Source organism: Mustelus asterias, chromosome 26 (assembly GCF_964213995.1).
Source record: "Mustelus asterias chromosome 26, sMusAst1.hap1.1, whole genome shotgun sequence".
Taxonomy (NCBI): Eukaryota; Metazoa; Chordata; class Chondrichthyes; order Carcharhiniformes; family Triakidae; genus Mustelus; species Mustelus asterias.
The window spans coordinates 38,693,084-38,764,186 of record NC_135826.1 but is presented as its reverse complement, the minus strand read 5'-3'; the positions used below and the strand labels follow the sequence as shown (position 1 = coordinate 38,764,186).

Sequence of the window (71,103 nt, the reverse complement as noted above, 5' to 3'; positions counted from 1 at the left end):
TGCCCCTTAGAGTCCTGGGATGCGTAGGTTAGAGGGATTAGCGGGTAAAATATGTGGGGGTAGGGCCTGGGTGGGATTGTGGTCGGTGCAGACTCGATGGGCCGAATGGCCTCCTTCTGCACTGTAGGGATTCTATGAAGAAGTCTCACAACACCAGGTTAAAGTCCAATCGGTTTATTTGGTTCCAACCATTATCTTGTAAATTGAGTTTGTGTCTTTATATGCCCTGTTTGTGAACAGAACTCCCACTCACCTGACGAAGGGGCAGCGCACCGAAAGCTTGTGTGGCTTTTGCTACCAAATAAACCTGTTGGACTTTAACCTGGTGTTGTGAGACTTCTTACTGTGTTTACCCCAGTCCAACGCCGGCATCTCCACATCATCAATAAGACTGACCCACAGGATTGAGAGTAAGTAATTGTCTCTGACTGGATATCGGGAAGGGCAGTGAGGAGTTCTGCAGGGGAATGATCTGATACGGAAGATAAAATTCATGAAAAACTCGATCTGTTTATGGAGGTGGCCGAGGAGACACAAAAACATCTTGGGAAAAGCCCAAGTTCCGCAGATTTTAGATTTGATAAACTAAAAATGAGATGATAAAGATCAGCGTGATTACAGGCATTGGAATCTGTGGCTATTTTGGAACATTCCCACTGGAATCGAGCGAACAGCTTCATCGGATCAACAATGTGGGGCCAGAATTGAACCAATCCCATTCGATGGTTCGCCGGTGGCTGAGGGAGTCTGTGGGGTCCTGGTTGAGTTTGTAAATGGTTAATAAGTCTTTTTAAAAGAGAATTAAATAATATGTGAAGTTAAGTCGCCGAGCAACCACAATCTCATTGAATGGTGGGACTAGCCCGAGGGGCTGAATGGCCTTCTCTGTCCCTGGGTTCCTTTTTCATCTTTTGTGAAGAGACTGAGGAACTAAATTAAATTTCTTTCATAGGGAGGCGGAGACGGAACGCAATGGGATTTCCCAGTCTAGACTGTGACTCGGGGGAATGTTGGGGAGGGTGCACACACACACACACGTGTCGGGGGAATGCTGGGGAGGGTGCACACACACACACACGTGTCGGGGGAATGTTGGGGAGGGTGCACACACACACACGTGTCGGGGGAATGTTGGGGAGGGTGCACACACACACACGTGTCGGGGGAATGTTGGGGAGGGTGCACACACACACACGTGTCGGGGGAATGTTGGGGAGGGTGCACACACACACGTGTCGGGGGAATGCTGGGGAGGGTGCACACACACACACACGTGTCGGGGGAATGTTGGGGAGGGTGCACACACACACACGTGTCGGGGGAATGTTGGGGAGGGTGCACACACACACACGTGTCGGGGGAATGTTGGGGAGGGTGCACACACACACACGTGTCGGGGGAATGTTGGGGAGGGTGCACACACACACACGTGTCGGGGGAATGCTGGGGAGGGTGCACACACACACACACGTGTCGGGGGAATGTTGGGGAGGGTGCACACACACACACACGTGTCGGGGGAATGTTGGGGAGGGTGCACACACACACACACGTGTCGGGGGAATGCTGGGGAGGGTGCACATACACATACACGTGTCGGGGGAATGTTGGGGAGGGTGCACACACATACACGTGTCGGGGAATGTTGGGGAGGGTGCACACACATACACGTGTCGGGGGAATGTTGGGGAGGGTGCACACACACACACGTGTCGGGGGAATGTTGGGGAGGGTGCACACACACACACGTGTCGGGGGAATGTTGGGGAGGGTGCACACACACACACGTGTCGGGGGAATGTTGGGGAGGGTGCACACACACACACACATGTCGGGGGAATGTTGGGGAGGGTGCACACACACACACGTGTCGGGGGAATGTTGGGGAGGGTGCACACACACACACGTGTCGGGGGAATGTTGGGGAGGGTGCACACACACACACGTGTCGGGGGAATGCTGGGGAGGGTGCACATACACATACACGTGTCGGGGGAATGCTGGGGAGGGTGCACATACACATACACGTGTCGGGGGAATGCTGGGGAGGGTGCACACACACACACGTGTCAGGGGAATGTTGGGGAGGGTGCACACACACACACGTGTCGGGGGAATGCTGGGGAGGGTGCACACACACATACACGTGTCGGGGGAATGTTGGGGAGGGTGCACACACACACACGTGTCAGGGGAATGTTGGGGAGGGTGCACACACACACACGTGTCGGGGGAATGCTGGGGAGGGTGCACACACACACACACGTGTCGGGGGAATGCTGGGGAGGGTGCACACACACACACACGTGTCGGGGGAATGCTGGGGAGGGTGCACACACACACACACGTGTCGGGGGAATGCTGGGGAGGGTGCACACACACATACACGTGTCGGGGGAATGCTGGGGAGGGTGCACACACACATACACGTGTCGGGGGAATAACGGGTCCCTGACGGCGCCCCTTCGTTTTGGAAGGGGGCGCCGTCAGGGACCCGTTAACCTTAACAAGATACTCTGCGGCGGAGTAGAGTAATCGGATCCGGGCGACAAAATGCGTCCCGAACCCGAATGCCCGCAGAGTCCCGAGTAAATACTCGTGCTCCACCCTGTCGAACGCCTTCTCCTGATCTAAGGACAAGAAGGCGCTCGACAGACCAGCCCTCTGGGAATGATGGATCAGGTCCCGGACCAGATGGAGATTATCGTGAATCGATCGGCCCGGGACCGTGTAGGACTGGTCAGGGTGGATCATGTGGTCCAGCACGGACCCAAGGCGTGAAGCCAAGGCCCTGGCAAAGACTTTATAATCCGTGCTGAGGAGGGAGACCGGGCGCCAGTTTTTAAGGCACCGGAGATCCCCCTTCTTTGGCAGCAGGGCAATGACGGCCCTGCGCCACGAAAGGGGCATCTCCCCGGTGGCGTTGCTCTCCTCCAGGACCCCCGCGTGGTCCCCCCCCAGGACGTCCCAGAACGCCCTGAAGAACTCCACAGTCAGCCCGTCCAGCCCCGGGGCCTTGCCCCGTTGGAGGCTGTTGAGGGCGCCAGTCAGCTCGGCCATGGTGATAGAGGCCTCAAGCCTGCCGACGCCCTCCGGGCTGACTTGCGGAAGGTCCTCCCACAGAACTCTGCGGGCATCCTCACTGGACGGATCGGAGAGAAGAGGGAGGTGTAATAATCCCGGGTAATGGCCCAGATGCCCTCGGGATCCGAGATGGGGGGACCGTCGTCGGCCAGCAGCGTACGGAGCTGCTGATGGTTAGCCCGCCCTTTTTCCAGTGAATAGAAGAAGGGAGAGCCGCGGCCCATGTCCACTCGGAACTGGAGCCGTGACCTCACGTACGCACTACGGGACCCGACCAGTTGCAGGTCCCGCAGCGCGCCCTTCTTCTCCCTGTACTCTAGCCGCAGGGCCGGGTCCGCGTCAGGCCGACTGAGACGTGCCTCCAGGTCGAGCACCTCCTTCTCCAACTCCTCGAGCCTGGATTTCCGCCTCCTCGTCGACCCCCTCGCGTACTCCTGACAGAAGGTCTGGACATAGTCTTGCCCACATCCCGCCATAGCCTCAAGGAGGGGAAGCCTCCCCGCTTCCTTCTCCAGCCGGCCCAGAATCGACGGAACGAGTCCAGGAAGCGCTCGTCCTCCAGCAGCGTGTTGTTGAAGTGCCAGTACGCGGACCCCCCCCGGACGCGAGACGGAGCAAACTCCGCCCACACCAGGTGGTGGTCCGTGCACGGCACCTGCCGTATGGAGGCCGACGGCACGCCGGACACGTGCACCCTCGAAATGTAAAGGCGGTCGATTCTGGACACTCCGCCTCCAGGCTTCACGAACGTGAAAGCTCTGGAGCCAGGATGGAGATGTCTCCAGACGTCCAACAAGTCGTGGGTCCCGAGCAGGTCCCGCAACTTCACCACCGCCGGGGTGCGCAGCCAGGGGCCGGTGCGGTCCCGTGCCTCGAGGGTGCAGTTGAAATCCCCCCCGAGGATAATGCATTCACCCCCAGCGATGGTGTCGAGATGAGCGGACACTTTCTCGTAGAAAGTCGTTTGCTGCGGTCCGGCGCCCGGGGCGTAGACGTTCAGCAAGTGAATGACCACGCCCCCCACACGGACCGTCAAGTGCAGCAACCGGCCTGGCACCGGCTCCTTGATCCCCAAGATCTCCGGCTGAAAATTTGGGGCCAACAACCGAGCCACCCTGCTAGAAGCGAGCGTGAGATGGCTCATGTAGACCCCCCCTCGCCACTCCAGGAGCCACCGGGCTTCGTCTCCCGGAATGGTATGGGTTTCTTGCAGGAAACACACCGCATACTTCCCATCGCGGAGGATCGAGAAGTTCTGGAACCTGCGGAGTGGCTCGCTGCTGCCGTTGACGTTGAGGCTGGCTATAATTACCTTCATGTCAGTAGCATTGTGCCACCGTCACCACTTATCTAAGTGCGTGGGGGGGCGCTGGCGCAAGACGCGCCAGTCCGCTCCCCCGTGAGCCCATCGAGGAACTCCCGTACCCGACGCCGCTCTCTTTCAGTCAGGTCCGACGCGGCCTGGGAGCAGGTCCGCGTGGACCGGACGAGCAGCGCCAGGTCCGACCAACGGTCGAGGACTAGTCGGACGCTGTCAGGGCGACCAGAATGGTCCTCGATGAAAGCCCTGAGTTCCCCAGAGGGGATGAGGGGCGACTCGGTGTGGGGCACGAGGGAGTCCCCCTCCTCGCTACAGGTGGACCCTGAAACAATCCCCGTGCCCACCACCGAGCAGCTTACCTCCTCGGGGCCGTCGCCCTTCAACTCCGAGTCCCCCGCCACAGGGCGTACGGCAGGCGGCACGGAGCCGCCAACGAGTCCTGACTCCCCCCCGATCCCACCCCCAGGATCGGCAGAGGAGGGGTTCCCCTCGGGCTCTTCCCCCTGGGTTTGTGGGTCCGTGGGCGACGGCGGCTCCGTCCCCCGCTCTGCCCCAGACGCCTGGGCATCCCCCAAGCCCGGAGAGTCCTGGGGCACCCCCCAGGTCCGGTTACAATTCACCCAACACATTCTTCCACACTCTCTGTTTTTGTTGGCCAATCTTCTATTCTTGCCCTCAGGAGCTTGTCCAATAACCTTTCATGTGACACGTTTCTCAACACAAAGACAGATAAAGACACTCACAAAATAAATACCCAGGATGCACAAGGGCAGGTAGCCCAGTTTGTTCCTGTATTTTTGGTGTATTTGCTGGAGAGATTATTGAGTGAATCTCTTTGCTGTTGTCTTAGGAGAATGGGACTGGGAATGGGACTGGGAATGGGACTGGGACTGGGAATGGGAATGGGACTGGGAATGGGAATGGGAATCTGGCCTGGATGTTCTGCTGGGGAATGGTGTCTCCACGTTGGGCGGGCAAAGTGAGCTCTGAGCCTCACAATGCGATCCCTCTCACTGCTGGATGTGGTGTTCCCCCCCCCCCCCAGCAACCGCCCCCATCCACCGCCGTTCCCCCCATCACCCCCCTCCATACCGCGTTCCCCCATCCTCCCCAGTCCCCCCGCATCCCAGGAGATGGTGTTTGGGCCCTCAAAATATCTCCATTATCGTGGATGCAACACACCATCGCAAACATGACCTCTCTCTCTCTCTCTGGCACGTATCGCTGAGATTCCCACCCTGCCACCAGCTGCATCCACACAGCAAATCCAAACAGGGAAACCTTCCCTTTGCTCCCGAGGCTGTTCAGGATATTATGGCCGTTTCCACGGTGATTGTTAAAGGTTTCCTGACCTCGATTGATGATGTGGTGGGAACAGTCACTGAGCAGGTGTGCACCAGGAAGTGGCTGTCCCTGGGCAGCCATCTTGCACGGCAGCTCGCCAGCCCGAAGATGCTGGATACCACCGACTGTCGCCAGATAAAGGGGGGGGGGGGGGGGTGGGTGCTGCCAGGGAGATGTGTGAGGCTGGGGAGTGTGAGTGCCAGGGGGGAAGGTGCTTCCAGGGGGGTGGGTGCCAGGGGGTTGGGTACCATGGGGGTTGGGTGCAGCCATGGGTGGGTGTCAAGGGGTGGGTGTCAGGGAGGTGGGTGCCAGGGGGGTGGATGCTTCCAAGGGGATTGGTGCCAGGGGGTGGGTGCTGCCAGGGGGGAGGATGCTGCCAGCGTCTGGGTGCCGGTGGGGTGGGTGCCAAGTGGGTGGGTACTGCCAAGGCATTCAGTGAAATGAATGATTGAGTGTGGTCATACATCGACTGCACATTGATTACATCCCCACACCCCCCCCAACAACCTGCCCGACCCCCACACCCCAAGCAACAACCCGCCCGACCCCCACACCCCCCCCAACAACCTGCCCGACACCCACTCCCGCCCCGAACAACCCGCCCGACCCCCACACACCCCCCCCAACAACCTGCCCGACCCCCACACCCCCCCAACAACCCGCCCGACCCCCCACACCCCCACAACAACCTGCCCGACCCCCACACCCCCCCCCCCAACAACCTGCCCGACCCCCCCCCCAACAACCTGCCCGACCCCCACACCCCCCCCAACAACCTGCCCGACCCCCCCCCGCAACAACCCGCCCGACGCCCACACCCCCCCCCCCAACAACCTGCCCGACCCCACCCCCAACAACCTGCCCGACCCCCCCCCAACAACCTGCCCGAACCCCACACACACCCCGAACAACCCGCCCGACCCCCACACCCCCCCCAACAACCTGCCCGACCCCCACCCCCCCAACAACCTGCCCGACCCCCCACACCCCCCCAACATCCTGCCCGACCCCCACACCCCCCCCAACAACCTGCCTGACCCCCCCCCCCCAACAACCCGCCCGACCCCCACACCCCCCCCCAACAACCTGCCCGACCCCCCCCAACAACCCGCCCGACCCCCCACATCCCCCCAACAACCCGCCTGACCCCCCACACCCCCTCCTACAACCTGCCAGACCCCCCCACACCCCCCCAACAACCTGCCCGACTCCCACACCCCCCCAACAACCCGCCCGACCCCCACCCCGCCCCAACAACCCGCCCGACACCCACATCCCCCCCCCAACAACGCGCCCGACCCCCCACAACCCCCCAACAACCTGCCCGACCCCCACACCCCCCCCGAACAACCCACCCAATACCCACACCCCCCCCAACAACCCGCCCGACCCCCCACACCCCCCCAACAACCCGCCCGAATCCCCCACACCCCCCAACAACCCGCCCGACCCCCCACACCCCCCCCCAACAACCGGCCCAACCCCCCACAACCTCCCCCAACAACCTGCCCGACCCCCACAAACCCCCCCCCAACAACCTGCCCGACCCCCACACCCCCCCAACAACCCGCCCGACCCCCACACCCCCCCCCCAACAACCCTCCCGACCCCCGCACCCCCCCCAACAACCCGCCCAACCCCCCACACCCCCCCAACAACCCGCCCGGCCCCCCACATCCCCCCCAACAACCCGCCCGACCCCCCACACCCCCTCCAACAACCTGCCAGACCCCCCACACCCCCCCAACAACCTGCCCGACCCCCACACCCCCCCCAACAACCCGCCCGACCCCCACCCCCCCCCCAACAACCCGCCCGACACCCACACCCCCCCCCAACAACGCGCCCGACCCCCCACACCCTCCCCAACAACCTGCCCGACCCCCACACCCCCCCCAACAACCTGCCCGACCCCCACACCCCCCCCAACAACCTGCCCGACCCCCACACCCCCCCCGAACAACCCACCCAACCCCCACACCCCCCCCAACAACCCGCCCGACCCCCCACACCCCCCCAACAACCCGCCCGAATCCCCCACACCCCCCAACAACCCGCCCGACCCCCCACACACCCCCCCAACAACCGGCCCAACCCCCACAACCCCCCCCCAACAACCTGCCCGACCCCCACAAACCCCCCCCCAACAACCTGCCCGACCCCCACACCCCCCCCAACAACCCGCCCGACCCCCACACCCCCCCCCAACAACCCTCCCGACCCCCACACCCCCCCCCAACAACCCGCCCAAACCCCCACACCCCCCCAACAACCCGCCCGACCCCCCACATCCCCCCCAACAACCCGCCCGACCCCCACACCCCCCCCAACAACCCGCCCAACCCCCCACACCCCCCCCAACAACCTGCTCGACCCCCCACCCCCCAGCAACCCGCCCGACCCCCCACCCCCCAACAACCCGCCCGACCCCCCCCAACAACCTGCCCGACCCCCACACCCCCCCCAACAACCCGCCCGACCCCCCCCCAACAACCCGCCCAACCCCCCCCAACAACCTGCCCGACCCCCACACCCCCCCCAACAACCTGCCCGACCCCCCACAGCCCCCCCCAACAACCTGCCCGACCCCCACACCACCCCCCCGCAACAACCCGCCCGACCTCCACACCCCCCTCCAACAACTTGCCCGACCCCCACACCCCCCCCAACAACCTGCCCGACCCCCACACCCCCCCCAACAACCCGCCCGACCCCCACACCCCCCCCCCAACAACCCGCCCGACCCCCACACCCCCCCAACATCCTGCCCGACTCCCACACCCCCCCCCAACAACCTGCCCGACCCCCACACCCCCCCCAACAACAACCCTCCCGACCCCCACACTCCCCCCAACAACCTGCCCGACCCCCACACCCCCCCCAACAACATGCCCGACCCCCACACCCCCCCCAACAACCTGCCCGACCCCCCACATCCCCCCCAACAACCCGCCCGACCCCCCACACTCCCCCAACAACCTGCCCGACCCCCCACACCCCCCCAACAACATGCCCGACCCCCACACCCCCCCAACAACATGCCCGACCCCCACACCCCCCCCAACAACCTGCCCGACCCCCCACACCCCCCCCCAACAACCCGCCCGACCACCATCCCCCACACCCCCCCCAACAACCCGCCTGACCACCATCCCCCACACCCCAACAAACCGCCTGCTCCCCCTCCCCCTCCACCCCCCACCGCCCAACCCCCCCACCCGACCAAACTGCCTGCATCCCCCCCCCGCACCCCCAACAACCTGCCCGACCCCCACACCCCCCAACAACCCGCCCAGCCCCCACCGCCCACACCCCCAACAACCCGCCCGACCTCCACCCCCTTCAGCAACCCCACCTGACCCCCACCCCGACCCCAACAACCCGCGCAGCCCCCAGCAACCCCCCAACAACCCGCCCGACCCCCACCTCCCACACCCCGAACAACCCGCCCGACCCCCACCCCCTTCTGCAACCCACCTGACCCCCACCCAAACAACCCGCCTGCTCCCCCCCGCACCCCCACAAACCACCCTACCCGCCCCTCCCGCACCTCCACAAACTGCCCGAACCCTCCCACGCCCCCACAAACCACCCGACCCCCACCCCAACAACCCGCCTCCCCCCCTCCCCCACCCACCCAACAAACTACCCGACTCACCCCACAGCCCAACAAACTGCCTTCTCCCCCCGCCACCGCCTGCTACCCTCCCCCCCCCCGCTCCCCCCAACATGCTGTGTTTCCCAGTTCGCTATTGGCTTGTGATGTTTTCCAGTCCTGTGGAGGTCCAGGGGTTCTGTCTGATTCGTGGCCCCGTCACCATTGATCCCGTTGGGGAGGGGTCACCTTCAGAAGATCTTGCTGGCGGGAAGGACTGGGAAATCCCATCCCTGGAAGCCTGGATGTCGAGAAAGGTGGAGAAAGGAACAGAAAAGAGTCTCCAAACCCACTGCAATTACCCTCGGCTCTCGCTCCATATCACAGGTTGTGGAGAGGACGGGGGGGAAGAGGGAATGTTTACACTTGTCACAGACACACAGGACGTGTGACAGCGGCAGAAACCAGACTGAAGGCCTTTTGGCTAAGATCAAGTGTAGTATGGATTGGATGCTGCACTTGGTTGAGGTCATTGGGTTACATTGAAGCTTCATATGTTTCATATGAAGCAATTTTTAAAAGCGGCATCTCGGCCTTTTGGCTAAGATGCAAATGAGCTCAAGTCTTGGAGGAGGTATTGCTTTCCCTCCTCCAATCAGCTTGGCTCATGTAGATCAGGCCCAGGAAAAGGGTGGTTTGGTCGCTTGCCCTGTCTTGTCAGCTTGGATCAGGAATGTCTCAATTTGTTGAAACTCTGAATTGGATTTGATTTGATTGAATTGGAAAAGTACAAAAAAAAAGGGATTCCATCACAGAATGGCAGGAATGATCAGGATGTGGAGACATTGCGGTACATTGTCTGTACCTTTAAGACCTGGCTGGCTTTAGAGATTTGCATTCTAATCAGTATTCTGTAACTTGATTTCTGTCTCTGTGCCCTGTTTGAGAGCAGATATCCACTCCATCTGACGAAGGAGCAGTGCTCCGAAAGCTTATGGTATTTGCTACCAAATAAACCTGTTGGACTTTAACCTGGTGTTGTGAGACTTCTTACCAGGAATGAGCAGCACAGGGTTGGGAGGTGACCTCACGTTTCCACGGGTTGAGGGGGAAGGGGGGTTGGAGGTGGGACGGCAGTGTCTGAGGGAGAGGAGGACAACAGCTGAAGAGAACGAAGCATTTCCAATGTCGGTCACATGGTGATGAGGAGCGGCCGTTCAGTGGGAATAGGATCCAGGGAACAGCTGAGTGTCTCCGAGAATCAGAACATTGCTACGACTCGCCCTATCAGCGCTGCTCCTCCACCTTCCCCCCTCAGAACCCTCACACAACAATTCCAGAACTCTCTTTTGAAAAGGTACAATGATCTCTGCCTCCATCAGGCGGAATATTCCAGATCAAAATACTCCCTGAGCAGAATAGTTTCTTCATGTTAGAGACAGGGTGAGCACACAGGGGGTCTGAGAGGACATGGGGAGAAACGCAGGGAGATATCGGTCCAGTGACAGGACGAGGCAGATCATTGGAGCAGTTGTGGCCCCAGTGACTCAGTAAAGGGAGGAATGTGGAAGAGGAAGCAATCGGATCATCTCAACATTTGTGACAAAGGGGTTGGTAATCGGAATCCGAACTGTGCCTCAGAGCTCCGAACATTGGCTCAGGAAACTTGTGGATTGCAGTCCCGCTCCCAGAATCCAGCATTAAAATGCTGCACTGTCAGAGGGTCAGTACTGGGGGAGTGCCGCACTGTCAGAAGGTCAGTACTGGGGGAGTGCTGCACTGTCAGAGGGTCAGTACTGAGGGAGTGCCGCGCTGTCAGAGGGTCAGTACTGAGGGAGTGCCGCACTGTCAGAAGGTCAGTACTGAGGGAGTGCCGCACTGTCAGAAGGTCAGTACTGAGGGAGTGCCGCACTGTCAGAGGGTCAGTGCTGAGGGAGTGCCGCACTGTCAGAGGATCAGTACTGAGGGAGTGCCGCACTGTCAGAGGGTCAGTACTGAGGGAGTGCCGCACTGTCAGAGGGTCAGTACTGAGGGAGTGCCGCACTGTCAGAGGGTCAGTACTGAGGGAGTGCTGCACTGTCAGAGGGTCAGTACTGAGGGAGTGCCGCACTGTCAGAGGGTCAGTGCTGAGGGAGTGCCGCACTGTCAGAAGGTCAGTACTGAGGGAGTGCCGCACTGTCAGAAGGTCAGTACTGAGGGAGTGCCGCACTGTCAGAGGGTCAGTGCTGAGGGAGTGCCGCACTGTCAGAGGGTCAGTACTGAGGGAGTGCCGCACTGTCAGAGGGTCAGTACTGAGGGAGTGCCGCACTGTCAGAGGGTCAGTACTGAGGGAGTGCCGCACTGTCAGAGGGTCAGTACTGAGGGAGTGCCGCACTGTCAGAGGGTCAGTACTGAGGGAGTGCCGCACTGTCAGAGGGTCAGTACTGAGGGAGTGCCGCACTGTCAGAGGGTCAGTACTGAGGGAGTGCCGCACTGTCAGAACATAGAACATAGAACATAGAAAGTCACAGCACAAACAGGCCCTTCGGCCCACAAGTTGCGCCGATCACATCCCCACCTCTAGGCCTATCTATAGCCCTCAATCCCATTAAATCCCATGTACTCATCCAGAAGTCTCTTAAAAGACCCCAACGAGTTTGCCTCCACCACCACCGACGTCAGCCGATTCCACTCACCCACCACCCTCTGAGTGAAAAACTTACCCCTGACATCCCCCCTGTACCTACCCCCCAGCACCTTAAACCTGTGTCCTCTCGTAGCAACCATTTCAGCCCTTGGAAATAGCCTCTGAGAGTCCACCCTATCCAGACCCCTCAACATCTTGTAAACCTCTATCAGGTCACCTCTCATCCTTCGTCTCTCCAGGGAGAAGAGACCAAGCTCCCTCAACCTATCCTCATAAGGCATGCCCCCCAATCCAGGCAACATCCTGGAGTGCCGCACTGTCAGAGGGTCAGTACTGAGGGAGTCAGAGAGTCAGAGTTTTCCAAACCATTCTTTGCCATCCCGCACTGCACAGTTGTTTGGGAGAACAGCTGCCAGGATAAACCCGCCAGGCAAAACTCCCTGCAATCTGCTCCTGAGTGTTCTCAGAGCTCCCTCTCCTGGGCTGCTGCTGAAGGGTTTGTAAAGACTGAAGAGGGAATATTTAGCGTGGTCATGTGCCATTGGACAGGTAATCCAGAGGCCCAGGTTCATGCTCTGGGGACCTGGGTTCAAATCCTAACACAGCAGTTGGTGGAATTTCAATTCAATTCATAAATCTGGAATTAAGAATCTACTGATGACCATGAAACCATTGTCAGGAAAACCCATCTGGGTCACTAATGTCCTTCAGGGAAGGAAATCTGCTGTCCTTACCCAGTCTGGCCTACATGTGACTCCAGAGCCACAGCAATGTGGTTGACTCTCAAGTGCCCTCCAAGGGCAACTCGGGATGGGCAATAAATGCTGGCTTGCCAGCGACGCCCATGTCCGTTGTTGAGGAAACCTGTTCATTAACTTCTAACTATCACTGGTGAATCAGCTCCTCCATGTTGACACCGCTTTGGAGGAAGCACTGAGGGTGGTGGGTGCAGAATGTACTCTGGGTGGGGACTTCAATGTCCATCACCAAGAGCGGCTCAGTAGTTCCACCACAGACCGAGCTGGCCGGGTCCTAAAGGACATCGCTGCTAGACTGGGACTGCGACAGGTGGTGAGGGAACCAACAAGAGGGAAAAACATACTGAACCTCACCAACCTGCCTGTCACAGATACATCTGTCCATGACAGTATCGGGAGGAGTGACCACTGCACAGTCCCTGTGGAGACAAAGTCTGTCTTCACATTGAGGACAGCCTCCATCGTGTTGTCACTGTGCTAAATGGGATAGACTTTGAACAGATCCAGTAACACAAGAATGAGCCTCCATGAGACACTGTGGGCCATCAACAGCAGCAGAATTGTCCTCAACCACAATCTGTAACCTCATGGCCCGGCACATCCCCCACTCTACCATTACCACAAGGCAGGGGATCAACCCTGGCTCAATGGAGAGTGCAGGAGGGCATGCTGGGAGCAACACCAGACATACCTATCCATCTGGTGAAGCTACAACACAAGAATACTTGCATACCAAGCAGCATAAGCAGCAAATAGCAGACAGAGCTGAGAGATCCCACATTCAGCCATGATGGTATTAAGTGATGGAACAGGCTCACGGGCTGAATGGCCTATTCCTGTTCCTATGTTCCTACTAAAATGCATCACCTCTCACTCCTCCACGCTATCCAACTGCCCACTCCACCAACTTGTTTTTGTCCTTTTGAAGTTCTACCTCTCCCTCTTCACAGTTTATAATATTTCCAAGTTTTGTATCATCTGCAAACTTTGAAATTGTCCCTGCACACCAAGATTCAGACCATTCATATATATCAGGAAAAGCAAGTGACCCAATATTAACCCCTGGGGAACTCCACTCAAACCTTCCCCAAGCCTGAAAAATATCCATTGACCATTTCATTACTCTCTGCTGCCTATTATTCAGTAAGAGTTTTAACAACACCAGGTTAAAGTCCAACAGGTTTATTTGGTAGCAAATACCATTAGCTTTCGGAGCGCTGCTCCTTCGTCAGATGGAGTGGAAATGTGCTCTCAAACAGGGCACAGAGATACAAAAATCAAGTTACAGAATACTGATTAGAATGCGAATCCCTACAACCAGCCAGATCTTAAAGATACAGACAATGTGGGTGGAGGGAGCATTAAGCACAGGTTAAAGAGATGCGTATTGTCTCCAGGCAGGACAGCCTGCAAGTCCAGGAGGCAAGCTGTGGGGGTTACTGATAATGTGACATAAATCCAACATCCCGGTTTAGGCCGTCCTCATGTGTGCGGAACTTGGCTATCAGTTCCTGCTCAGCGACTCTGCGCTGTCGTGTGTCGTGAAGGCCGCCTTGGAGAACGCTTACCTGAAGATCAGAGGCTGAATGCCCGTGACTGCTGAAGTGCTCACCCACAGGAAGAGAACAGTCTTGCCTGGTGATTGTCGCGCGCTCGACAACAAATGCCAAGCAATGACCATCACCAATAAGAGACACTCTAACCACCGCCCCTTGACATTCAGTGGTGTAACCATCACTGAATCCCCCACTGTCAACATCCTTGGGGTTACCATTGACCAGAAACTCAACTGGACTCACCACATAAACACAGTGGTTACAAGAGCAGGTCAGAGGCTGGGAATACTGCGGCGAGTAACTCACCCCCTGACTCCCCAAAGCCTGTCCACCATCTACAAGACACAAGTCAGGAGTGCGATGGAATACTCCCCACTTGCCTGGATGGGTGCGGCTCCAACAACACTCAAGAAGCTCGACACCATCCAGGACAAAGCAGCCCCGCATGATTGGCACCACATCTAAAACATTCGCTCCCTCCACCACCGACGCTCAGGAGCAGCAGTGTGTACCATCTACAAGATGCACTGCAGCAACTCACCAAAGATCCTTAGACAGCACCTTCCAAACCCACGACCACTTCCATCTCGAAGGACAAAGCTTCTCACAAGACCAAGTTGCCTTGATTCTCCTCCTCGCTGTTTCCTCTCCTTAATCCAGAGACTTTCTCCTGTCCCTTACTTTAACTTCACTGCAGAGACACTTTTCCACAGTCCCTGTCCTTGTTCCTTGACTTTATTTAGTTATTTATTCATTTATTAGTGTCACAATTAAGGCTTACATTAACACTGCAATGAAGTTACTGTGAAATTCCCCGAGTCGCCACACTCTGGCACCTGTTCGGGTCAATGCACCTGTGGTGAACCATCGTTGGTTCCCACCAGGTAGTGCTGAGCCAGGGTCTGGCCAGTACTACGAGTCTGTATATATGTTGCTGTTGGGGTTAGGGTTGGGTTGTTGTACTTGTTACTGTTGGGGTTAGGGTTGGGCTGTTCTACCTGTATTATAGTTATTATGGTATATCCCAGTCGGGCTCCGCCTCCTGGGAGAGGTATAAAGGTCACTGCTCTGTCTGGGACCCCTCAGTCTGGGATCGTGTACTATACACGGTAGCTTCGTTGTAATAGTAAATAAAAGCCTTTATTTCCTTGAGCATCTCAAGCCTCGTGAGTAATAACGCGCATTAGCACCCTAACCTGCACATCTTTCGGACTGTGGGAGGAAACCGGAGCACCCGGAGGAAACCCACGCAGACACGGGGAGAACATGCAAACTCCACACACACAGTGACCCAAGTACCTACTGCCCTTGTCCTTCCAGATGAAAGTGGTAGTGGGTTTGGAAGGTGCTGTCTAAGGGTCTTTGGCGCTGTGAGGCAGCAGTGCTAACCGCTGTGTCACCGTGCCGCCCAACTCAACGGCTGTCTTGGAATCTTTCCCTGTCCGCACTCCCTAATTTGGGGAATTTTCATCTTATTCTTTCTTTCGGGAAATCTCCCCTCTGTTGCTGCTGTCCTGTTTGTTCTGGGCTTTTCTTCTGGGCCACCCTGTATCTCTGTGGGTCACCCACTCGGATTCTCTGATGCTAAACAAACCCTCATTAAAATGCAGGAATACAAACAAAGCTTCAAAGCTGCAATCTCCCTCAGAGAGAAAATTCTGAATGAAACTAGACCCGGGTTTCACCTTTTCAACTCACAGTAAAGAATAGAAACTTGGCACTATTCTCATTCCAAATGGCCACAACGCAAATATAACTCACTTCAAACTATCTCTATTTCCTAATGCAACCAAGATGGGGTTTGGAAAACCAAAAGCTGCTCTCAGACCAGGGCCGAAATATTCCGCCCGTTTGTTCCGATTTTAACTCTTTGCAGTGGGTGTGTTTTAAATGCATTAAAATTGGGCCCATTGGGTTTATGGAGAATCCAAGATCTCGTCTGATTGCGTCACATTCCTGGTGTGTTTGAATCCCTTTATCCCACTCCTTAGTCCCAGGAAGACAGGACCGTATTGGAGGAGAAACCGGGGAAACTGGGCCTTCTTCTCCAGAACAAGCTGGGCCTCAGAGAAGGGGAAAACAGGCTTCAGAGTTGAGAAGGGGGAGAAGAGGACAAGTGTTGGGATGTGGGGTGAATGGGGGTCACCAGTATGTGAAGGAGCGGGCTGAGGGTTTGTCTGGTGTAAGAGAGAGGAGTGTGTGTGAGAGAGGAGTGTGTGTGAGTGTGCATGTGTGTGTGAGAGAGAGAGATATGTGAGAGTGTGTGTGCGTGTGTGTGTTTGAGAGTGTGTGTTTGAGAGAGAGTGTGTGAGAAAGAGTGTGAGAGCGAGTGTGAGAGAGAGTGTGAATGTGAGTGTGTATGTGTGAGAGAGAGAGAGAGAGAAATGTGTGAGAGAGAGAGGTGTGTGTGAGAGAGAGAGAGAAATGTGTGAGAGAGAGAGTGTGTGTGAGAGAGAGAGGTGTGTGTGTGAGAGAGAGAGTGTGTGTGAGAGAGAGAGAGAAAGAGGTGTGTGTGAGAGAGAGAGAGAGTGTGTGTGAGAGAGAGTGTGTGTGAGAGAGAGAGAGAGAGTGTGTGTGAGAGAGAGAGTGTGTGTGAAAGAGAGTGTGAGAGAGAGAGAGAGAGAGTGTGTGAGAGAGAGAGAGAGAGGTGTGTGTGAGAGAGAGTGTGTGTGAGAGAGAGTGTGTGTGAGAGAGAGAGGTGTGTGTGAGAGAGAGTGTGTGTGTGTGAGAGAGAGAGGTGGATGTGAGAGAGAGAGAGGTGTGTGTGAGAGAGAGAGAGAGGTGTGTGTGAGAGAGAGTGTGTGTGAGAGAGAGAGAGAGTGTGTGAGAGAGAGGGAGAGGTGGATGTGAGAGAGAGAGTGTGTGAGAGAGAGAGAGGTGGATGTGAGGGAGAGAGAGAGTGTGTGAGAGAGAGAGAGGTGGATGTGAGAGAGAGGGAGAGGTGTGAGAGAGAGAGAGAGAGATGAGAGAGAGAGGTGTGTGTGTGAGAAATGTGAGAGTGTGTGAGAGTGAGAGAAAATAAATGAGGGAAGTTTTTAATTGCAGTGAACAAGTGCAAACAGGATCTCAATAAGATCTCTGTCACTTAGCTTTGCGCCTTTTGCACGAAAACAATCTTTCCTGAGGACTGCCCCTTCAACACGATAAGAATGTTTCTCAGGTTCTGTAGTTCTCTGGGGAGGTCAAAGGGTTCAGCAGCTGGAAAAGTTCAGGAAACACGGCGTTTGAAGAATGAATGAGAGGTTTCATAGAATCCCAACAATGCAGGAGGCCATTTGGCCCATCGAGCCTGCACCAACCACAATCCCAGCCAGGCCCTATCCCCGTAACCCATGTATTTAACCTAGCTAGTCCCCCTGACACTAAGGGGTAATTTAACACGGCTAATCATTCTTACCGGCACATCTTTGGACTGTGAGAGGAAACTGGGGCACCCGGAGGAAACCCGCGCAGACACGGGGAGAACATGCAAGCTCCACACAGACAGTGACCCAAGCCGGGAATTAACCCGGGTCTCTGGCACTGTGAGGCAGTAGTGCTAACCACTGTGCCACCCTCTCACACACACACTCTCCCTCTCACACACACACCTCTCTCACACACACCTCTCAGGGGAAAGAGGGGGAAACCAGGGGAAAGGCTGCTAATGGCAGCCCATAGATAGAACAAAGGGTGTGAATGGCAAAACGGCAGAGAAACTGAAATCAGAGGGTAAATTGTGACAGATGAAGATGTGGGGGGAGGGGGGAGATGGGTGGGAGAGAGGTCAAATTGAGAAAATGGGGGAAAAGGTAAGGGAACGGGGGTAAAGTTTGGGGAAAGAGTCGGGGGGGAATGAAGAAAGACAATAAAGAAATAAAAGGTAGAGAACAGTAAAAAATTAAATAAAATAGAATGAAAACAAAGAGATCGAGGTGGGGTCGAGCGAATCATCTGAAGTTGTTGAATTCGATGTTGAGACTGGAAGGCTGTAAAGTGTCCAGCTGGAAGATGAGATGCTGTTCCTCCAGTTTGCGTTGAGCTTCACTGGAACATTGCAGCAAGCCAAGGACAGGCATGTGGGCGTGGGAGCAGGATCGTGTGTTAAAATGGCAGCAACCGGAAGGTCAGGGTCCTGATTGTGCAGAGACCGAGGGTGCTCAGCAAAGTGATCACCCAGTCTACGCTTGGTCTCTCCGATATAGAGGAGACCACATTGGGAGCAGCAAATGCAATAGATCAAATTGAAAGGTGCAGGTGAAACGCTGCTTAACCTGGAATGAATGTTTTGGGCCTTGGATGGTGAACATGGGAGAGGTAAAGGGACAGGAGTTACACCTTCTGCCATTGCATGGGAAGGTGCCATGAGTGACGGGAGAGGTATTGCGTATAGTGGAGGAGTGGACTAGGTTATCCTGGAGGGAACAGTCTGTGCGGAATGCTGACAGAGGGAGTGAAGGGAAGGTGTGTTTGGTGGTGGCATCACGCTGGAGTTGGTGAAAATGGCAGAGGATTATGCTTTGCATGCGGAGGCTGGTGGGGTGAAATGTGAGAACAAGGGGGACTCTGTCCTTGTTCTGGGAGGGAGGGGAGGGGATGAGGGTTGTGGCGCGGGAGGTGGACCGCACGCTGTTGAGGGCCCTGTCGACAACTGTAGATGGGAATCCACGGTTGAGGAAAAAGGAGCACATCTTAGAAGCACCACTTTGGAAAGTGGCATCATCGGAACAAATGCGACGGAGGTGAAGGAGCTGAGAGAAAGGGATGGAGTCCTTACAGGATGTAGGGTGTGAAGAACTGTAGTCCAGATGGCTATGGGAGTCAATGGGCTTGGAGTGGATATTGGTAGATACCCTATTGCCGGAAATGGAGACAGAAAGGTCAAGGAAGGGAAGGGAAGTCAATAGAAACATAGAAACTAGAAGCAGGAGGAGGCCATTCGGCCCTTCAGACCTGCTCTGCCATTCATTTTGATCATGGCTGATCATGGAATTCAATATCCTGATCCCCCCATCCCCACCATATCCCTTGATCCCTTTAGCCCCAAGAGTTGTATCTAATTTCTTCTTGAAACCTGACAACGTTTTGGTCTCAACGACATTCTGTCGTAGTAAATTCCACACATTCAAGCTAAGTTTATTTTGTTCGTGTCACAAGCCAGCTTACATTGTTGTTGTTCGTCCATCATCGTCGATGAGGACCTCGACACCATTAGTCATTATGAGGCTGGATGTGGTGGGTCCGAAGATGACTGATCAGGCCAATTCGGGCACGGAATGTCCTGGCACATATTGGGCAGACTTGGGTAGGCTGCTGTGGTTGTTGCGCTGGTGGCTTCGGACTTGCGCAGCTCGCGCTTAAGTTGTGTTTCAGCATTGCACCTTGCTTCATAAGCTTGACAGCCCTTGTGGATGAGGCAGCGCCAGGTAGGGCGAGTTTGTGCCAGCGTTTCCCAGGTGGTCGTGTCTATGTCAAGCGACTTCAGGGAGGCCTTGAGTGTGTTGTTTCCAGCAGAGAGTTCCCCAAAAAGGAGCTGCTTGGGAATGCGCTCGTCCGGCATACGGATGACATAACCTGCCCACCGGGTCTGTGCTCTCATCAGCAGTGTGTGGACTGATAGTAGACTTGCTCCAGAGAGAACTTCAGTGTCTGGTACTTTGTCTTGCCATTTGATGCGTAATATTCTACGAAGACAAGTCATATGGAAATGATTGATCTGTCCTGCATGCCTTCGATACACAGTCCACGTTTCACAGGCATACAGGAGGGTAGTGAGTACCACGGCGCTGTAGACCTTCAGTTTTGTTGCTGGGCTGATTCCTCGACGTTCCCATACAGTGGGACGCAGTCTACCGAAAGCAGAGCTTGCCTTTGCTATTCTGCAGTTAACTTCTGTATCAATAGTCACTGCTCAGGAGAGGGTGCTGCCAAGTGAACTGGTCCACTGCCTGTAGTTTCTGCCCTTTGATTGTGATTATAGGCTCTGTGTACGGTGCATGAGGAGCAGGCTGGTGCATGGGGAGCAGGCTGGTGCATGGGGAGCAGGCTGGGGCATGGGGAGCAGGCTGGTGCATGGGGAGCAGGCTGGTGCATGGGGAGCAGGCTGGTGCATGGGGAGCAGGCTGGGGCATGGGGAGCAGGCTGGGGCATGGGGAGCAGGCTGGTGCATGGGGAGCAGGTTGGTGCATGGGGAGCAGGCTGGGGCATGGGGAGCAGGCTGGGGCATGGGGAACAGGCTGGGGCATGGGGAGCAGGCTGGTGCATGGGGAGCAGGCTGGTGCATGGGGAGCAGGCTGGGGCATGGGGAGCAGGCTGGGGCATGGGGAGCAGGCTGGGGCATGGGGAGCAGGCTGGTGCATGAGGAGCAGGCTGGGGCATGAGGAGCAGGCTGGGGCATGGGGAGCAGGCTGGGGCATGAGGAGCAGGCTGGGGCATGGGGAGCAGGCTGGGGCATGGGGAGCAGGCTGGTGCATGGGGAGCAGGCTGGGGCATGGGGAGCAGGCTGGGGCATGAGGAGCAGGCTGGGGCATGGGGAGCAGGCTGGGGCATGAGGAGCAGGCTGGTGCATGAGGAGCAGGCTGGTGCATGACTTCAGTCTTTTTAATGTTGATGGTGAGTCCAAAGTTGTCACAAGCCGTGGAAAATTTGTCCATACCGACTTGCATCTCTGGCTCTGAGCCAGTATACAGGGCGCAGTCATCGGCAAAGAGGAAGTCTCTCAGAACAGTCTCCTTCACTTTGGTAATAGCTTGAAGTCTCCTCAGGTTGAAGAGCTTCCCATCCGCTCTGTACTTAAGGCTGATTCCAGCAACACTGTCCTGGAAGGCATCATTCAGCATGGCAGTAAACATCATGCTGAACAGTGTGGGTGCGAGCACACAGCCCTGTTTGACACCATTGGTGACTGGGAATGCCTCAGAGGATTCTCCGCCGTCCAGTACTCTGGCCATCATGGAACTGGCGTACCATCTGAATGAGTTTGGTGGGGCAGCCGAACTTTGACATGATCCTCCACAGGCCTTGTCGGCTGACAGTGTCGGAGGCTTTCGCAAGGTCAACAAAGATTGTGTAGAGCTCGCGATTCTGCTCCTGACACTTCTCCTGAAGTTGGCGCGCGGCAAAAATCATGTCAATAGTCCCTTACATAGTCGGCTTACATTAACACTACAATGAAGTTACTGTGAAAATCCCCTAGTCTCCACACTTCAGCGCCTGTTCGGGTACAATGAGGGAGAATTTAACACGGCCAATTCAGCTAACCAGCATGTCTTTTGGACTGTGGGAGGAAACCGGAGCACCCGGAGGAAACCCACGCGGACACAGGGAGAACGTGCAACTCCGCAGACAGTGACCCAAGGCCAGAATTGAACCCAGGTTGCTGGCGCTGTGAGAACAAAGAACAAAGAACAAAGAACAGTACAGCACAGGAAACAGGCCCTTCGGCCCTCCAAGCCTGTGCCGCTCCTTGGTCCAACTAGACCAATCGTTTGTATCCCTCCATTCCCAGGCTGCTCATGTGACTATCCAGGTAAGTCTTAAATGATGTCAGCGTGCCTGCCTCCACCACCCTACTTGACAGCGCATTCCAGGCCCCCACCACCCTCTGTGTAAAAAACGTCCCTCTGATATCTGAGTTATACTTCGCCCCTCTCACCTTGAGCCCGTGACCTCTCGTGATCGTCACCTCCGACCTGGGAAAAAGCTTCCCACTGTTCACCCTATCTATACCCTTCATAATCTTGTACACCTCTGTTAGATCTCCCCTCATTCTCCGTCTTTCCAAGGAGAACAACCCCAGTCTACCCAATCTCTCCTCATAGCTAAGACCCTCCATACCAGGCAACATCCTGGTAAACCTTCTCTGCACTCTCTCTAACGCCTCCACGTCCTTCTGGTAGTGCGGCGACCAGAACTGGACGCAGTACTCCGAATGTGGCCTAACCAGCGTTCTATACAGCTGCATCATCAGACTCCAGTTTCTATACTCTATACCCCGTCCTATAAAGGCAAGCATACCATATGCCTTCTTCACCACCTTCTCCACCTGTGAGGCAGCAGTGCTAACCACCATGCCACCATGCTGCCCCGCATTCACATTCACCTCTATGAGATCCTCTCTCAATCTTCTAAACTCCAATGAATATAATCCTAAAAGTGTCTGAGATGGACCAGGTGAGGGCGATGGAGGGGTGGAAACTGGAAGCGAAGTTGATGAATTTTTCCAGGTCCGGACGAGAGCATGAAGCGACACCAAAATAGTCATCGATGTACCGGTGAAGGAGTTGTGAGAGGGGGCCTGGGTAGGCCTGGAACAAGGAATGTTCCACATTCCCCATAAAAAGACAAGCGTAGCTAGGACACATGGTGGGTACCCATTGTTACTCCTTTGATTTGGAGAAAGTGGGACACGGTCCCTGCTGATCAGGGACAGTGTCACAGCTGTAGAGAAGGTGTACGCTGTGGAGGGATTGTCTACAGAGTCTCTTTGGGTGGAAGTTCGGAGTGGGAAGGGGTCGGTCACTTTGCTGGGAGTTTTCTATCGGCCGCCCAATAGTAACAGGGAGGTGGAGGAGCAGATAGGGAAACAGATCCTGGACAGTTGCAATAATAGCAGAGTTGTTGTGATGGGAGACTTTAATTTCCCAAACATAGATTGGAATATCCCTAGGGTAAGGGGATTGGATGGGGAGGAGTTCGTTAGGTGTGTTCAGGAGGGTTTCCTGGCACAGCATGAGGACAAGCCTACAAGAGGAGAGGCTGTACTTGATCTGATACTGACCAATGAACCTGGACAGGTGTCAGAGCTCTCAGTGGGAGAGCATCTTGGGGAAAGCGATCATAACTCTATCTCCTTTATGCTTGCATTGGAAAAAGAGAGGATCAGGCAAGCTAGGAAAGCATTTATATGGAGTAAGGGGAAATATGAAGACATAAGGCAGCAAATTAGAGGAGTAAATTGGAAAGAGGTATTCTCGGGGAAATGTACTGAAGAGAGGTGGCAGTTTTTCAAGGAATGTCTGTCTAGAGTTCTACAGGACAACGTTCCGAGCAGACAGGGAGGAGTTGGTAGGTTAAAGGAACCGTGGTGCACGAAAGCTGTGCGGGACCTAGTTGAGAAGAAAAGGAAAACGTACAAAAGGTTCAGAGAGCTTGGCGAAGATAGGGATCTAGATGAGTGTACGGCTTGTAGGAATGGACTAAAGAAGGAAATTAGGAGAACCAGAAGGGGTCACGAGAAGGCCTTGGCAGGTAGGATTAAGGAAAACCCGAAGGTGTTCTATAAATATGTGAAGAGTAAAAGGATGAGACGTGAAGGAATAGGGTCTATAAAAGGTGAAGGCGGGAAAGTCTGTACGGAACCAGTAGAAATGGCAGAGGTGCTTAATGAGTATTTTGCCTCGGTTTTCACAGAGGAGAAGGACATGGGTGGATGTACTGTGGGCTTGCGGTGGACTGAAAAGATTGAGTATGTGGACTTTAACAAAGAGGTTGTGCTGGAATCTTTGAATGGCATCAAGATAGATAAGTCGCCGGGTCCGGATGGGATGTACCCCAGGTTACTGTGGGAGGCGAGGGAAGAGATTGCAGAGCCTCTGGCGATGATCTTTGCGTCGTCGATGGAGACGGGAGAGGTGCCGGAGGATTGGAGGATTGCGGATGTGGTTCCTATTTTCAAGAAGGGGAATAGGGATAGCCCAGGAAATTATCGGCCAGTGAGTCTAACCTCAGTGGTTGGTAAGCTGATGGAGAAGATCCCGAGGGGCAAGATTTATGAGCCTTTAGAGAGGTTTAGTATGCTCAAGAATACTCAGCATGACTTTGTCAAAGGCAGATCGTGCCTTACGAATCTGGTGGAGTTCTTCGAAAATGTGACTAAACACATTGACGAAGGGAAAGCGGTAGATGTGGTTTATATGGATTTTAGCAAGGCGTTCGATAAGGTTCCCCATGCTAGAAAAAGTGAGAGGGCATGGGATCCAGAACTGGCTTGCCCAAAGGAGGCAGAGAGTGGGTATAGATGGGTCTTTTTCTAAATGGAGGTCGGTCACCAGTGGAGTGCCCCAGGGATCTGTTCTGGGACCCTTGCTGTTTGTCATTTTCATAAATGACCTGGATGAGGAAGTGGAGGGATGGATTGGTAAGTTTGCCGACGACACAAAGGTTGGTGGGGTTGTGGATAGTCTGGAGGGATGTCAGAAGTTACAGAGGGACATAGATAGGATGCAAGACTGGGCGAGAAGTGGCAGATGGACTTCATCCCAGATAAATGCGTAGTTGTCCATTTTGGCAGGTCAAATGGGATGAAGGAGTACAATATTAAGGGAAAGACTCTTAGTACTGTAGAGGATCAGAAGGACCTTGAGGTCCGGGTCCATAGGACTCTAAAATCGGCCCCACAGGTGGAGGAGGTGGTTAAGAAGACGTATGGTGTGCTGGCCTTTATCAATCAAGGGATTGAGTTTAGGAGTCCGGGGATAATGATGCAGCTATATAAGACCCTCGTCAGACCCCACTTGAAGTGCTGTGCTCAGTTCTGGTCGCCTCATTACAGGAAGGATGTGGAAAAGATTGAAAGGGTGCAGAGGAGATTTACAAGGATGTTGCCTGGATTGAGTGGCATGCCTTATGAGGATAGGCTGAGGGAGCTCGGTCTTTTCTCCTTGGAGAGACGTAGGATGAGAGGAGACCTAATAGAGGTATATAAGATGTTGAGAGGCATAGATCGGGTGGACTCTCAGAGGTTTTTTCCCAGGGTGGAAATGGCTGCTACGAGAGGACTCAGGGTTAAGGAGCTGGGGGGTAGATACAGGGGAATTGTTAGGGGGAAGTTTTTCACACAGAGGGTGGTGGGCGAGTGGAATCGGCTGCCGTCAGTGGTGGTGGAGGCAAACTCAATAGGGTCTTTTAAGAGACTCCTGGATGAGTACATGAGACTTAATAGGATGGAGGGTTATAGGTAGGCCTAGAAGGTAGGGATATGTTCGGCACAACGTGTGGGGCCGAAGGGCCTGTTTTTGTGCTGTAGTTTTTCTATGTTTCTAAAGGAGAAGTTGCTGAGAGATAGAACGAGTTCAGCCAGGCGTGGGAGAGTGGTGGTGGATGGGAATTGTTTAGGCCTCTTTTCAAGAAAGAAGTGAAGAGCTCTCAGGCCATCCTGGTGTGGGATGGAGGTGTAGAGAGATTGCACATCCACTGTGAATAGGAGGCGGTTAGGGCTTGCGTACTGGAAGCTGTCAATATGATGCAGGGCATCAGAGGAACCCTGGATGTAGGTGGGGAGGGAATGGACCAGGGGAGTGAGGGTGGAGTCAAGGTAAGAGGAAATAAGTTCAGTGGGGCAGGAGCACGCTGACACGCTGTGGATTTTGGGTAGAAGCGGGCTGTCTGTGGTTGGGAGACTATGTGGTTGAAGGCTGTGAGGAGGAAGGCATCCGGAGGAAATGAGCTCAGTGATGGTGTTGGAGATAATGGTTTGATGTTCAGTGGGGTGGTCATGGTCCGGGGGAGGTAGGAGGAAGTATCTTAGAGTTGGTGCTCAGCCTCTGCGAGGTGGAGGTCAGTACACCAGACAACAACAGCACCCACTTTGTCAGCAGGTTTGATGATAATGTCAGGGTTGGACCTGGGGGAGCGAAGGGAGGAAAGTTTGGAAAGAGAGAGGTTGGAATGGGTGAGGGGGGCAGAAAAATTGAGACGGCCAATATCTCGTCAACAGTTCTTGGGCCTTTACTCGGAGGGTGGTAAAACTTTGGGATTCTTTATCCCAGAGAGTGGAAGCTCAGTCACTGAGATGTTTAAAGCAGGGATTGATAGATTTCAGATTAATAATAATGTAAAGGGTTCTGGGGACATTGTAAAGGGTAAAAGGTTTTGAAGTGTCTGACCAGCCCTGATCATCTTGAATGGCGGAACAGGCTCGATGGGCTGAATGGCCTCTTCCTGTTGCTGCATGCCTCTATGCAGCATTTTGTTTGAATCCACGGTCTGACAGTCTTGTTGATGTCAATGTCTAATTTCTGACTAATCCACAGCATCTTCCCGAATCCACAGAGCTGTAACTGCGAGTGTGTATTTCAGAGTCTGGATGGTTGGTGTAAATTAGAAGCAGTTGTGGTTTAGACATTGTAGATATTCAGTGTGTCAGTGGCCAGGCCCCGTATGGATTGATCAATAATATCTCAGAGCACAACGCAGCCCGGTTTAAAAACTGAATTAACGGATTAATATCTCAACATTACATCATGAGCTTCGATAATGAACCAAGACAAACCAAAGCTTGGAAGTTTCCCTGCACTTTTATTGGGAATGTTGAAGTTGAGATTTTCCGATTCCTAACCCTGGGAATGTGATCAGGGAGAATGGGGCCACCTCACTGTCTGATTCACCCATTGTTTTTGTCCAACTGGAACTGAAAGTGTCGACGTCGCAGAGACACGCACTCGGCAACACACTGCAGTTTGTTAACCCTTTGTAAGCAGCTTTGGAAGGCTTGGTGAGCCAGGTTCTCTCACACACAACCCAAGTTTCCAATGAAAAAACACCAGGCCTGAGGTAGCCTCAGAAAAAGAGAAGTCACTCAATGAGCAGAGATTGCCAGTTAAAGTTGTTGGCATTCCCCATGGCACAGCCAATACCAGCCGGGGGTGGGGGGGCTGGTGGTGTCCCAGAGATAACAGTGGCAAGCAATAGGCCACGGCATGGTAGCAATTGGGGCGGCACGGTAGCACAGTGGTTAGCACTGCTGCTTCACAGCTCCAGGGTCCCGGGTTCGATTCCCGGCTCGGGTCACTGTCTGTGTGCAGTTTGCACATTCTCCTCGTGTCTGCGTGGGTTTCCTCCGGGTGCTCCGGTTTCCTCCCACAGTCCAAAGATGTGCGGGTTCGGTTGATTGGCCAGGTTGAAAAATGGCCCTTAGTGTCCTGAGATGCGTAGGTTAGAGGGATTTAGCGGGTAAAATATGTGGGAGTAGGGCCTGGGTGGGATTGTGGTCGGTGCAGACTCGATGGGCCGAATGGCCTCCTTCTGCACTGTAGGGATTCTATTCTATTCTATTCATGCCTCCGAATGGTGAGGAACACACACACAAAAGGAGAATAGACTTGACAGATCAGCAGCTGTGCAGAGTGTTGGTTTTGAGTAGAACATGATAATTTGTCATATGGAGAAGCCTCTCTACAGGGATAAGAACATAAGAAATAGGAGCAGGAGTAGGCCATCTAGCCCTTCGAGCCTGCCCCGCCATTCAATAAGATCATGGCTGATCTGAAGTGGATCAGTTCCACTTACCGGCCTGATCCCCATAACCTCTAATTCCCTTACCGATCAGGAATCCATCTATCCATGATTTAAACATATTCAACGAGGTAGCCTCCACCACTTCAGTGGGCAGAGAATTCCAGAGATTCACCACCCTCTGAGAGAAGAAGTTCCTCCTCAACTCTGTCCTAAACTGACCCCCCTTTATTTTGAGGCTGTGCCTGTGCCTGTGTGTTGCTGAGTGCGTGTCTCTGCGACGTAGACACTTTCAGTTCCAGTTAGACAAAAACAATGGATATGTTCGTATTGTGTCCACGTGCGTGCATAATGTCCTATGTTATGTGTTGTGGATTTTAAGCAAAAAGGAGAAAATGTGATCTGCACGCATAGATTCAAAATAACAACAACAGGTTTACTGAAGGAGCTCAAACTGAAAGCAGGAACCCGTAGAACCACCCCAGTGACATCACCATCAAATCATGTGATCAGCTCTTAGAGCAATCATGTAACCATTTAAATATATAAGGTAGTTAGATATATAACATGGTAATGGGGGGAGTTGGTTTAGCTCAGTTGGCTGGACAGCTGGTTCACGGTGCAGAGTGATGCTAACAGCACGAGTTCAATTCCCGTGCTGGCTGAAAGGCCCCGCCTTCTCAACCTTGCCCCTGGTCTGAGCTGTGATGTCCCTTAGATTAAATCACCACCAATCGGCCGATGGTCATCAGGGACTATGGTGACTTTACTTTTACCTAACTTGGTAGGTGCAGAAGCTGGATTTTCCTGCGCCCTCTCTGATGTGAGGTCGAGGTTTCACTCGGAAATCCCCATTAGATGTGAGCTGTGAAAATCCCCGCTGATTACAAACGAGTTCAGCATTTTCCATTTCCTTCTCTTTCCCATTCTCATTCTGATTGTTCACAATGGAACACCCATTATCTGCCCAGAATGTGACGCTCTTTCTTTTCTGTACTCATCGTTAATACCGGTTATAGCGACAGGAATTGAAATCTGTGAAGAACACAAAGGAGGGACAAAAATATGGGAAAAGCTGACAGCGGAACAGGGACACAGCTGACTCCGCGAGCCCAGGCTTCAGTGGAAAAAACCATTATTTATTGTCATTGAACTAGTAAAACAGCAATGAGTTTGCCACATCCGCTCAGCATTCGACGCAGCTGCCCTGCAGGCAATGAGGGCATGAGTACGGACATTCCTCGCTCTGACTTGTAAGAATTGATGGTCCGTGCCCGTGGGGTGGACATTCCCAGACATTTCACCATTCATGCTGCAGATTAACATTTATTTTAGTTTTTGGGGATGTGAGATTTGCTGGCTAGACCAATACTTATTGCCCATCCCTCACTGCCACTTGAGAAGGTAGTGGTGAGCTCCCTTCCTGAACCCCTGCAGTCCCTGTGGTGTAGGTATCCGGTCACGGGCATTCGCCCTCTGATCTTCGGGTAAGCGTTCTCCAAGGCGGCCTTCACGACGCACGACAGCGCAGAGTCGCTGAGCAGAGACTGATAGCCAAGTTCCGCACACATGAGGACGGCCTCAACCGGGATCTTGGGTTCATGTCACACTATCTGTAACCCCCACGACTTGCCTGGACTTGCAAAATCTCACTAACTGTCCCGGCTGGAGACAATACACATCTCTTTAATCTGGGCTTAACCCTCTCTCCACTCACATTGTCTGTACCTTTACGACTTGATTACCTGTAAAGACTCGCATTCCAACCATTATTTTGTAAATTGAGTTTGTGTCTTTATGTGCCCTGTTTGTGAACAGAGCTCCCACTCACCTGACAAAGGAGCAGCGCTCCGAAAGCTCGTGGCTTTTGATACCAAATAAACCTGTTGGACTTTAACCTGGTGTTGTGAGACTTCTCACTGTGTAGGTTCGCCCACAGTGCTGTTAGGGAGAGAGTTCCCGGATTTTGACCCAGCAACAGCGAAGGAATGGCGATATATTTCCAAATCAGGATGGTGTGTGACTCGGAAGGGAACCTCGAGATGGGGGTGTTCCCAGGTATCTGCTGCCCTTGTCCTTCCAGATGGTAGAGGTTGTGGGTTTGGAGGGTGCTGCCCAGGGAAATGCAAAGTGACAGATTGAGAAAGAGAAAATCTTTCCAAATGCTCCATGACAGTGATGCAAGGGAGCAGCTGGCTGGATGCAGTCTCAATCACTTTCAGTTCCCTTTGTTTAGTGATTGGAACTGCTATAAAATTACCATCTTGGTCTCAGGCACAGATTACGTAGCTTAGTGATCATAACCACACCATGCCCAGCCCCAGTCACATCTCCTCAGATCTTGAAGCAGTCCATGCCCAAATGAGGCAAGGGCAGGACATCTCTCACGATTGGACTGATACATGGTAAATAATATAAGTGCCAGAAAACAACCATCTCCAACCATCGCTGCTTTGACATTCCGTGGCATTACCATCGCTGAGCCCCCAATTGTCAACATCCTGTGGGTTTCCATTGGCAGAAACTGAACTGGACTCTGCCATGTAAATACTGAGACTACATTAGCTGCTCAGGGCTGGGAAAACTGCGGCAAGTAACTCACCTCCTGACTCCCCAAAGCCTCCCCACCATCTACAAGGCACAAGTCAGGAGTGTGATGGAATAGTCCCCACTTGCCTGGATGGGTGCAGCTCCAACAACACAAGCTCGACACCATCCAGGACAAAGCAGCCCCGCTTGATGGGCACCAGACCCACAAACTTTAACACCCTCCACCAGTGTCGCACGGTGCCAGCCGTGTGTGCTATCGACAAGATGCACTGCAGCAACTCACCAAGGCTCCTTAGACAGCACTTTCCAAGCCATGATATCTGGAGAAGAAACCTTGGATTACTCTGGCCCAAAGATCTCGAGATGCTTTAGACATTGAATATTTTCAGGCCGGGGGGCGGGGAGGGGGGAGTGAATTTTTAGGTACTAATGGAATAAAGGAATATGGGGTTGGTGAAATTGTGGTTGAAGATGGGCTCTGATCTTGGTCGAGAGTTGAAGAAGGTTCAAAGAGCTGAATGGCCTCCTCCATGTTCCGATGGGATGGGGTTTCCTGGAGTGAATTCCCTTTCAGTAACCAGAGATTCCGAATCTCTTTTCCTGTAACCTGCTGGATTGCTAGAAGGTTGTTATCTCTGTGCATCTTTAACTCAAACAATCCTTCTCCATTCGGTTTGTGTTTAGCAGCATTTGAACGTGAGGAACTCAGACAATGAACCTGGGTGACTTCACTTCAATGTATCCTGGCCCACACTGACTCTAAACTTATTTAAAGAGGTGAATTGTGGCTTGAAAGGGTCTTAAAATGCTATTTGATTCCTTCCTATGTGAAGACTATCTCCCCCCCCCCCCCCCCCCCCGCCCCTCCCCACCATGCCCACATTACATTAGGATAGCACAGTGGGTTAGCACTGCTGCCTCACAGCACCAGGGACCCGGGTTCAATTCCCGGCTTGGGTCACTGTCTGTGTGGAGTCTGCACGTTTTCCCCGTGTCTGCGTGTGTTTCCTCCGGGTGCTCCGGTTTCCTCCCACAGTCCAGAGATGTGCAGGTTAGGTTGATTGGTCATGTTAAATTGCCACTTTGTGTCAGGGGAGTTAGCAGGGTAAATATGTGGGGTTACGGGGATAGGACCTGGGTGGGATTGTTGTTGGTGCAGGCTCCATAGGCCGAATGGCCTTTTTCTGTACTGTAGGGATTCTATTATACAACAGACCTTTGATGAGTTGTGTCATGAGCTCTCTGCCTGTTAGTTGCTGACGTGCTTGTGGTTTTTGAGAATTATTACCATCTCATTGTCAGCACATTTCAGTCTTGCTTTGGAGGACAGCACGGAGGATGAAATTGCTGCAGCTATTGTTATTGTTCACTTTGGCCAGTTGTTTTATAAACCGCTCCAGCAGCAAAGGTAATAGATTCAATTCTAATTTGCCTTTAAATGCAAAAATAATCCATTTGTTCCTGTGAACTATTTCCAACTATTTAATTGTTCAAATTTACATGTTAGAGAATTGTTATTTCAACAGGTGAAGGTCGAAGTAATTTAACGTCATATTTAATGAGAATTCGCCCTGAACTGTTTAATGTGGGGAATTTTGTCTTTCCTGTGAATTATTCTGTATTTAATCAGAAATATTCTGCCAGGTTTTCTATCTGGAATGTTCAATCCAGAATATTTTATTCACTTATGACGACATTTGAAAACATTTCACAAATAATTTACCTTCTGTGGATAACTGTACACCAAGGATCTGAGAAAAAAATTAAATGAAGAAAATGATTGATTCCCCAAAAGTTTCAGCGACACTAAGTTCTGAGCAGATACGGTCTAAATGTTTTAAACAGTTGAGATTAATAGTCTGTGAAGTTGTGGTCTGTACGGTTCAGACTCATTGTGGGCATGGATGTTGTGGAACTGAAACTATCCCAAATCATCATCTGAGCAGTGAGGGACTTTAGCCTCGCTCCCTCAGCTCTGCTCACTGATGGGGATGGGGAGGTCAAGTGAAGACCAACTAGTCGCCATTGTGACTCCCTCCACCCAGCTCACACTTCCTGCCCACATTCACATTGGTCATCTGACCTTTTGCATAGGATGTGGAGATGCCGGCGTTGGACTGGGGTAAACACAGTAAGAAGTTTAACAACACCAGGTTAAAGTCCAACAGGTTTATTTGGTAGCAAATGCCACTAGCTTTCGGAGCGCTGCCCCTTTGTCAGGTGGAGTGGAGAAATGCTCACAAACAGGGCATACAGAGACACAAACTCAATTTACAGAATAATGATTGGAATGACCCTATCGAATCCGCCTCCACCACCATTGCTGGCAGCCCATTCCATGCACCCACCACCCTCTGAGTGAAAAACTTACCCCTGACATCTCCTCTTTACCTACTCCCCAGCACCTTAAACCTGTGGCAACCATTTCAGCCCTTGGAAAAAGCCTCTGACTATCCACTCGATCAATACCTCTCAACATCTTATCCACCTCTATCAGGTCACCCCTCATCCTTCGTCTCTCCAAGGAGAAAAGGCCGAGCTCACTCAACCTATCCTCACAAGGCATGCTCCCCAACTCAGGCAACATTCTTGTAAATCTCCTCTGCACCCTTTCTATGGCTTCCACATCCTTCCTGTAATGAGGCGACCAGAACTGAGCACAGTACTCCAAGTGTGGTCTGACCAGGGTCTTATATAGCTGCAACATTATCTCACGACTCCGAAACTCAATTTCTCGATTGATGAAGGCCAGTACACCATACGCCTTCTTAACCACTGCCTCAACCTGCACAGCTGCTTTGAGCGTCCTGTGAACTCGGACCCCAAGATCCTTCTGATCTTCCACACTGCCAAGAGTCCTACCATTGAGTCCTACCCTAAGGCGTTCTATAAATATGTGAAGAGTAAAAGGATAAGACGTGACGGAATAGGGCCTATAAAAGGTGAAGGCGGGAAAGTCTGTACGGAACCAGTAGAAATGGCAGAGGTGTTCAATGAGTATTTTGCCTCGGTTTTCACAGAGGAGAAGGACATGGGTGGATGTACTGTGGGCTTGTGGTGGACTGAAATGATTGAGTATGTGGACTTTAACAAAGAGGTTGTGCTGGAATCTTTGAATGGCATCAAGATAGATAAGTCGCCGGGTCCGGATGGGATGTACCCCAGGTTACTGTGGGAGGCGAGGGAAGAGATTGCAGAGCCTCTGGCGATGATCTTTGCGTCGTCGATGGAGACGGGAGAGGTGCCGGAGGATTGGAGGATTGCGGATGTGGTTCCTATTTTCAAGAAGGGGAATAGGGATCGCCCAGGAAATTATCGGCCAGTGAGTCTAACCTCAGTGGTAAGCTGATGGAGAAGATCCTAAGGGACAAGATTTATGAGCATTTAGAGAGGTTTAGTATGCTCAAGAATACTCAGCATGACTTTGTCAAAGGCAGATCGTGCCTTACGAACCTGGTGGAGTTCTTCGAAAATGTGACTAAACATATTGACGAAGGGAAAGCGGTAGATGTGATTTATTTGGATTTTAGCAAGGCGTTCAATAAGGTCCCCCATGCAAGGCTTCTAGAGAAAGTGAGAGGGCATGGGATCCAAGGGTGGATCCAGAACTGGCTTGCCCAAAGGAGGCAGAGAGTGGGTATAGATGGGTCTTTTTCTAAATGGAGGTCGGTCACCAGTGGAGTGCCCCAGGGATCTGTTCTGGGACCCTTGCTGTTTGTCATTTTCATAAATGACCTGGATGAGGAAGTGGAGGGATGGATTGGTAAGTTTGCCGACGACACGAAGGTTGGTGGGGTTGTGGATAGTCTGGAGGGATGTCAGAAGTTACAGAGGGACATAGATAGGATGCAAGACTGGGCGAGAAGTGGCAGATGGACCTCAACCCAGATAAATGCGTCGTGGTCCATTTTGTCAGGTCAAATGGGATGAAGGAGTACAATATTAAGGGAAAGACTCTTAGTACTGTAGAGGATCAGAAGGACCTTGGGGTCCAGGTCCATAGGACTCTAAAATCGGCCCCACAGGTGGAGGAGGTGGTTAAGAAGGCGTATGGTGTGCTGGCCTTTATCAATCAAGGGATTGAGTCTAGGAGTCTGAAGATAATGACGCAGCTATATAAGACCCAAATCAGACCCCACTTGGAGTACTGTGCTCAGTTCTGGTCGCCTCACTATAGGAAGGATGTGGAAAAGATTGAAAGGGTGCAGAGGAGATTTACAAGGATGTTGCTTGGATTGAGTGGCATGCCTTATGAGGATAGGCTGAGGGAGCTCGGTCTTTTCTCCTTGGAGAGACGTAGGATGAGAGGAGACCTAATAGAGGTGTATAAGATGTTGAGAGGCATAGATCAGGTGGACTCTCAGAGGCTTTTTCCCAGGGTGGAAATGTCTGCTACGAGAGAACACAGGTTTAAGGTGCTGGGGGGTAGGTACAGGGGAGATGTTAGGGGTAAGTTTTTCACACAGAGGGTGGTGGGCGAGTGGAATCGGCTGCCGTCAGTGGTGGTGGAGGCGAACTCAATAGGGTCTTTTAAGAGACTCCTGGATGAGTACATGGAGCTTAATAGGATGGAGGGTTATAGGTAGGTCTAGAAGGTAGGGACGTGTTCGGCACAACTTGTGGGCCGAAGGGCCTGTTTGTGCTGTAGTTTTTCTATGTTTCTATGTTTCTATTAATATTATATTCCGCCATCCTATTTGACCTGCCAAAATGAACCACCTCACACTTATCTGGGTTGAACTCCATCTGCCACTTCTCTGCCCAGTCTTGCATCCTATCAATGTCTCGCTGCAACTTCTGACATCCCTCCACACTATCCACAACACCTCCAACCTTTGTGTCATCAGCAAACTTACCAACCCATCCCTCCACTTCCTCATCCAGGTCATTTATAAAAATCACAAAGAGTAAGGGTCCCAGAACAGATCCCTGGGGCACTCCACTGGTGACCGACCTCCATGCAGAACATGACCCATCTATTACCACTCTTTGCCTTCTGTGGGCAAGCCAGTTCTGGATCCACAAAGCAATATCCCCTTGGACCCCATGCCCCCTCACTTTCTCAATAAGCCTTGCATGGGGCACCTTATCAAATGCCTTGCTGAAGTCCATATATACTACATCTACTGCTCTTCCTTCATCAATGTGTTTCGTCACATCCTCAAAAAATTCAATCGGGCTCATAAGGCATGATCTGCCTTTGACAAAGCCATGCTGACTATTCTTAATCATATTATACCTCTCCAAATGTTCAGAAATCCTGCCTCTCAGGATCTTCTCCATCAACTTACCAACCACTGAGGTTAGACTCACTGGTCTATAATTTCCAGGGCTATCTCTACTCCCTTTCTTGAATAAAGGAACAACATCCACAATCCTCCGGAACCTCTCCCGTCTCCATTGATGATGCAAAGATCATCGCCAGAGGCTCAGCAATCTCCTCCCTCACCTCCCACAGTAGCCTGGGGTACATCTCATCCGGTCCCAGCGACTTATCTAACTTGATGCTTTTCAAAAGCTCCAACACATCCTCTTTCTTAATATCTACATGCTCAAGCTTTTCAGTCCGCTGCAAGTCTGCACTACAACCACCAAGAAAGATCCTTTTCCATAGTGAATACTGAAGTAAAGTATTCATTAAGTACCTCTGCTATTTCTTCCAGTTCCATACAAACTTTCCCACCGTCACACTTGATAGGTCCTATTCTTTCACGTCTTATCCTTTTGCTCTTCACATACTTGTAGAATGCCTTGGGGTTTTCCTTAATCCTGCCTGCCAAGGCCTTCTCATGACCCCTTCTGGCTCTCCTAATTTCCTTCTTAAGATCCTTCCTATTAGCCGTATACTCTTCAAGATCTCTAACATTACCTAGCTCCCTGAACCTTTTGTTAGCTTTTCTTTTCTTCTTGACGAGATTCATTACAGCCTTTGTACACCACGGTTCCTGTAACCTACCATAACTTCCCTGTCTCATTGGAACGTTGCTATGCAGAACTCCAGACAAATATTCCCTGAAAATTTGCCATATTTCTTCAGTACATTACCCTGAGAAAACCTCTTTCCAATTTAAGCTTCCAATTTCCTGCCTGATAGCCTCATAATTCCCCTTACTCCAATTAAACACTTTTCTAACTTGTCTGATCCTATCTCGCTCCAATGCTATTGTAAAGGAGATAGAATTATGATCACCAAATTATCTCCAAAATGCTCTCCCACTGAGAGATCTGACACCTGACCAGGTTCATTTCCCAATTGGTGATAGTGACCACAATTCGGTTACGTTCACCTTAGTGATGGAAAGGGATAGGCATGAACCTCGGGCCAGTGGTTTTAGCTGGGGGAAGGGTAATTATGAGGCTATTAGGAGAGAATTAGGAAACATAGGTTGGACTAGGAGATTACAGGGACTGGGAACGTCCGACATGTGGAGTTTTTTCAAGGAGCAGCTACTGCGAGTCTGTGATAGGTATGTCCCTGTCAGGCAAGGAGGAATTGGTAGGGCTAGGGAACCGTGGTGCACCAAAAAAGTTTCTTTGTTGGTTAAAAAGAAAAAGGAGGCTTATGTTCGGATGAGACGTGAGCACTCGGGTAGTGCACTAGAAAGCTTTAGATTGGCTAAGAGGGAGTTGAAGAGCGAGCTTAGAAGGGCTAAAAGGGGACATGAGAAGACTTTGGCGGATAGGGTTAAAGAGAATCCTAAGGCGTTCTATAGGTATGTCAGGAACAGAAGGTTGGTTAGGGCAAGTTTAGGGCCAGTTATAGATGGCAGAGGGAAGTTATGTGTGGAACCGGAGGAGATTGGTGAAGCATTGAACCAATATTTCTCTTCGGTGTTCACGCAAGGGGACATGAATATAGCTGAGGAGGACACTGGGTTGCAAGGGAGTAGAATAGACAGTATTACAGTTGATAAGGAGGATGTGCAGGATATTCTGGAGGGTCTGAAAATAGATAAATCCCCTGGTCCGGATGGGATTTATCCAAGGATTCTCTGGGAGGCAAGAGAAGTGATTGCAGAGCCTCTGGCTCTGATCTTCAGGTCGTCGTTGGCCTCTGGTATAGTACCAGAAGATTGGAGGTTAGCGAATGTTGTCCCATTGTTTAAGAAGGGGAACAGAGACTTCCCCGGGAATTATAGACCGGTGAGTCTCACTTCTGTTGTCGGCAAGATGTTGGAAAAAATTATAAGGGATAGGATTTATAGTTATTTGGAGAGTAATGAATTGATAGGTGATAGTCAGCATGGTTTTGTGGCAGGTAGGTCGTGCCTTACTAACCTTATTGAGTTTTTTGAGAAAGTGACCAAGGAGGTGGATGGGGGCAAGGCAGTGGACGTGGTATATATGGATTTTAGTAAGGCGTTTGATAAGGTTCACCATGGTAGGCTTCTGCAGAAAATGCAGATGTATGGGATTGGGGGTGATCTAGGAAATTGGATCAGGAATTGGCTAGCGGATAGGAAACAGAGGGTGGTGGTTGATAGTAAATATTCATCATGGTGTGCGGTTACAAGTGGTGTACCTCAGGGATCTGTTTTGGGGCCACTGCTGTTTGTAATATTTATTAATGATCTGGATGAGGGTATAGTTGGGTGGATTAGCAAATTTGCTGATGACACCAAAGTCGGTGGTGTGGTAGACAGTGAGGAAGGGTGTCGTAGTTTGCAGGAAGACTTAGACAGGTTGCAAAGTTGGGCCGAGAGGTGGCGGATGGAGTTTAATGCGGAGAAGTGTGAGGTAATTCACTTTGGTAGGAATAACAGATGTGTTGAGTATAGGGCTAACGGGAGGACTTTGAATAGTGTGGAGGAGCAGAGGGATCTAGGTGTATGTGTGCATAGATCCCTGAAAGTTGGGAATCAAGTAGATAAGGTTGTTAAGAAGGCATATGGTGTCTTGGCGTTTATTGGTAGGGGGATTGAATTTAGGAGTCGTAGCGTTATGTTGCAACTGTACACAACTCTGGTGCGGCCGCACTTGGAGTACTGTGTGCAGTTCTGGTCCCCACATTACAGGAAGGATGTGGAGGCTTTGGAGAGGGTGCAGAGGAGGTTTACCAGGATGTTGCCTGGTATGGAGGGGAGATCCTATGAGGAGAGGCTGAGGGATTTGGGATTGTTTTCGCTGGAAAGGCGGCGGCTAAGAGGGGATCTTATTGAAACATATAAGATGATTAGAGGTTTAGATAGGGTGGATAGTGATAGCCTTTTTCCTCTGATGGAGAAATCCAGCACGAGGGGGCATGGCTTTAAATTGAGGGGGGGTAGTTATAGAACCGATGTCAGGGGTAGGTTCTTTACCCAGAGGGTGGTGAGGGATTGGAATGCCCTGCCAGCATCAGTAGTAAATGCGCCTAGTTTGGGGGCGTTTAAGAGATCCGTAGATAGGTTCATGGACGAAAAGAAATTGGTTTAGGTTGGAGGGTCACAGTTTTTTTTAACTGGTCGGTGCAACATCGTGGGCCGAAGGGCCTGTTCTGCGCTGTAGTGTTCTATGTTCTATGTTCTAATACCAAATCAAGTACAGCCTCTCCTCTTGTAGGCTTATCTACATACTGTGTCAAGAAACCCTCCTGAACACACCTAACAAACTCCTCCCCATCTACACCCCTTACTCCAGGGAGATTCCAATCAATATTTGGGAAATTAAAATCTCCCATCACGACAACTCTGTTATTATTACACCTTTCCAGGATCTGCTTCCCTATCTGCTCCTCAACATCCCTGTTACTATTGGGCGGCCTATAGAAAACACCCAGTAAAGTTATTGACCCCTTCCTGTTCCTAACCTCCACCCACAGAGACTCCGTAGACAATCCCTCCATGGTGTCCATCTTTTCTGCAGCCGTGACACTATCTCTGATCAACAGTGCCACTCCCCCACCTCTTTTGCCTCCCTCCCTGTCCCTTCTGAAACATCTGAAACCCAGCACTTGAAGTAACCAGTCCTGTCTCTGAGTCATCCAAGTCTCTGTAATGGCCACCACATCATATTTCCAAGTAGTGATCCACGCTCTAAGCTCATCCACTTTGTTCACAACACTCCTTGCGTTAAAATAGACACATCTCAAACCTTCGGTCTGAGCGCTCCACTTCTCTATCACCTGCCTATCCTCCCTGTCACACTGTCGACAAGCTTTCTCTATTTGTGAGCTAACCTCCTCCCTCCCAGTCACTTCAATTTGATTCCCACCCCCCCAACCATTCTAGTTTAAACTCTCCCCAGTAGCCATAGCAAACCTCCCCGCCAGGATATTGGTCCCCCTGGGATTCAAGTGCAACCCGTCCTTATTGTACAGGTCACACCTGCCCCAAAAGAGGTCCCAATGATCCAGAAACCTGAATCCCTGCCCCCTGCTCCAATCCCTCAGCCACACATTTATCCTCCACCTCATTCCATTCCTACTCTCACTGTCGCGTGGCACAGGCAGCAATCCCGAGATTACTACCTTTGCGGTCCTTCTTCTCAACTCCCTTCCCAACTCCCTATATTCTCCTTTCAGGACCTCTTCCCCTTTCCTACCTATGTCATTGGTACCAATATGTACCACGACCTCTGGCTCTTCTCCCTCCCACTTCAGGATATCTTGGACGCGATCAGAAACATCCCGGATCCTGGCACCAGGGAGGCAAACTACTATCCGAGTTTCTTGACCGCGTCCACAGAATCGCCTGTCCGACCCCCTCACTATAGAGTCCTCTATTACTACTGCCTTCCCCCTCCTTTCCCTACCCTTCTGAGCTACAGGGCCGGACTCTGTGCCGGAGGCACGGTCACTGTTGCTTCCCCCAGGTAGGCTGTCCCCCCCAACAGCACTCAAACAGGGGTACTTATTGTTCAGGGGCACAGCCTAGGTACTCTATAGTACCTGACCTTTCCCCTTCCCAGCCCAATGTGAGACATTAGTCATCATTATAGAACATAGAACATAGAACAGTACAGCACAGAACAGGCCCTTCGGCCCACGATGTTGTGCCGAGCTTTATCTGAAACCAAGATCAAGCTATCCCACTCCCTATCATCCTGGTCTGCTCCATGTGCCTATCCAATAACCGCTTAAATGTTCCTAAAGTGTCCGACTCCACTATCACTGCAGGCAGTCCATTCCACACCCCAACCACTCTCTGCGTAAAGAACCTACCTCTGATATCCTTCCTGTATCTCCCACCACGAACCCTATAGTTATGCCCCCTTGTAATAGCTCCATCCACCCAAGGAAATAGTCTTTGAACGTTCACTCTATCTATCCCCTTCATCATTTTATAAACCTCTATTAAGTCTCCCCTCAGCCTCCTCCGCTCCAGAGAGAACAGCCCTAGCTCCCTCAACCTTTCCTCATAAGACCTACCCTCCAAACCAGGCAGCATCCTGGTAAATCTCCTCTGCACTCTTTCCAGCGCTTCCACATCCTTCTTATAGTGAGGTGAACAGAACTGCACACAATATTCCAAATGTGGTCTCACCAAGGTCCTGTACAGTTGCAGCATAACCCCACGGCTCTTAAACTCCAACCCCCTGTTAATAAAAGCTAACACACTATAGGCCTTCTTCACAGCTCTATCCACTTGAGTGGCAACCTTTAGAGATCTGTGGATATGGACCCCAAGATCTCTCTGTTCCTCCACAGTCTTCAGAACCCTACCTTTGACCCTGTAATCCACATTTAAATTAGTCCTACCAAAATGAATCACCTCACATTTATCAGGGTTAAACTCCATTTGCCATTTTTCAGCCCAGCTTTGCATCCTATCTATGTCTCTTTGCAGCCTACAACAGCCCTCCACCTCATCCACTACTCCACCAATCTAGCAAAGTCATCACTCACTTCCTTTCATTCTCTGTAAACACTAACGGTGAGAGATTATTATTATGATTTACAAAAAAACCTCCGACCATGGGAATTCGGAACAGAAACAAACCTCTAACCACGTAATCACCATAATGTCATAGAATCATAGAATCTACAGTGCAGAAGGAGGCCATACAGCCCATCGAGTCTGCACCGACCACAATCCCACCCAGACCCTATCCCAATAACCCCATGCATTTACCCTAGCTCATCCCCCTAACACTAAGGGACGATTTTGCATGGCCAATCCACCAAACCCACACATCTTTGGAGTGTGGGAGGAAACTGGAGCACTCGGAGGAAACCCACGCAGACACGGGGAGAACATGCAAACTCCATACAGACAGTGACCCAAGCCGGGAATCAAACCCAGGTCCCTGGTGCTGTGAAGCAGCAGTGCTAACCACTGTGCCACCGTGCCGCTCATTCATTGGATTAATAATCCAGAATGCTGGAATGAGACTGTGCAGACTGAGTTAATATCCTACAAAGAGCATATAGAGGAATTTGACCTACCTGCAATTTAGAGTTAGTCTCAGTAATGGCGACAATGGCAATTGTCATAAAAATGCATCTGATTCTAAAGGAGGAAGTGAATGGTTCTGCCTGGTCTGGTCCATATGGAGCTGTACAGTATTGGGCAGGACGGTGGCACAGTGGTTAGCACTACTGCCTCACAGGAACTTCATTGCAGTGTTAATGTAAGCCTGCTTCACAGAATCACAGAATCCTACAGTACAGAAGAGGTCCTTCGGCCAGCGTCTGCACCGAGGCATGAAAGGCCCTGACCTGCCCATCTAATGCCACTTGCCAGCACTTGGCCCATAGCCTTGAATGTTATGGTGTGACAAATACTCATTCAGGTACTTTTTAAAGGACGTGGGGCATACTTGTGACACTAATAAATAAAGTTAGCCACAGCAATGTGGTTAACTCTCAACAGCTCTCGAAATAACCAATCAGTTGTACCAAAAACTACAGAAAATGCAAATCAGAATAAAACTGGATAAGTGATCAGCATCAGAAACAACAAAGACACACACAGTCTTGTCGGTTCCTCACTAACAGGAGTGGGGCCCGGCTAGAATTGGGAGAGTTACCTCACAGACTGGTCAAGCAACAGCCTGACACACTCACAGAATCATACCTTACAGATAATGTCCCAGACACCTCCATCAGCATTCCTGGGAATGTCCTGTCCCACCGGCAGGACAGACCCAGCAGAGTGATGGTGGCACAGTTGTATACAGGCGGGAGGGAGTTTCCCGAGGAGTCCTCAGTATCCACTCTGGACCCCCATGAAGTCTCATGGCACCGGGTCAAACATGGACAAGGAAACCTCCTGCTGATTACCACACCCCGTCCCCTCAGCTGGTGAATCAGCTTCTCCATGTTGACACCACTTTGGAGGAAGCACTGAGGGTGGCGGGTGCAGAATGGACTCTGGGCGGGGACTTCAATGTCCATCACCAAGACCGGCTCAGTAGTTCCACCACAGACCGAGCTGGCCGGGTCCTAAAGGACATCGCTGCTAGACTGGGACTGTGACAGGTGGTGAGGGAACCAACAAGAGGGAAAAACCTACTTAACCTCATCCTCACCAACCTGTCTGTTGTAGGTGCATCTGTCCATGACAGTAACATGTCCTGCCGGTGGGACAGGACATTCCCAGGAATGCTGGTGGTGGTGTCTGGGACATTATCTGTAAGGTATGATTCTGTGAGTGTGTCAGGCTGTTGCTTGACCAGTCTGTGAGATAACTCTCCCAATTCTAGCCGGGCCCCACTCCTGTTAGTGAGGAACCGACAGGACTGTGTGTGTCTTTGTTGTTTCTGATCAGCAACAACAAGTATCCATTAAGTAGGAATGACCACTGCACAGTTCTTGTACAGACATCTTTGGACAGTGCGAGGAAACTGGACCACCATTCACGGTGACCCCTCAGATACTGAAGCAGTCCAGGTCCAAATGCAGCAAGACCTGGACAATATCCAGGCTTGGGCTGACAAGTGACAAGTAACATTCGTGCCACACAAATGCCAGGCAATGACCATCACCAACAAGGCCACTGTTGACCATAGAAACCCTGCTTTGTGGCCAATCAGCGTGGCAGGGCAAAGATCCAGAAACACAAGTGAAATTCTGTCACAATTTCAACTTTCATAGAAATCATAGAAACCATACAGTACAGAAAGAGGCCATTCGGCCCATCGAGTCTGCGCCGACCACAATCCCACCCAGGCCCTACCCCCATATCCCTACATATTTTACCCGCTAATCCCTCTAACCTACACATCCCAGGACACTAAGGGGCAATTTTAGCATGGCCAATCAACCTAACCCGCACATCTTTGGACTGTGGGAGGAAACCGGAGCACCCGGAGGAAACCCACGCAGACACGAGGAGAATGTGCAAACTCCACACAGACAGTGACCCAAGCCGGGAATCGAACCCAGGACCCTGGAGCTGTGAAGCAGCAGTGCTAACCACTGTGCTACCGTGCACAGAGATTTGTGCGATACAGTCTCAGCAGAATCTCAAAAACACAGACAACTAATATCATGCGCTGGAGAATTACAATATTAAAGATGTATGCACTCACACTAATATATCACTAAATCATCCAAGAGAAACTGATATTACCTGTTGTGCAGTTGTTGGCCTTTGATGTAAGGGTTGATCTCCTGCTTCTGGTTTGGGGATCTTCTTCACAAAGTAAAGCTGTAATTATCGCTGACAATCCATTGAAGCACCAGTCCCTTTATAGGCTTTTTCTTCAGCCTGAAATTTGGTTTGAGTTGACTATTGGTGGCAGACTTGGGAACCACCATCTGGCCTTTTGTTAAGACACAGTCTGCTCTTGTGATTATCTCTTCTTTTGTTGATTGCCTATTCTCTTATCAGCCTGACTTCACAACTTTGTGGTCAGAACTGCTTACCTATTTATTCCTCTGAGGCATGTCCAGGTATGTCGCGAAGCTAGCATACCTATTTGACCATTTTCCCATCATGCTCTGAATTAGAGCCTTAGCTTTAGGGCTTACAGCTATACTACTCACCATCTTGGCTTGGAAATATATCGCCGTTCCGTCGCCATTATAGGAATGTACCCTCCCTCCACCCCTGCAACAGCACCATGGGTGTATCCACACCACATGGACGCAACGGTTCAAAAAGGCAGCTCACCACCACCACCTTCCTGAGGGCAATTAGGGTTGGGTGATAAATGCTGGTCTAGCAGCAAAGCCTACATCCCACAGATGAAAAAAAAACGATGAAGCTGCAAATCAGGACAACTTGCAAGCCAAACAGCAAGTGATGGACAGAGTTCAGCAATCCTTCACGGGTCACTTCTCAGCTTTTTGGCTAAGATCAGGCGTCAAATCAAGCTCAAGATGGGGGCCATGTCTTTTCTTGTCAGCTTGGATCTTGTGGGGACCATGAATTGGATTCAATTGGAATTTGAATTGTTTTTGGAGCAGGCAAGGTGATGGATTTGGGTTTGCCCGCTCCACTCTGAACATTGACTTTGTTGCTTTAAGAATGGAGCAGAATATTAAAAGGTTACTCATTGAGCCACACTTGTCCATTGCAAACTCAACAAAATTCTATTATGTTGTGATCGCTATCACCTCGAGGCTCCTTTAGCGTGAGGTCATTGATTAATCCTGTCTCATTGCTCATTACCAGGTCTCGGGCAGTCTGCTCCCTGATTGGCTCTAGAATGTTCTGCTTTAAAAAATTGTCCTGAAAACACTCAATGAACTAATTTTTCAGGTTACATTTGCCAATCAGATTCTCCCAATCTTCATGTAGATTAAGGTGACTCATGATTCTTGTGGTACTTTTCTTACACACCCTATTTATTTCTTTCTGCATCCTCTGTCCTACAATGTAACAACTGTTTGTAGGCCAATAGATTACTCCTACTAGTGACCTCTTCACTTTGTTATTTCTCACCTCTCCCCAAACTGATTCTACTGTTCGGGTCCCGGACCAGAATCCCAATTCGGAAGCCAGACTAGAGCCAAACAATTTGTCCTTTTTGGCATGTGTGGAGCATCGGCTAGAGTAACTGTCACAGAATGAATCTTTTTACAATGAAACAAACTTTATTTAATAACATAATTTAAACATAGCTCCAACAAACGAAGCAGCTTAACCATTAACAGTTGAACAATGTTTAAAAATGAAAGGAAACAACTTTACTTTCCAGCTCCATTTGTGTATAGATCAAACCCACTTTTAAATAAATACAGTTAGCAAACCCAAGGATACTTGCTTCAACATTTGTTAATAGTCTTTGAGCTTTCAGAGAAAGAGAAAGTTCCAGAAACCAGCAAAATCATTCTAAATTCAACCAGGCTCCAGCTCCAAACTAAACTGCTTTCTGCAAAAGATGTTTTACTCTCTCTGCTACTGACCCAGGACTGCACATTAACCATATAATAAAAACATAGAAACTAGAAGCAGGAGGAGGCCATACGGCCCTTCGAGCCTGCTCCACCATTCATTATGATCATGGCTTATCATCAAATTCAATAATCTGATTCCCCCCTTCCTCCCATATCCTTTGATCCCTTTTGCCCCAAGAGCTATATCTAATTTCTTTCTGACGTCAGACAACATTTTGGCCTCAACTACATTCTGTGGGAGTGAATTCCATACATTCACCACCCTCTGGATGAAGAAATTTCTCCTCACCTCAGTTCTAAAAGGTTTACCCCTTATCCCCAAACTAGACCCCCCCCCTAGTTCTGGACTTCCCCACCATTGGGAACCTTCTTTCTGAATCTACCCTGTCTAATCCTGTTAGAATTTTATAAGTTTCTTTGAGATCCCCTCTCACTCTTCTAAACTCCAGTGAATATAATCCTAACCGACTTAGTTTCTCCTCATGAGACAGACCTGCCATCCCAGGAATCAGCCTGGTAAACCTTCGCTGTACTCCCTCTATAGCAAGGGCATCCTTCCTCAGATAAGGACACCAAAACTGCACACAATACTCCAGGTGTGGCCTCACCAACATCCTATACAATTGCAGCAAAGCATCCTTATCCCGATACTCAAATCCCCTCACTATGAAGGCTAACATTCCATTTCCCTTCTTTACTGCCTGCTGTACCTGCACGCTTGCTTTCAGCGACTGATGCACGAGGACTCCAAGGCCTCACTGAGTATCCACCTCTCTCAATTTACACCCATTCAAGTAATAATCTGTCTTCCTATTATTGCTACCAAAGTGGATAACCTCACATTCATCCACATTATACTGCATCTGCCATGCAGATGCCCATACACTCAGCCTGTCCAAATCACACTGAAGCATCTCTGCATCCTCCTCACAGCTCACCCTCCCACCCAACTTCGTATCATCTGCAAATTTGGAGATAATACATTCAGTTCCCTCTTCCAAATCATTAATATATGATGTGAACAGTTGAGGTCCTAGCACAGATCCCTGTGGTACCCACTAGTCACTGACTGCCAATCAGAAAAAGATCCATTCATGCCAACTCTTTGCTTCCTATCCGCTAACCAGCTTTCTATCCATCTCAAAACATTACCTGCAATCCCATGTGCTTTAACTTTACTTAGTAGTCTGCAATGTGAGACCCTTTTGAAAGCTTTCTGAAAGTCTAAATAAACCACATCCACTGGTTCTCCTCGGTCAACTCTACTAGCTATATCCTCAAAACATTCCAATAGATTCCTCAAGCATGATTTCCCTTTTGTAAATCCATGCTGACTTTGTCTGATTATACCACTGCATTCCAAATGCTGAGCTATGAAATCCTTGATAATAGACTCCAGCAACTCCCCCAGTACCGACGTTAGGCTCACTAGTCTATAGTTCCCTGTTTTCTCTCTATCTCCCTTTTTGAATAGCGGGCTTACATTAGCTACCCTCCAATCGGAAGGAACTATTCCAGAGTCTAAAGAATTCTGAAAAATAATCACCAATGGATCTACTATTTCCAGGGCCACCTCCCTAAGTACTCTGGGATGAAGATGATCAGGACCTGGAGATTTATCCACCTTCAATCCCATCAATTTCCACAAAACCATTTCTCTACTAATGCTGATTTCTTTCAGCTGCTCACTAAAACTTGTTTCTCTCAGAACTTCTGAGTTCTGAGTTCTTTGGGCGGCACGGTAGCACAGTGGTTAGCACTGCTGCTTCACAGCTCCAGGGACCTGGGTTTGATTCCTGACTTGGGTCACTGTCTGTGTGGAGTTTGCACATTCTCCTCGTGTCTGCGTGGGTTTCCTCCGGGTGCTCCAGTTTCCTCCCACAGTCCAAAGATGTGCGGGTTAGGTTGATTGGCCATGCTAAAAATTGCCCCTTAGAGTCCTGAGATACATAGGTTAGCGGGTAAATATGTAGGTATATGGGGGTAGGGCCTGGGTGGGATTGTGGTCGGTGCAGACTCGATGGGCCGAATGGCCTCTTTCTGCACTGTAGGGTTTCTATGATTCTGGTTCATTATTCATGTCTTCCTTTGTGAAGACTGAAGCAAAGTATGAATTTAATTCCTCAGCTATTTCTTTATTCCCCGTTATAAATTCTCCTGTTTCTGACTGTAAGGGGCCTACATTCGTTTTTGTCAATCTTTTTCTCTTTACATATCTATAGAAACTTTTACAGTCAGTTTTTATGTTCCCCGCTAACTTACTTTCATACTCTATTTTTCCCCTCTTAATCAATCACTTGGTCCTCCCTTGCTGAATTTTAAACTGCTCCCAATCCTCAGGCCTATTGCACTTTCTTGCCAATTTGTATGTTTCTTCCTTGAATCTGATAAGATCTCTAATTTCCCTTGTAAGCCATGGTTTGGCCACAATTCCCTCCCCACTCTCACGCCAAACAGGAATAAACTTCTGGAGTTCACCTGTTCGTTCTTTAAACACCTGCCATTGCCTGTCCACTGTCTTTCCTTTCAGTAATGTTTCCCAGTCCATCATGGCCAATTCATGCCTCATACCATCATAGTTACAGGGTCATCACATGACCCTATCAACCAATCTAATCAGAAATCCCAGGGGTACTTAGATAAACTAAAGTCCACTAGTTCTACTTAAAATAAATACTTGCAAGGTTGAAATGAGTAATTATCCTGCTCTCCCAAAATATATTCAGCAGGTAGTCGGTATGTTGGGAAAATATTTAGCTCAGATGCTGGGTGAGCAGGATAATTGCTCATTTAAGCCATGTGGTATTTACTTAGGATAGAGCTAATGGATTTTTGTTTATAGATGGAGATTTTCCCTTGGGGTTTTTGATTAAAGGAATGGAAGGTGGGTTTAAGTGTGCAGGGCAAGCAGAGAGACACAGTTTTTCAGTTCTGGCTGGGAATTGCTTGAAGACAAGAGGTTTTCTGCAGCTGCTGAAACTCATTTTCTCTCTCTGAAAGCTTCAAAACTGCCTACACTTCTTATAGCAAGTATATTTATGGTTGCTAACTGTATTTAAAGTGGCATTGTAAGTCTGTAAGAGAAATGTTGCTTATTTGAAACTGAAACATTAATAAGTTAGAAATTAAAGTGTTTCTTAATCATTTATAAATATTTTTCAACTGTTAATAGTTGCACCATTTGTTAGAGTTATATTTAAACTATGTTATTAAATAAAGTTTGTTTTAATATAAACGATCCCTAATTTGTCAGTGGAAATCCTCCTGGATTGAAACATTCCATCTTCACATTTATGTGAAAATAGAAAAATTGTTGGGGTTTAGTCTGGCTTCAAAACATCCCCTGGGGTTCAGGTCCAGCACCCCATCAAAAATTGGAGGCTTGTCTGGGATTAAAAAGTATAATTTCTTGTTTGGGTTAGGAATATTGAATTTAAAGAGAGTGGCTGTGGGGAACTGGTGTTTTCTTTCTGTGTTGTATTCAGTTAGCTTAAATAGGGAGTGCTTTGTGAAAAATTGCTCTTTCAGTGGCTAAAGATTTCCTGGATGGGGAGAGGTCACTGGGAGTGGTTTACAAAGGGCTGGTTAAAGCAAAGCTTTTGGAGTTGGCGAACAAGCTGCAGTTGATATTACCTGAAGGGGTGAGAAAGGCATAACCCTTCTTATTCAAAGGCCTGGTGGGATCTGGTTAAATATGTCCAAGCGTTGACAAGGTTTGATGAGAAGGATGTAGAAGCCTTTTTCATTTCATTTGAGAAAGTAGCTAAACAATTAAAATGGTCACAGACCATGTGGGTATTATTGATTCAACAAAGTTGGTAGGTGGAGCTAGTGAGGTGTTTGCATCACTATCACAGGAGGTATCTGGGGATTATGATGAGGTGAAAAAAGCCATCTCAAGTGCATATGAACTAGTGCCAGAAGCCTACAGACAAAGGTCTAGAAATCTAAAGAAAGAACCAGGTCCAACGTATATAGAATTTGAAAGGATCAAGCAAAATCATTTTTATAGGTGGATAAAAGCAATGAAAATAGACGAAACGTATGAAGCTCTTAGAGAAACGGTTATTTTGGAGGAGTTTAAGAATTCACTTCCCGCCATAGTGAGAACTCATGTGGAAGAGCAGAGGGTTAAAACTGTGAGATTGGCAGCAGAAATGGCAGATGATTATCAATTAGTTTATAAATCAAAGTTTGGTTTTTGACATTGATTTCAGTCTGTGAAACTGGGGAAAAGAGAAATCCTCAGGTGTCAAGGCAAAGGAGGCCTTGTTGGAGATAGTGAGGATCCCTGTACATGGACCTCAGCATCTGGGCTCTCGCTCTCGACTGCAGAAAACAATATCCATCTCCCTGACCACACCATCTCCTATTACTACCACATTTCTCTTCATTTCCCTCACTTTAATGGCATCCTTCACCATGGTGCCATGGTCAGTCCACTAATCAACCCTGCAGTCCTTCTCCTCATCCACACAGAGAGCAAGCACCTTGTGCCCTTTGAACAAAGTCAGGAGCTGAGTTTCCTCCATCACCACATGCTGGTTTCTCTTACCTGCCTGAGTCACATTCTCTTGTCCCTGGCCATTAATCAACTCTAAGCTTCTGCCTAATCTTTGTTCCTCCTGGAACAAAGTGTCCAGGTAATTCTCCCCCTCCCTGCTGTCCCACAATGTCCGCAAATCATTCTCCAGCTCAGTAACTTGGAGCCAAAGTTGGCTAAGCTTTCTGCAGATATGGTTTCCTGGGAATGCAGTGTCCTCCACAGATACCCACATGGTGCAGTCACAGCACACTACCAGCCCGGCCATTTCTGTCCAAACATATTAATTTAATTCATCAATTTGTTAATAACTTACACAGATAAATAATAGAAAGTTGCACTCAGACAGCTTAGAGACCAGGAAGGAAACTCACCAACCACTGGAGGCTGGAAAAAATAAACAGGATCTCTTACCAAATTCTGCTCCAAATTTTCAACTCCTTGCTCAATCTACATCTCATTCAGGTGTAGTCCCATGTCCATGCATCCCCTTCTGTGAACCAGATGGGTTTTTATGACAATCATTTCATGGTCACCATTACTGAGACGAGTGGGATTTGAACCTGTGCCCCCAGAGCATTAACCTGGGCCTCTGGAGTAAATGACAGCTTCACCATCTCCCCTTAAAGTCAGGATGGTGACCTTCAGATGATGGTGTTCCCAGGTATCTGCTGCCCTTGTCCTTGTGGATGGTAGAGGTTGTGGGTTTGGAAGGTTGTTGTAGGTAAAAAACCTCTGACACTATTAGTAGATCAAAATGCAGGTTTATTTTCACAATTGTGGGAGAAGTGAGGTTCCTAACAGTGGACCCCCAGCCTTCTCATCGAACACAAGTAAGAACAGAGTTTATATATGTCCCGGGCCCCGCCCTCATTACATTGCAATTCTCTAAGATGTCTGTCATTGTTCATGGTGAGATTCTTGTTGTATTAGCAGTATCTTCCTCTGCGTAGTTTGTTCGATCTCCAAGGCCATGATTGTTCGTCATTTATATCCTTGAAACAACATCACAGGTTTTGCACAAACAAGTTAACTAATCTACATGCAGGTTTGTATAATACTTTATATCAGGATAAGATGAATAGCGTATGATGAATATATATATATGAATCTATGGTGATTCAAAGGCATACATGCCAACTCCATCGTGTTAAACAAAGGTACATAAAAATGGAGACTGTTTAGCTTATTTCGAGCTGGGTTAATCGCATTTCTTGATAACAAATGGAGACAGATGAATAGCTGTTCCTTTTATCTGGCACAGACATGAAAAACACCGAACTCTGACAAAAACATGGACTCTGCAGTGTTCTAAACAAAATCACAGAGTTCGGGTCTTACTGCTTAAGTGTGACAAGGGTCATTAACCCATTCCCGACTGCACTCCCCCCTTCTGGTCGGATGCCAGGTCCAAACATGGCATTTATGACCAACTCAGAACCACATTGTATCAGGGAATGGGCCTAGCTTCTTAGTCGGTACACTTGCGACTGTCATAATTCGTGCTGTTACTGTTTTGCTACAGGCGTTCAATAATGCCATACAAACACAGCAAGTAATTACAATTACAATTAATACAATCAATCCATGCATCAGGTATGAACCCCACGACCCGAACCATTGCCCCAGCCAGCCCGGAGGGTTATAATCATGCTATTGGTTCCCTTCTTCCTGTATTGCTTTTGCTACTTGTTTAATATGATCTGCTAAGCGAGTTATATTCTCCGAAGCTTCGGGAATATACGTACAGCATTCGAAGCCAACTATGGCACATGTTCCACCTTGTGAGGCTAGCACACAATCGAGTTCCAATCAGTTCTGTAACGCCACAGTCCGAATAGCTACGACCTCTGCTGACATTTCAGAGATGGCCGTGCTCACCTCCTCGAACCCATCCTTAGTCTTATTTGCAACTTTCTCTAGGGTTGTGGCCATCCGTATAAGTTCCTGTGCTGCCTTTGCTGTCCCAAAAAATGGGTAGGCTATCATGAAGAATCGTTCTGTCTCACTAATGGCTCGCTTAGCCCTAAGCAGGTGTATCTCGGGGTGGTCCCGTAAGTCAGTGTAATGGTGAATATAAGGCAGCACATGTGCCAAATAACACGATCCTGTCCAATTCCAGGGAAGCCACGGATAGGCATTGTTTCCACAGACAAAATAGGTCCCATTATATGCAGTTATCTCGCTTCCATAAGCGGAGGAGAGGCTAACCGGGACAGTGGCTTTGGGGCACTGGATTGCGACCTGTATCATGGCCTCAGCGTCATCAGTGATATCAATCTGCTGTATAAAGTAGCTACGGCCAACAGGTATGGTTCCATTTCTTATCAGGCAGATAGATCCCCTTTGTTTATTTTTCACAATGAAGTAGGGTGGGGAATCTGATCTGTTGTAGCTGGGCTGGTAATTCTTCTTAAAGGACGATAAAGTGCACCCTCCGCCCCCTAGCCGTGAAACAACATCACTGTTGCTGATACCCTGCATAGTGGTACCCGATGGGGTTTTAAATGTCAGTTGCCTTGTCCCTTTCTGGGTTCCATTCCTTATTTAAAACCCATTCAATTACTTCTGGAGCTGATAAAGGGATAGGAAATAAGGGAATTCCTCCCTTTCCTCCGTGCATGGGAATGTGTGAACAGACCCAGCACTTGCTCAGATTCGATTGTGATGCATACAGATAAGACATATACACAAAGGTGTTCATACAATAGACAGAGTCATCATTACAGAGATGATCACTGTGCTTCACCCCTAACTCATAATTCAATTTATATTCTCCTGCTATGGCTAACAGGGCCAGGGTCGTGAGCATCAGCATGAGAAGCATCTTATCACTTACTAATATCCCGCGCGACCGTTATACAATGGCCCAAAGGCTATATCGCCCACGCACAACACCGCGGATCCGCGAACCCGTTCAGCTTGCTTGGAGGTCACTTTGTTTGCTTATATCTGTAAGTGGAGTATATCACATATTTTTCCAATTAATTTCAGCATATTCAATTGAGTATATACAGGCACAGATATCTCCACTAATTATAACTTCATATGGCTCATTTCATTTTTGTACAAGCCCTGATTTGTTAGGTAATATTTTTACTAGGACATCCCACTGTTGGGACTGTCAGGGAGCATGTCAAGCTCTCTCTGCATCTCTTATTTCTTGATTGTCTTTTACCGATTTATGCATCCCTTTTAGTTGGGTGCTTAGTTCCAAAACATATCTCTTGATTTTATCTTTTAGTGGACCTACACCGGTCCCACCTGTTATGATGCTTTTTGGTAATGGCATCGTCCGTCCTGTCATTAGCTCATAAGGGGTTAATCTGGTTGTTTGGTTTGTAGCAACCCTTAAACTCATTTAGTATGGTGGGCAATACCTTCATCCACGTTTTTTTTTCCGATGTCTGTATGGCCTTCGCCAGTGCAAAGTAGTTTTGCCCAATGTAATTAATTGTGCTATGCTTTAAGTTAATTTAAGCTCATTTGGCCTCGGCAGCTTGGAATTCTGAGTCCAACTTAGAAACTTAGCTGCATTCTCTGATAGTACAATGTAAGGTAAACAAACTTTCTCATGGCCAAGTTGTTGATGTAGCTGGAGACTGCTTGTATGGCTGTTTTCTCTCTCTCTCCTTCTTTCTCTAAAATAACCGTTATTTCGAAAACAATGCTTAAAGAAAGGCATATTTACTTCAGATCAGTCGAGTTTATTCTGAAGAAATAAACAGACCCTTCAGTTGGCTTGGGGCGAATCACACAACACTTTGCACTGGCTGCAGCTGGACATTCTATCAAAAGACATCGCTTTTCCCATTTATATCACATATCATACAACTCCGATCTTTGTATGATGTATTCTTACATTATATCTAATTTGATCACTTGCTTGTCCATATTTGAAAGTGCAATGTTTCAGCAGAAATGATCCTTCTCTAGACAGATTGTCTCATAAGGTCTCACAGATGTCAATAGTTTATGCTGTCAGACACCGCTCTTTAAAAACACAGATAACCGAAATGATGCAAGATTTCTGAGTCTGGCTGCAAAGCCAGTCTCCAACTCTTTTTCTGTCTCTATAAATGTGAGGTGATTCATTTTGGTCGGACTAATTTAAATGTGGATTACAGGGTCAAAGGTAGGGTTCTGAAGACTGTGGAGGAACAGAGAGATCTTGGGGTCCATATCCACAGATCTCTAAAGGTTGCCACTCAAGTGGATAGAGCTATGAAGAAGGCCTATAGTGTGTTAGCTTTTATTAACAGGGGTTGGAGTTTAAGAGCCGTGGGGTTATGCTGCAACTGTACAGGACCTTGGTGAGACCACATTTGGAATATTGTGTGCAGTTCTGGTCACCTCACTATAAGAAGGATGTGGAAGCGCTGGAAAGAGTGCAGAGGAGATTTACCAGGATGCTGCCTGGTTTGGAGGGTAGGTCATATGAGGAAAGGTTGAGGGAGCTAGGGCTGTTCTCTCTGGAGCGGAGGAGGCTGAGGGGAGACTTAATAGAGGTGTATAAAATGATGAAGGGGATAGATAGAGTGAACGTTCAAAGACTATTTCCTCGGGTGGATGGAGCTATTACAAGGGGGCATAACTATAGGGTTCGTGGTGGGAGATACAGGACGGATATCAGAGGTAGGTTCTTTACGCAGAGAGTGGTTGGGGTGTGGAATGGACTGCCTGCAGTGATAGTGGAGTCAGACACTTTAGAAACATTTAAGCGGTTATTGGATAGGCACATGGAGCACACCAGGATGATAGGGAGTGGGATAGCTTGATCTTGGTTTCAGATAAAGCTCGGCACAACATCGTGGGCCGAAGGGCCTGTTCTGTGCTGTACTGTTCTATGTTCTATGTTCCTGTAAACCGGTTTCACCCCCTGTTATGTTAATATTAATTGTGCAAGATATTTCAAATTACATCGGGTATTTCAAAACCCTCTTAATTTAGTTTTAAATTAATCTGTTTCCATTTTTAGACTGAGCTCCAGATCAGAATTCCTTGTACTTTTAGAACAATAACAAGAGTTACTTGATTAGAAATGTTTTGGTTTGCTTCCTAGCTGGCTAGGTTCTAAGCTTTGCAGTGTTCTTAGATTTGGAAAACCTTGAACAATAGATAGAACAATTCCAATGGCAGTATATAATTTTAACTCGTTACACTATCAGAACTATCATCAATGTGAGATGATTTAAATGATATAATTTGTTGCATGTTATCGGAACATCACACAAGTCTTGAATTTCATATCGGTAACTAACTGGCAACACAAGTTCCAATAATTCATGGTATTCAATGGTTGGCATCAAATGCAAATTAAAAATACTCAAGGACAACATCTTTATTTGTATTAACAACTGAGGTTTTAACTGATTAACCTCCTGCTGTAAATTGGGATAATCAGAACTACGATTCATTGATTTGATGGACTTTAAACTGACTCATGGGCAGTATATTCACCTCATTCTTTTGTTCCTGCTTTTCTATTTTTCACCAAATTACTTATTATTTTTTTAACTTCTCAACTACACTCTTATAATTTCAACTTCAAGACAAGGAAAGAGCACATGGTCCTTCCAAGGTCTAACTCCTTTCTCAACATTAAAACGAACAACAACAAAACATTCACGCAATCACATTGTTAAACACACAGATACACATGGAAGCTTCCAACATTTATTCAGACTTAACATCTTAAACTGGGATGGAAGTAAAACATTTAAGAATATAGACCGTTGATTAACAGTCGCTTTTATGCTGCTGCCTTCCAAGCTGTAATTCAACTCAAAACAGAAGTAAATTCAAGAAATCTTATCACTTTAATCTTTAACCGTTTGTAACAAATACTTCCCCAGCATTTTCTTATCTCATTATTCCACTGAATTATTTCCCTCATCTCTAATTATATTGATTTGTCAATTTGGTATTATAGGCGGGCACTCCCTTTTAGCCCGTCTGTCATTTAATACAGTTTCATGGTTGATCCATGTAACACATTTTAATTAGAATGCATTATGGCAGTATAATAATTCCCAGTATGACACACGCACTCCCATTCTACCTCATGTAACTCCCTTCTCTGTTAAATTTTGACTATATCTTAAAATTACTGCAAGTCTTATAACTCAGAGGAACATAAACAAGTGATTAATCATCATTTCAAATACGCAGGAATAATTCTTTCTATTTATCTTTTCAACTTTAGTTCTATCAAAAATACATTTTCAAATTTAACAAAAGCCTGCTCCAAATAATCCATTTATTTTATCAATTTTAAATATCCCTACTAAAATAATTATCTTTACACAGGCAGATGCAGTAACTCTCCTTACGACTCCTCAGATGTAATCTAATGCTATTATTCCCACATTCCCCAAATCTCTGTCCGATGCCCCTGTTGTAAAATTTATTAATTTATTAAACTCGCATTGATCTGCTACACCCCATTCCATCACATGAGGCTCTCGATCGCAATTACATCTTACATCTCTCTCTCTCTCTCCCTCCCTCGAGTGAGAGAAACTTACAACCTGCTTGTTTACTTTTAACCCTTTATTCCCCTTTTAACTGTTTTGTTGCGGTAATTGGTGTATTCCTTTAACTGAGTCCAATGCTTCCAGACACCCCTACCTTGCATATCTATGCAGGCACAGGTGTCTCCACTGATAATGACCTCATAGGGGCCTTTCCATTTGGGGGCAAATCCAGGTTTTCCTGGTAGTGTTTTTACCATAACCTTGCTGCCCGCCGGGGGTACCTCCGGGGTCTGTTCTAGTTTATTGTGCTCATCTATCACTATTTGTTTGTCCCATACTGTTTTCCGCATATCTTTCAATTGGGAGCTTAACTCTAATACATATCGTCTAATCCTGTCCCGTAATGGGCCTACATCTGCATATTTCCGTGATCCATCCACAAACAGGACCAAATCTGGTGCCTCCAGGGGCACATCTTTTATTCTACTCTCCTCTACCTCTTCGTCTACATCCCCACATGAGTGGGGAGACCCTTCACCTAACATTCCTTCTACGGGGTTCATTCCCATGTCTCGTACAATGGTGATGGACTTAGTGGGTGGGAGAAGCACTGCCTCCCACTTCGCCCTTCTCATGTTTGAGACAGACCGCAATTTTCCTGTGTTCAGCATTTCCACCAAAGTATGTTTGGTGTGTAAAACAATATTCCCCGTCATGATGATGGGCTCGCTGACCTTTACTGCCCATGCCACTCAATCTAGTGCGGCTATACATCTGGGTAACCCGGTTACTACGGGGCCCTCCGCTGTGGAATAATAACCCACGGGTCGCTGTTTGTCCCCATGGACCTGTGTGACTACTGCCGAATAAACCCCCCCCCTCGTTATTACAATAGATATGAAAATCTTTACTAGCGTCAGGCAGTCCAAGCCCTGGAGCCTTCATTTGTTCTACTTTTAGTTTACTATATGCCCTTTCCTGTTCTGATCCCCATTCTATAACTTCTAGAGCGGGTTTCTCCCCTTTTACTAGCCTTTGTATTGGTTCGGCTAGCCTTGCGAATTCTGGTGTAAAGTTGCGGCTGTAATTAAACAACCCCAAAACCTTCCTTACCCCTCGGACGGTTACTGGTCTTGGCATTTGCTGTATGGCTGTTTTCCTGTCCAATGGCATTTCTTTGGTCCCCTGGGATACCAAGTGTCCCAAATATAACACCTGCGCTTTCCCTATTTGGGCCTTCCTGGGGCTTGCCTTTAGTCCCTGTTCTTCTAAGTGTTTCAGGACTGAGTATAGTGCCGTCTGGTGTTCTGCTCTAGTTTCAGAGGCTATTAAGATGTCGTCTACATACTGCAGGATTGTGCTCCCCCTCGGGACCTCTACTTGTTCTAATATCTTACTCATTACCCGGTGAAATATAGCCGGGCTATTGTGGAAGCCTTGCGGGAGCCTAGTCCATGTGTACTGTTTATCACCGACGGTAAATGCAAATTTATCTTGTGAATTAAAGTCCAGGGGAATGGACCAAAATCCATTGGCGATGTCTAATACCGTAAAGATTCCATGGGATGGTGATAACCCGTTTAAAATGGTAGATGGACTAGCCACGATGGGGTGTAACTTGGGGGTCACTTTATTTAAAGCGGTATAATCAATGGTTAATCTATAACTCCCGTCTGGTTTAGGCACCAGCCAGGTGGGGGAGTTGGTGGTACTAGTGGTTTCCCGTAGTATCCCTCTTTTTACCAATCCCTTTACAATTTCTTCAACTGCTTTTTTGGCCTCGGGCTTAATTGGGTATTGTCGGTGTGGTTTATGTTCTGGCCCTTCCACGAGTATAGGGGGAATTTTGACTAATCCAGTATCCAGGTTTGTTTCCGCCCATACCCCGAGGATTGAGGCGCAAATGGTGCCAAATCCATTACATTCTAACTGCCAGTTGCGTCCAGTTGCAGATGCTGCATGGATGGTTTCTAAATGGTTAACATATGTTCCTACCCTGTCTTTTCTCCCATCGGGGCGGGGCCAAATCAATTCACCTTTCCCGCAATCTATTAAGACTACGTATTCTTTCATCAGGTCATTTCCCATAATAGTTCCTTCATTATTTTGACATACATAAAATCGCATAGGTCTATACAGGTTATTAATTTCTACTAGGGTGGTTTAACTTAAGTAGGCAGGGGTCTTCTGTCCGTTCACACCCCTTATATAAATAATTTTGTTTGTGGTGGCCATGGGTAGATCAGTGATAGATATGGAGGCTCCCGTGTCCACCAGCATTTCGCATGGTCTGCCCCCTGCTAGTGCAGACACGTAGATTCTACCCTCCTGTTCGTTCGTATCGGGATTTTGGAACAACATTGGCAAGCCTATTATCTCTGGTTTGTTATCTTTCCTTTGTTTGGCTTGCTGTTCTAATCTTTTTCTCGGTCTTGTCTTTCCTTTGCAGTCTCTCTCGTTCTGGTCTATCTCTTTTGTCTTTCTCATACGCCTCACATTCTCATTTCAACATTACCCAAGTTTAGGCTCATTATCACATACACATACCCTCTTCTACGTGCATTATCCCCCTTTGGAGCCCTACAGTGCCTGACAAAGTGACCCAGTTTCCTACAATTATGGCACGCATCCTTTGGTTTATCTTCTCTGCTGTTTGCACTAACGTTTTCCTGTTTTATTTGTAGGTATGGTTTCTCATCTGGTCCATCTCTAATTCCAGATGCCCATTCCACTAATTCATCATCAGTCTGGGTATTGAGAACTCCCATTTTAAGGATTTTTTGGTGAGCTGGCGACAGCCCATCTTTAAATGCTTGTAAAAAGGCTCTATCTGTTCGGGCAGCTTCGGGTACTCCCCAACATTCTTGGTATATTCTAAAGAGTCGCTCCCCAAATTCGGAGGCTCTTTCACCCCTTTGTTGATTAACATTTTAATTTTTTCTTTGACATCAGCCCATTTCTTACCCGAGACTGAAACCTGTTCAATTAATCCAGCCAATTGATGAACTAAGAGAACTCCAATTTTCTTAGTTTTGTTTTTCTTTTCCTCTTCCAGCCATTTTCGTTGTTGGTCTAGTGGATGGCCTAAATCCCATCCCCCTTTTATCATCTGTTTTATGAGTCTGTCCATCTTAGTCATAAATTCATTTATCAGGGACCCAGGGGGTCCCCACTGTCTTTGTCCCGCCATAACACTGATAAGTTTATACTCACCACCTGGAGTGACTTATTCTCCCTTCTCGCTCTCCCCCTCTCAGGTCGCTCTTATCGGAGTCCGGTGATACCTGTAAGGGTTGATCAGATCCCTCCGTACCACCGCTTATTCTATTTTTTTAAGCCGGCTTCTCCTTAGAAGGCTTTTCCTTCTAACTCTTACACATGAAGGCTTTTCCTTCAAACCCCGGCGATCACTCAGACAGTCTCTATCTCACTCACGTCTGAACATCACACACTCTTATCACAGATGATTACGCACTGCATTTTGACTCACTCTATTTAGAGTTCGATAATCTATTCCGGTGCTCCGGTCGTGGCCATTCGACCGGACCATAAACAGATTATCCCGGACGAGCCCCCAATTGTTGTCGGTAAAAAACCTCTGACACTATTAGTAGATCAAAATGCAGGTTTATTTTCCCAATTGTGGGAGAAGTGAGGTTCCTAACAGTGGACCCCCAGCCTTCTCATCGAACACAAGTAAGAACAGAGTTTATATATGTCCCGGGCCCCGCCCTCATTACATTGCAATGCTCTAAGATGTCTGTCATTGTTCATGGTGAGATTCTTGTTGTATCAGCAGTATCTTCCTCTGCGTAGTTTGTTCGATCTCCAAGGCCACGATTGTTCGTCATTTATATCCTTGAAACAACATCACAGGTTTTGCACAAACAAGTTAACTAATCTACATGCAGGTTTGTATAATACTTTATATCAGGATAAGATGAATAGCGTATGATGGATATATATATATGAATCTATGGTGATTCAAAGACAGAAGGCATACATGCCAACTCCATCGTGTTAAACAAAGGTACATAAAAATGGAGACTGTTTAGCTTATTTCGAGCTGGGTTAATCGCATTTCTTGATAACAAATGGAGACAGATGAATAGCTGTTCCTTTTATCTGGCACAGACATGAAAAACACCGAACTCTGACAAAAACATGGACTCTGCAGTGTTCTAAACAAAATCACAGAGTTCGGGTCTTACTGCTTAAGTGTGACAAGGGTCATTAACCCATTCCCGACTGCAAAGGTGCTGCCTAAGGAGCCTTGGTGAGTTCCTGCAGCGCATCTTGTAGATGGTACACATCGCTGCCACTGAGCGTCAGTGGTGGAGGATGTCCAAGTGGATGGGGAACCAATCTAATTTATCTAAACTTGTCATCATTTTGAACATTTCTAATAAATCCCTTCTCTATAAATCAAGTCTAGACTGGGGCCCCGTAAATCTTTTCCCCTCTGATTTACATTTCATTCTTGTTCTCTTGCTCAAATCACAGGATGTGTACGGAAGAAAGATGCGACCAAGAGCCGCAGATTCCCCATCATTCAGACACGAGACCCGACTACAAACAAAACCATCAACACCTTCAATTATTCCTCCATTCAGCATCTGCAGAGTCCATTCAGCACTGTCCTGATCCCCTGCACGTACCTCGCAGTGTTAATCATTAGTCTTCCAGCCAATGGCTTGTCTCTCTACGTCCTCATCACAAGAATCAAGAAGTTGCCATCCACCATCTTTCTGACCAACCTGGCTGTAACTGACCTCCTCCTGACCCTCGCCCTGCCTTTCAAAGTCTTTTATCACCTGTTTGGACATGACTGGATATTTGGAGAGTTGCTTTGCCGAGTTTGCAGTGCTGTGTTCTATGGGAATGTGTATAGTTCCATCCTCTTCCTGACCTGTATCAGTGCTGATCGATACCTGGCTGTGGTGCATCCCTTCCTCGCCAAGGAAGTGCGGAAGAGGAAGTTAGCTCACTGTGTCTGTGGAGCAGTCTGGCTGCTGGTTGTCCTCTCAATGCTGCCCTTTTATATCACTCAGCAGTCATACGAGATCCACACTCTCAACATCACCACCTGTGACGACGCACTCCCAAAAGACATGCTGACTGGCTATCTCTCCTATTACTTTATTTGTCTGGCAGTGTTTGGTTTTGTGATTCCCTGTTTAATCACCGTCTTCTGTTACGTATCTGTCATTTCCACATTGATATTAAATGATGGGCAGTTTGCCCATGCTATTAAGGTCACACTGTTAGTTCTGCTAGTGTTCCTGGTGTGTCTGACTCCCTTCAATGTGATGGTGTTAATTCACTGGTACACACAGAGCAGTGACATTTATGCTTACTCCGCGTTCTGTCTGGTGTTGAGCACTTTTAACAACTGTATCGACCCCTTTATCTACTATTACATCTCTGAGGAGTTCAGGGACAAAGTGAAAACTGCGATCTGTGTCGCTAAAACTGAACAGAGTTCTGGCAATTCAGCCCAGAGTAGACAAAGCAGAAGTGTATCTCAGCCAACCCTGTCCCAGTCTCTGTAATTCCAGTTTCTGTTCCAGCTTCAGTGATTTTACAATGAGGCAAAACTCGCTCTGGGACTTTCGGACAGGTGGGACTCGGGCAGTAAGATCTGCTCAGGACATTGGGAGAAGTTTAACAACACCAGGTTAAAGTCCAACAGGTTTATTTGGTAGCAAACGCCACACAAGCTTTCGGAGCTCTAAGCCCCTTCTTCAGGTGAGTGGGAATTCTGTTCACAAACAGAGCATATAAAGACACAGACTCAATTTACATGAATAATGGTTGGAATGCGAATACTTACAACTAATCAAGGAGACAATACACATCTTTTTAGCCTGTCTTGATGCTCTCTCCATTCACATTGTTTTGTTTCTTAAAGACTTGATTAGTTGTAAGTATTCGCATTCCAACCATTATTCATGTAAATTGAGTTTGTCTTTATAAGCTCTGTTTGTGAACAGAATTCTCACTCACCTGAAGAAGGGGCTTGGAGCTCCGAAAGCTTGTGTGGCTTTTGCTACCAAATAAACCTGTTGGACTTTAACCTGGTGTTGTTAAACTTCTTACTGTGTTTACCCCAGTCCAACGCCGGCATCTCCACATCATGACATTGGGTGTAGGGTTTACCCAATCCTTAGCAACTGGCACTCTGAGGGTTATCAATGGGACTTACCAACTTCCTACCCTACCAGAGTACAGTGTGTCAGTTAAACATATCTGTCACTCAGGATAATTCATGTAGTTGAAACGCAACAGCTCCCAGAATAAATCATTGCTGTAATTCACCAAAACAGTCAGGTCAGAGATGGTGCTGCGGTGGGTCTGGGGCAATAATGACTAGTCCTGTGACTGAAGCCATCGCTGTGAGGATAGCTTTAACTCAATCTGGAATAGAAAGTACCACAATCAACTGTTATAAAAACCATTCTGCTTCACTAATGTCCTTTAAGGAAGGAAATCTGCCGTCCTTACCCGGTCTGGACTACATGTGACTCCAGACCCACAGCAATGTGGTTGACTCTTAAGCGCCCTCTGAAATGACCTAGTAAACTACTCAAAGACAAATAAGGATGGGTAATAAATGTCGGTGCAGCCAGTGCACCCACATCTCATCAATGAACAAAACAAAAATCTACTGATTCTCCCTCCTCTATTATACAAGTTACATCCTCAAAAAACTCTGGTGGGTTTGTCAAAAATGATTTCCCTTTCACAAATTCTTGTTGACATTGTCCGCTTGTCTCAGTGCCCTGTTGTCGCATCCTGTCCAAAAGACTTTCATTTTCCCGACTACTGGTGTCATTATTTACACTGATCACAAAGTGCTGTCTGTGGACCAGATCTCAGCATTTTTCTTGATTCAAAAGAATTTCTTTAAAATATTTTAAGTGGGATGCCCATGTGAGAATGGATTTTTTTATATATATATTTCTGGGGAATAGTGTGTTAATCTGTAAAGAAGGCTGTGTGTGTTGTGATGATAGTAGTTGCTATTGATACATTTTTTATCTTTAAGGGAGATGGATTAAAATTTCAATTTTTCTCCATGGGCAGTCAGTATGTCTGGGGGGAATAGCTTAAATGCTGGGAGAGCAGAATAATAACTAATTTTAGCTCTGTAATGTTTACTTAGGATAGAGTGAATGGGTTTTTGTTTCTAGATACAGGCTTACCTTGGGGTTTTTGATTAGGTTGATTGACAGGATCATGTAATAATGTGGCTAGTGGGAGGAGCTAAGTTTGTAGCACAGAAAATATCTTTCAGTTCTGAGTGGGGCTCGTTTAAAGATAGAGACCTGCGAGCTGCTCTGAAAATCAAAATCGCTCTCCGAATGCTTCAAGATTGACTACACTCCCTTATAGAAAGTATATTTATAATTGCTAGTTGCATTTAAAGTAAGATTTTAAGTCTGCAAGAGAATGTTGCTTATATGGAACTGAAATAGTGATAAGTTAGAAATTAAAGTTGTTTCCTTTCATTTTTTAACTATCGTTCAACTGTTGATAGTTAAGCTGCTTCATTTTGTTAGCATTATACTTAAACTGTCTAATAAAGTTTGTTTTTACTATAAAAGATCCCCAATTTGTCAGTGGAATTACTCCTGGAATGAGGCATCCTCTTCTCACATTTATGCTAAAATAGAAAAATTGTTGGGGTCTAGCCTGGTTTCCTGATGTCATTTGGGATTCTGGTCCAGGGCCCTAACTGTGTAAATGATGTAATTAAACTGGGGGAAGGTTAATAGAGAGAGCTTGTCTGGGAGAATTGAGAGACGAAAGGAGTAAAGGTGTTAAATGCTTGCCTTTGTAACCAAGCAATGGTCAAGTGGATTTATAAGGAAATAGGAGTTTAGAAATTTACATTAGGAGATAGAGGACTTGGTCATTTTATTCAGCTGTTAAATATCAAAGGGAAGGCTTGCAAAGGTTTCATAAGTAAACAAGAGAAATTCATTGCATTTTATTTTACCTGAAAGGGGACAGAATAGGAAATACATGAAAGATTTTTAAATTTTGGAAAAGTTAAGTCTGAATGAGTGCTGAGGAGAATGAGGTCAAAGGTGAAAGGGAAGAAGGATACTGAAGGAAAGATGTTGATGGAATTGTGTTGTCCGTGTGGGAAGGCACCCTGGGCATAGTTCCGTACTGGGAGAAGCTGCAAAGTTTGAATGAGCCATGCCGTCAAGCTGGAAGATTCTTTGTTGCAGAAAGCAGTCATATTTCTCAATGGAGCTCCACAACAGAGTGGGAGCGAGTGGGGGGGTTGAGTGGTATAGCTGCACAACAGCACTTTCATGCTTTCCTACTCTCAGAATTTCCCATTTGGAGTATTGTGAGCAGTTTTGGGCCCCGTATCTAAGGAAGGATGTGCTGGCCTTGGAAAGGGTCCAGAGGAAGTTCACAAGAATGACCCCTGGAATGAAGAGCTTATCGTATGAGGAATGGTTGAGGACTCTGGGTCTGTATTTGTTGGAGTTTAAAAGGATGAGGGGGGATCTTATTGAAACTTACAGGATATTGTGAGACCTAGATAGGGTGGACGTGGAGAGGATGTTTCCACTAGTAGGAAAATCTAGAACCAGAGGGCACAACCTCAGGCTAAAGGGACGATCCTTTAAAACAGAGATGAGGAGGAATTTCTTCAGCCAGAGGGTGGTGAATCTGTGGAACTCTTTGCCGCAGAAGGCTGTGGAGGCCAGGGCATTGAGTGTCTTTAAGACAGAGATAGATAGGTTCTTGATTAATAAGGGGGTCAGGGGTTATGGGGAAAAAGCAGGAGAATGGAGATGAGAAAAATATCAGCCATGATTGAATGGCAGAGCAGACTCGATGGGCCGAGTGTCTTCTGATCTTATGGCAGTTTTGCTTTGGAGAAGCATTTTTAGAGTTAAACATCAATATGGGAGCGTTTTCTAGATGATTCCTGTGAGTCTGATCAGGTCGGTTTTTTGGGGAAGATGTTTTTGGAACATTTTGACTGTAATTTTCTTTTCTTGTTAATGAATCTTTTAATTTGTAAAATTTGCAAATGTTACTGGAATGTTACTGGAATTCTGTGCTGCTGAGTTCAGGTTTCTTCACAGTTTCAGAATACAAAGGAAATGTTCTGGTCTGTCAGTCAAGTTTCCCTCTGGCAACATTTAACATCTGCTGTGGTCAGAACAGCCAATGGCACCTCATTGATTTGATGAAAGGTTGAGTTGTTGTCGCTGCCCCTCATCCCCCGAATCAGTCTTTTTAACGGTGCCTCGAATCGAGGTTAATGTCCACTCAGCTTTCACCATGGGGAATTCTGGGACTGATTGGGCTGATTCTCCACCGGCTGATCTTTGAACACATGGGGCACGAGATAGTGGGATCCAGAATACTGGAATGGCTTCCTTTTCTTTCCTTCTCTCCCCTGTCAGTGGTATAAAGAGCTCAAGAGGACAGAGGAAAGCTATTTCATTTGGGGATGGAATCCACACCAATGTTAAAATAAAGCCAGGCTGTTTGAGATGATACCAGGTGAAGTGGAAATAAATATACAGATGAGTACACTTAAAAAATAATAACTGCCTGGCACATAAACAGTCACCTGGGAAAGAGACATTAAACAGGCACTGACTTTTAGTACAGACAGACACCTGAGATTAAAACATAAAGGACAGACAGATATTCAAAGTTAAACATGCAGGAATCAAATCCTGCAGGAAGCCAGCCAGGGCTTGAGGCACTCTTTAGGATAAGGACAATAGGGTTGGGTAAAGAGATTAGCGACAGGTAGGATCGGGAATACATAACTGCAGGAAAACCAATTACTGTAAATTACTATATGAATAGACCGAAACTAAAACCATTGGTGGTCACTGACTGAAGACGGGAATGGGTTAATGAACTTTGTCACACTTAAGCATTAAGACACGAACTCTGTGATTTTGTTGAGAACACTGCAGAGTCCATGTTTTCGTCAGAGTTCGGTGTTTTTCATGTCTGTGTCAGATAAGAGGAACAGCTATTCTTGCTGTCTCCATTTGTTATTCATGAATGCGGTTAACCCAGCTCGAAATAAGCTAAACAGTCTCCATTTTCATGTACCTTTGTTTAACACGATGGAGTTGACACGTATGCCTTCTGTGATCGTATAACCATAGATTCTTATATATATATTCATCATACGTTATTCATCTTATCCTGATATAGAGTATTATACAAACTTGTATGTATATTAGTTAACTTGTTTGTGCAAAACCTGTGATGTCGTTTCAAGGCTATAAATGACGAACAATCGTGGCCTTGGAGATTGAACAAACTACGCAGAGGAAGATACTGCTGATGCAACAAGAATCTCACCATGAACAATGACAGACATCTTAGAGAATTGCAATGTAATGAGGGCGGGGCCCGGGACATATATAAACTCTGTTCTTACTTGTGTTCGATGAGAAGGCTGGGGGTCCACTGTTAGGAACCTCACTTCTCCCACAATTGTGAAAATAAACCTGCACTTTGATCCACTAATAGTGTCAGAGGTTTTTTTATCTACAACACTGACGTAGGAAATGTATCCATTCATAGAACAATGCGATGTTAACATGCTTATGTCTGTATCTGTCTGTATTTGTCTATAACGATGTGTTAACGATCGACCACCTACTTGATTACAACGACGTGATAATGGCTAGATGTCCGGTCCGTCTATTGTGTAAAGGGTATAAAGATGGACCGCTCCTATTGTCTCATTGAGAGAAGGTTTGCTGCTTGTTAGTGCCTTTTCTCCACAAAGCTTCATTAAAATAAAACTGTATTCTTGAAACCTTCAAGCCTGACTCAGTGGTACATTTCCCACAACAATTGGCGTAGTCGGCACAGATCCTATTACTGGTGAGATCGATTGGCCACGATCGGAGCCGGGGTAGAGATCACTGTCTCTGTGAGAGTCGGACAAGGTCAAGAATACAGTTTGCAAGGGGTTAAACCTAAGGGGTATTTGTAGTAATAAGTATTGTTGTATATGATACAGTGATAAGTACTAACTGCTGATAGTGATACGTAACTGCTGCTTGTGCTGACCGACAAGAGGACAAGGTCGTGCCTGTCTCAAAACCCTGCCTTAGACCGGCTGTTAAGAGGAGAAACCTCCCACGCGAAGGCCAGGAGATTGAATTGGTTAAGAGACACCAAGGGCACTTAGGATTGTGAAGCACAAGTGGCAGAGGTCGGTTAACATCAAACTCTGTCGTGGCGAACAAACGCAGAGCTGCCATCTGATTGCATGAAAGTTTGAAAAGTTGGGAACTGTACTGTCAATGTTGTAAAAAGTGGGGCAGAAAAGGAGCTTGATCAACTCTGACCTAAACCGGACTCCGGCGGAGAAGCACATTGCCGAGGTGGTAATAGTGGAAGCCGTGAGTATAACTTGAAACCCTGTAACGGTAGTGAAACACGGTGCTAGAGTAGTAATAGTGGCCGGGGGTAGTGAAGTCCCTACGGTAGAGAGCACACTTCACTAGGGAGTAATCGTGGCCGGGGTTAGTGAAGTCTGCGAAATGGCAGATAATGAAGTTAAAAGAGGACCTGCAGGTTCTCTTATTGAAGTTTACATGACAGACAGGAAAGAGTTAATAAAGAGAATGCAAAAGGATGGCTGGGATACTTCTCAGATCTTAGAGCAGCAGAGACAGTGAATAGATAAGGAAAAGAGAAACAAGACAAAGAAGATAGGAGTAATGTTAACACATCAGTTAGCTGGTCTAATTGAGCAAGTAACCGCCTCTACTAAAGAGTGGAGTGAAGATAAAGCAAGGATTAGAGAATTAGAATCCCGAGTGAGGGAAGTGGAGAAGCAAAACCAGGTTTTAGAAGAAAAGCAATGGAGAGGGGAAACTGTTCCTCTACCTCCTTATGAGTCCACACAGCAGGGACCAACCGCTCCTTCAGAGGAGTGGGAAGCGCTAGAACACAACTTAGCGCCTGTAACCCGAGAGGGAACAAATGCGCGACCAAAGGCAACTTATCAACCCTTCACCCCAGGTGAGAGACAGCAGACAATGGCTTCCCTGGGTAAATTACAACCTAGAAGTGCAAACACTAAATTCTGGGAAGAATTAGACACAATCTGGGAAGGACACCAATTACACCTGAGAGACGTACACCAGCTGGTCAGGGCAGCCTGTCCAGCGGGTAAGTGGAGGCAGGTAGCAGGTGGTCCCGCTGCTCCTCCAGCACAGGATTATAATGGGGGACGGTGGACACATGCAGTCGCCCTAACATCGGAGATAGATGCCCAACAGGCACCCTTCACCCAGTTTAAAGCAGAGATTCAGAGGACATTAGGGAATGCTCCCACTAACTGGAGCAGAATTACCACAACAAAACAGTTAAAAGGGGAAGGAGCTTCTGAATATGGAGAACGGTTGTTCCAGGTATATCAAGAGTGCTCAGGACAAGGGAACCCAGGTCGAGGAGATCGAGCGTTCATCCAGGCTTTTAAGGATGGACTCGCCAGTGCTCACCAGGTCATCCTAAAAATGGGAGTGATTATGTCCCAAGATTACGATGAGTTGGTATAGTGGGCTAGCGGAGTACCGGGAGAAGAGAAATCCTAGGCAAGAACAAGGCTAGAAAGAGTAGCAGCTTACAGTAATGGGAATGGAACAAAGTCTAAACTGACTTGCCACAATTGTGGCCGGCGAGGACACTTTGCGAGGGATTGCGGGACTCCACGGAAAGGGAACAGATTTGGGAACAGTGGGAAACATTGCAGCCACTGGAATAAATATGGACACACAGAAGCAATGTGTTGGAATAAGCATGGGAAACTCCCAACCCCGATCCATGACCACAGCTGAACTGGAGGAACCACAGGACCTCCGGGGTCAGCAAGATTGACGGTCTGCAACCCCCATTCACAAGGATAAGGAGGGAAGGATTTACGTGTCAGCACTAGTCGGGGGCAGGCAATGTGAGATGCTGGTGGACACAGGAGCATCCATATCTGTCACCGACCTACCCTTACCCACTACAAATAAAATGATTTACCTAACCGGGATAGGAGGGAACAAAACACCCGCCTACCTGAGCGAGACCACGTTAGTAGAGATAAATAATCTGTATGTAAGGGACTGAGGAAAATTTGTGGGGAAGACATTTACCAGTGTTCTTTGTCCCTGGTGGGTTTCAGTGTCCTGTTTGCCGGGCGGGTGCTGTGAACAGGATGCTGTTGGTTGAGTGATGTGGGCTGGGCCAATGGGATTGCTCTGGGGGTGGGAGGAAAAAAAAGGCGCCAGGAAGTGAAGCAATGCAGAGCTGAAGAGGCAGAGCTGGAGAGGCAGAGAGCTGGAGAGAGAGAGAGCTTTTTCCAGGCAGCGAGAATTCGGTTTGGAGTGAGAGGCAGCCAGGCGTTCCCCTGCCTGTTCTTTTCATTACTGCCGAGGAGGACAGTATTCAGCGCACTCGACCTACGTTGCTGCACGGATAGCTCGCGGCACCTCTGCCTCCTGCGGCATCATCTTCCACACGTGTGTCTCTCCTGGACTGTGTGTGGGTGTCGTGAGTAACTGGTGGGGACTATACAGTCCAACTGGAACAGTATCTACAACTGTGTTACTGAGGATGAGTTTCCCCATATGTGCACCAACGGAGGGCCCCCAACGGTTATAGATCAGAGCTCACTGTTTTATGTCTGTTAATGATATGTGTTATTAAATTTATTTTTGATATCCCGATTACAGTACTGACATTTATGGGTAAACAGGGAATTAGCCAAATCAACATCAACCGCTAGGAATTCGGGATCCTGTTGATTGAATATCATAGAAATCATAGAAACCCTACAGTGCAGAAGGAGGCCATTCGGCCCATCGAGTCTGCACCGACCACAATCCCACCCAGGCCCTACCCCCACATATTTACCTGCTAATCCCTCTAACTACGCATCTCAGGGACAATTTTTAACCTGGCCAATCAACCTAACCCGCACATCTTTGGACTGTGGGAGGAAACCGGAGCACCCGGAGGAAACCCACGCAGACACGAGGAGAATGTGCAAACTCCACACAGACAGTGACCCGAGCCGGGAATCGAACCCGGGACCCTGGAGCTGTGAAGCAGCAGTGCTAACCACTGTGCTACCGTGCCGCCCCATATTTAAATAGTGGTCAGCAGGGGGTTACATTTTTGGAGGCACCGCTGAGATCATTCCTGTTTACCCATACAGGCCAAATAAAAAAAATTTCCCTCGTCAGTCAGTAACAGTTAACCCAGTAATTAGAACAGGAAAAGTTTTACAGTGTTCGGAGCTCACTTAAGACAATGGATTTTTCTCAGGCTGCTGACTGGAGCCGCCAAAAGAATATCAGTCTTTCCCGTGGCATATTACTGAGCAATGTGCCAATAGATACTAGTGAGGAGACCATTGCTAGGGTCTTAAACACAGTGAAAGTCTTTGGTCGCACCAAGATTTGTGGTCGCCGTGGGGATTCTACTGGCACACAGTTGTTCATACTAGTGGAGACTAGCATTGATTTAACCCCTGACACTGTACCTCCAGATGTAGGTATTGAAGGAGAAGCTGGGCCATGGGCTGTACATACGCTAGAAAGCTTGGACACACAGGATGCTGTTCCTGAAGAGGATGCTTTCCATACAAAGCTGTTGTTACTACTACAACAGGAAGGCAAGTCAATGGAGGATTTTCAGGCCATAGTATCAGAAAACCAAGCTCCCACAGTGGATGTGAACATGGATTTAGTGGCTGCTA

The 71,103-nt window shown here is 48.6% G+C and overlaps 1 protein-coding gene across 1 annotated transcript; it reads left to right on the top strand.

The window, feature by feature from the left end:
- Nucleotides 1-31,381: 31,381 nt before the first annotated feature.
- Nucleotides 31,382-62,045, top strand: LOC144479593 (proteinase-activated receptor 3-like). Its single transcript, XM_078198492.1, has 2 exons — nt 31,382-31,454; nt 60,834-62,045. The coding sequence occupies exons 1-2, from the start codon at nt 31,385-31,387 to the stop codon at nt 61,880-61,882; spliced, it is 1,119 nt and encodes a 372-aa protein (XP_078054618.1). The 5' UTR covers nt 31,382-31,384; the 3' UTR covers nt 61,883-62,045.
- Nucleotides 62,046-71,103: the final 9,058 nt, after the last annotated feature.

Bases quoted from the DNA above. Each gene is read 5' to 3' on its own strand.
- LOC144479593 (XM_078198492.1), top strand. From the start codon at position 31,385: ATGAAATTGCTGCAGCTATTGTTATTGTTCACTTTGGCCAGTTGTTTT. The intron at 31,455-60,833 runs GTAATAGATTCA...CTCAAATCACAG, and splicing joins AAACCGCTCCAGCAGCAAAG to GATGTGTACGGAAGAAAGAT.